Below are 67,949 nucleotides of genomic sequence, written 5' to 3'. Positions count from 1 at the left end.
TATTTCACACCCTTTTGAAATGTATCCTACTTTACACATATAATTTCATGAATACTTATTTGTAAGTTTTAAATAAGGCCCAATAAAGATTTATAATTACATTGTTTTAATTGCATTATATACTAAAAATGAATAAAAGACCAAAATTACATCACTTCTAATGACATGTTGCACCATTTAACCACAATTTGTATTATTTGAGTCAATTTATATGATTATATATAATAAGTGTCTAAGTATTTCATCATCGACTTCATTATCATCTAGACTCAATCAAGTTTTGGTTATTCCTAGATTTAGTAAACTCATAATATGTGATATTATATATTTCGGATCACATTCATTTCTATTTCTGTGTTTTCTACAAACAACATGTTACTCATGTCGAATTTGAAGGGAACAAGGTATGTGTATAAATTGAAGCATAAGCTACATCATTTGAACACATTTATGTGAACTTGTGGAGTTTAATATCAAAAGAGTGATCATCGTCATTACTCTGAGTTATAATTATAATAGCTCGCATTAGGATTGAATTGTTTCATAATATGTCTGGCTCATAATAAAATACGATGGACTGTTTCAATTGAAAAATTCTCAACCATAGATTATCTATGCACATCATATTATAATTAAAATTATAAATAAAAATGTTCGAATAAATATTATTGAACTGTAAGTTGCATTGCTTGAATATATTTCTGGATATAGTATACATTTAGTATCTAAAGAATGCATGTTGCATTGGTTATTATCATAATGTAATGAAGTTTAACACAATATCGTGCCTAACTGTCGTACCCTCTGCGCACCTCCACGATGATATCTTATGATGGCGCGAGGACCGCTTATACTCCATTCATCACCACCTCCGCAGGACACGAGCACACTATGGGCGCCACGGCCTTCTCCGAAGCTGCACCGGTATCACCTTTGTATCATTTTCTTTTTTGCATCATGGACGTGGGCGAGTAGGGTCTGGGTGTAATTGGGACATTTACGCTCGCTCCACACCTATAAACACTTCACTTAATATATAAAACCTCCCTGGGTGGCGTCCATGACACGGTCGGATCGGTTTACGGGCATAACCCTTGGGTTGGCCGTACCCGGCACTGTGTTTTTTGCCAATAAGAAAAAAGAACACAATATTCAAGCATAAATTTGAAATCATAATATGTTAATATAAAGTGTATTAGTGAGTATAAGTAAAATTAAGTTTACACTGTTTCAGTAAAAAATATTACATTAGATGAATAAATACCCATGAGTCACTGTATAAGTAGTATCAAAAAATAAACTAGTGAACGGCACGTCTGGGACGTGACAGCCTCGATGTGATGGGACGAATGATGCTAGGTGACGGACGGGGACGCGACGAACTACTCGTCACGTCCCCATCCCGTCACGCATCCAGTATTTTACTAATTTCCATCACATTTTGCGTCACGCGTCCCCGCCCGCGTTGTCTTGTCACCGTCCCGTCCCCGGACGGCATCACCGTCACTGGTGACGAGAAAACACATTGCCCTCTTCTCTCTCTCTCTCAGATCTCTCTCTCTCTCTCTCGTTCCCGTCATGCTTTTCTTCTCTCTCTCTGTCTCTCTTGGATCTCTCTCGTTGTCTCGCGCTGGCTCTTGCTTGTTTCTCTGTCTCTCTCTTGAGCTGCTACACACATTGCTATCTATCATACTTTCGCTGCTGAAATCTCTTCGGATTTGCGCAGATCTGACAATTTCAGCCTCAAATCTTCGACTTTCGCCGCTGAAATCTCTTTGGATTCGCGCAGATCTGCCGATTTCAACCTCAAATCATCGATTTTCACCGCTCAAATCTCTTCGGATTTGCGCAGACCCGCCGCTAATGACATAGAATCCGTGATCTCGATCTCTCCATCTCCTCCAAATAAGAACCTCATGGCTCGATTGTAGAATCTTGACTCGGTCTTGTCATCTGATATATATGTAGTGGGAGAGAGCAAACAAGAGAGAGATTGAGATGGTGACAGAGAGAGACCTATCGAGAGAAAGAGAGAGTGAGAGAGAGAGAGGGGCGAGGGAGTTCTCCTTTTTTCGAGCATTTAGAAATTATATTCGTGCGATTTTGACTATCGGAATCGGATAGATTGAATCTTTAGAGTGAACTTGGACAATCCCGTTGTTTGATTAAAAAATCCAATCAGTTTGTAGCAATAAAAGCCATAAGTAAAACATAATGATTTTAAGCTTTTTTGGCCCTTTCTAAATGTTTCTAAAAATCCCTCACAGCCATCATACGTGACGGCCGTCCCATCATGTCATGAGTCCGAGGAGCCCCGTCACCTGACCGTCCCAGATTCTTTGTCTTATTACCGTCATGAGTCACCAAATTCCTCACCGTCACCGCCACGTCGTCTGCCATGATTCGGTCACCATGGTGTGTGACGTGATGGACGATGGCTACCGTTCCCTAATGCAAGTTAACTGTCCTGGTTAGATTTGTACCTCAAGTAAGTTGTAATGAATGCGTAAGTATGGGCCGGAGGGGTGGGATAGTATTTTATATAATGTGTATTTTGATACTTGTTAGATTTGTACCTGAAGTAAGTGTTAATGAATAAGTAAATATGGGCCGGAGGGGTGGGATAGCATTTTGTATATATAGTCTGTATTTTGGTACTCCTTATGTTCGTACCTTAAGTAAGTTTTCATGAGTACCCGATTAATGAATGCCTAATATGGACGGGGGAGTGGGATAGTATTTTATTTAATTTGTACCTAGATACTTCTTATGCTCCTACCATAAATGAGTTTTAATCGATCCCTAATCTTAAGTATGGGTCGGAGGGCTCGGAGAGTAATTTAATGGAGTAAAATTCGGGGCGAATAATGCAAAAAAATTTGGACCATTTCTCGATTTGTGCGTGTCATCCTTGCGCAGGGGCCATGCTAATCTTCTCTGTATCGTTCCAATTTTATCGGATGTCCCCGAAGGGACAATACGTAATGCGCGGTGCATTTATAAACTGAAAAATATTTGTAAAATTGTCCATATGGGATTATTAGGTGCCCCTCTTTCCCCACCTCTATAGGTCTGCCGGAGAGGAAGAAGAGGAAGTGCGAAATGGGGAACGCGCAGGAGATCTCGGCGGACGAGGAGGGCTCGGTCGAGCTGCACGGGCTGGCCTCGTGGTGGCGCTCCGGGCCGGAGTGGGACGCGGCCCTCGCCGAGGTCGAGGCGGAGGACGAGCCGGCCCAGCTCAACACGGCCAACAGCGCGGGGGGCTTCAACCTCGTCTCCCTCGACAAGCTCTCCGTCCGCTACCCCGGCCACCCCCACCACGCCTACGACGTCGGCGCCGTGCAGGCCGACCGCCCCGCCCCCGCCCGCAGGCTCCTCTACTACTTCGAGATGACCGTCGACCACGCCGGCGCCAAGGGCCTCCTCGCCATCGGCTTCACCCCCCCCGGCGTCAAGATGTGCCGCCAGCCCGGGTCGGTCGCCCTCCATCGCGAGCGAGCCAGCGAGCTTGAGCATTCTACAGTCTTTCAATTCTTCTGTTTTCGCCTTCGACAACTTGAGCATCCTACTGTCTTTCAATTCTTCTGCCTCGAATTGTATTGCCTTGAGCATTCTACAACTTTTCAATTCACCCTACTGCCTTTGCATTCTACAACTTTTCAATTCACCCTACTGCCTTTGCATTCTACAACTTTTCAATTCACCCTACTGCCTTTGCATTCTACAACTTTTCAATTCACCCTACTGCCTTTGCATTCTACAACTTTTCAATTCACCTACTGCCTTTGCATTCTGCAACTTTTTTATTTCGACTGTCTTTCAATTCTTCTGTTTTGCATTCTACTGTCTTTCAATTCTTCTGTTTTTGCATTCTACAACTTTTTATTTCGACTGTCTTTCAATTCTTCTGCTCTTGCATTCTACGACTTTTCAATATGACTGCCTTTTAATATTCTACTGCCTTTCAATTCTACTGCTTCTGCATTCTAATGCCTTGAACTCCGCTGCCTTGAATTCCTAGAAAGAATTCTACTTTGATTCTCCCGCATTCTGCTGCATCCCACTGAATTCTTTTTGCTTCTTTTTGTTTTACATAAAGAGGGAAGATCACCCCAGAACGATGATTAACCCGCTGAAATCTAAAGACTTCCGCTTGGAATTCTTCTGATTTAAATTCTACTGCTTTGAATTCTATTGGTGCTTTGAATTCTACTGCGCTGAATCATTACTGCTTTGAATTCTACTGCTTTGAATTCTATTGGTACTCTGAATTCTACTGCGCTGAATCATTACTGCTCTGAATTCTATTGCTACTTTGAATTCTACTGCGCTGAATCATAACTGCTTTGAATTCTATTGCTTTGAATTCTACTGCTTTGAATTCTACCTGGGATTCTGCACAACTCAATTCTTGAGAATTCCTCTTGCCCTCTGTACAAGAAAATTCTTCTCCATAAATGCCGTCTCAATCTTCCTCTCTCTCAGCTGGGAGGAGAACAGCTGCGGCTACCGCGGCGACGACGGCATGATCTACCGCGGCCAGGAAACCGGAGAGAGCTTCGGCCCCACCTTCGCCGCCGGCGACACCGTCGGCGCCGGCATCAACTACGCCGCCCAAGAGTTCTTCTTCACGTACTTCACCTCCGCCCTCCTAGATTAGTTCCTCTTCGCTGCATAATTTTATGATAAATCTCTCCCATATATATAAATATATATATGTGTGTGTGTGTGTGTGTGCGTGCGTGATAATTTCCCTGATGACCCCCTGCCCCGCAGCAAAAATGGCCACCTCGTCGGCGCCGTCGCCAAGAACGCCAAAGGTCCCCTCTTCCCCACCGTTGCCGTCCACAGCCAGAACGAACAGTACGCTCCTTTTTTGCTCTTCTGTCAGCCAAATCCCTATGATTCAGTCTGGTTACAGCGGAATACGGTTTTAATTTAACCGCTACCCACTACCACTATAATGAGGATCCGGCCACACAACGAGTCTAGGCGTTCAATCTTTTGATTGATCAATAAAAGTTAATATCATGTTGAGTCTCGTTTTTATATATTTTTCATTTTTCTCTATCTATTTGTTCATCTTACCGCTTAATTTGGCGTTACACACGTTGTAATTTGTCCGCGCTTTGTTCGTGGGCGATATCCTGTTTGCCATCTTCCCGGAGTTGACTACCATGATTTATAATTGTGAAGCCTTTCTAGAATATCCTACAGCGCTTGGAATCCAGCAGCTGAAGGGTCCAAAAATACCCCATCTTATGTCCCTTGTCGATCGCTCTTGCACCAAGATATAGTTTAATCTCATGCATCTGTAGTATTTCTTCTGTAGCTCAATCCGCCGCGTTTATTCTTCCTTCGCATTGCGAATTTAAAACAAAAGTTTTTTTTTCCACTGTCAGGGTGACCGTCAACTTTGGAAAACACCCGTTTCTTTTTAACATCGAGGTATGGTGCATGTAGGCTTAGAGTTGTTTTTTTTTTAACATCCTTCATTCGTTTCTTATTTAATCGCCCTTTCCCCTCCTCTCTTTTTAGGCGTATGCTCTGGAAGAAAGGACTAAGCAGCTCTCTGCAATTGAAAAGTCAATCCTACCGGTAAACGTTAGCCACTGGTATGACTCAATTAATACATTTCTTTGCAAAGCCGCTTATTTCATTGTTTCTGGATCTGAGGTTGCTCATGTTAGTTCTATTATTTTTGAAGCCATTGTGTTTTAGATGACTATATTTTCTTATCTTACTGGAGTTTAGTTTTGAAAGTTTAATTATGTCCTAAAATAATTCACTGGGCCTTAATATTTGTATGCATCCAGGATAGTACGTTCATACTTGCTGCACTACGGCTATGAAGATACTTTGAATTCATTTGACACGGCGACGGGAGATTCATTTCAACCTGCTGGTGTGGTGCAAGAGAATGCGATTGATCTTCGTGACACGTATGCTCTAAATCACAGGAAAACCCTTCGTCAGGTAGGTTGTGTGCTTCTTTATAATTATTTACTTTAGGGAGGACGTTTATTTTTTAATGAAAGGATTTTTTTTAAAATCAGTAACGATTTTTTTTGTTTTTGGTGAAAATATTGTATTGCTTGTAAAAATGATATTCACTAAAAATGCGTTAAACTCAAATGAATTGTTTACTGATAGAAATGTCGTGAAACTCGTTTCTATGAAGCCAACAAACTGATGTCATCACCTTTTTCACCAAAAAAACGGATAAACCAGTGAAGAAATCTTTTCATCAGAGAGATGAAGTGGGAGGGTAATATATCCGGTATCATCTTGTTCTAAGCACGCTGTTTTTTATGCTCCAGCTGATCAGAGCAGGAGAAATCGACTCAGCCATGGAAAAACTTCAGCAATGGTACCCGCAGACTGTGCAGAATGAAACAAACACGCTTTGCTTCCTTCTCCGCACGCAGAAGTTCATCGAATATATTAGGGTTGGACTCCGCCTTCTTCTTCCTGTTCTTCCCTGCTTCAAGCAACTGATGATCACTTCTCAATGCCTCTGTCCAGATTGGGGAGTTGGAGGCAGCAGTCAAGTTTGCCCGTGCTCATCTGGCCAAATTCTTCTCCATCAAATCTCTGGGAGCCCTTCTTCAGGTTCTATCAGCTTAGGATTGGACACCTCTTCCTCATACATAGGTTTACATATTTAATGTCCTTTTTCTGCTGTCAAATTTCTATCTCTGCTGCAGAACTGCATTGCACTTTTGGCGTATGATCAGCCAGCAGAATCCTGTGTTGGCTACCTTCTGGATGTGAACCAGAGGGAGCTTGTGGCGGATGCTGTCAATGTCGCCGTCTTGTTGACAAATTCGGCATCCAACGGACGAGATGGCTTGTCCTCCCGTCTGGAGAAGCTCTTGAGGCAGCTTACAACCTGCTGCGCAGTGAGGCGTGACCTTAGTGGAGACCAAGGGGAGACATTCCATCTCCACCAAGCTCTTCATTCTGCTGGAAGGAGGACTTCCTTGGCTTGATCAACCATCTCTCTCTAACTGTAAATTCTGCATTCTTATGGACTGGGTTATCAGAAGGTGGTGTTATGCCATGTTATATAATGGTGATGGCAAGGTATTTGAAACTATTTTGATTCAGTCTCACTGTAGTCACCTTGATTGGCTATAAATCTGTGACAGTGTGATACTATTCTTGTTCTAGCTAGGGGGAGTCTCGCCGAGTTAGCCCATAAGGCATTTTAGTCATTTGGCACATACGTACTTTCTCTAAATTGGGCAGCCAAGAAAAAAGAAGTAAGGTCATTTGATTCTCCTCTCGATGGCTAAGTTCACTTCTCGTCTAGCCCCCTTCCCTGATATGAGCCTACATCAAGTGCATTTTCCTAATATTTTTAGTCGAATGATTTTACTTACTAGATCATGCTTGGTGAATCAGCATAGTTGGCAAGTTTGGTACTGGGCCTATGCTTAACTTATGACTCCGCTGGTGATCCACTGTGATCATTTTAGCAGCTTGTGTGTCTTCTTTGTGTGCATTATAGTTATCCCTGACATTATTTCTTGGGTTGACATTAATTCTTATTCCCATGAAAAATGAGATTCTCTTGATCACCACGGTGGACCTTTGTTACAGAAGTGAGGAATAGTTTTCCCAGGTATGTTCAGATATATATTCATTAAAAGTAGGCATGATCCTGATTGGATTTGATCAACCGATCAGATGTGTTTACAAACTCCTAGGCCAATCACTTCATTTAGTTCTAACTTATTGTCCAGGTTGATTTCCCGATGCTAAAATATAATATACTTTTTTGTTGTGTATATTATTGTCTAATTGGATAGATGAAAAAAAGATAAATCCAAAATACAACAAGCTTAATGGGATGATTTGATCTACCAAGCAGAATTAATCAATTGACTCAGACAATTGAAATGTTGGGCAAGCTACTTGGTAATGGCTGTATCAGACTCAGCCTCCAATGGATGATCCTGATAAATTTCCAAAAACAATCATTCAATTGGAAATAGTCACGGAAAACTAATATTATCATGATACAATCTGCAAATGACATATTATTCAGACTATATGGCCTCCAATATCTTGGATGTTGAACTAGTACTTTATTGTCTCTTTTATTCATGCTTCATCATAGACATCCAAGTGCTAATTATCTGCACTATATCCTTTATTTCTCGTCATAACCATGAGTCCCATGCCATCAACTTAAAAGTGCCAACAATTAATCCATCTGTGGCATCAACCACCAATGAGGGGGTTCTTTAATTTAAAAGTGATATAGGTGTTCCATACATGTTTTTAAGCCAAACTATAAGCCAAAATGGTGCAGCCTTAGCACAGGAACAGTGTAGAACCATGTCTTAAGACGAATGGCATTGTTCTACTTGAAACAGCCATTTCTTGAATTCACATAACAAGCGTCTCCAACCCTTTAGTTCACAATCGAATTGTGCTCCAGTCTACAAGCACTGAAGCACTCTCTAATAAGGAGAACAAGGAAAAATACTTCTATAATGTCCCTCAGGGTTACAGTGGGGCATTATACATGCAACTAAATCTCTAGGGTTGTCCATAATGAAAGTGTCCTAAAATAGACAACTTAAAACATTAGGGAATACACCAATGAGTAGAAGAACATGCCAATGTAGAGATATTCTACAGATTCTGGGGTATGTAGAATAAATCAGAAGATATTTCATGGTTAAAAAGGATTTTGACAAACAAACAGAAGATAAACTTTAAAAATGTGCACCAGATATTATCTGCATCTTTTGGAAGAAGAAGAATATGTTGGAGGATTTTGTGGGTCTCTTGGTGCTTTTCTTCATATCTTGTTAACTTTTAGAAGATTCTTCATCTTGGGACACCACCTACTAACGGGCCTCAAGAAGTGGGTTTCTAGGCCACATCTTGGGCCTCTATTTCAAGAGAACTTACATACAGTCATCTCCACTGGCTACAAAGTATTCATAGATTCCAGATGACCTGAATATTTTGGATTATCTCTGAATTCCAGATGACCTCAATGTCCTCTCAAAACTCAATGATGTAGGCATTATCACTGATTTTCTTCAAGATATCGTAAAGACCATACTTCTTCAGCTCTAATTTTTTTTTAGGTGCAGATGGGAAACCTCTCCTATAAAAATCATTTTTCTCTACTTTAGTTTTCTGCCTCATGATACTTCTCATAGCTTGCAGGAAGTACTTTGTGGACGTTTTTATAGACTGACTTGATGAAATTAGCCGTGTTTCATACACTTAAGCACTTGCCTTCATGTAGAGGGAACTTTAGGAGATCCGAAGGGATCTTTGGAGGAAAATGATAAACAATAGTAAATAGAGTCTGCTTGGTCGAACAATTTACCATAGATATTTATATGCACATGCAGCTTGTACCAGCTTTAGATTCCATTACTTTGGCTTGTCAGCATAAATTCACTGAATCAAAATTTCCAAAGTTATGTTGATGACTTCTGCTTTGTCATCTGTTTACAGGTGACATGACAAGCAAAGGTTCGGAATGGTGTTGAATCACTCCCAAAGTATGACCCAAAAGTGTGAGAGAAACATCGAATAACAATAAGAAGTAATGGTTTTAGGAACACATGGAGGTGTACTTCTCTTTGAAAAACATGTTTGCAACTCAAATCACATCATTTATCTTCGTGTACGGAATCTGTGAACTCCGTCAACAACAAAAATAGAATCTCAACCTCTTTGTGTCCAGGATGACCCAAATACAAAGTCCATTAGTATATTTGTCCATATATGTTCAACAATAGGTAGTGGATTATACAAGCATGTGTTCTGAGCTTTGGCAAATGTTGCAACATTAGATAAATGTCCACCAAGACCCCTTAAATGGAGTCCTCACAATATTTCTCCCTCAATGAGATGCAAGGGATGTACATTTGCTATCTACAAAATAATAATAACCCTGGAAATCAAAGCCTTTCTTTGCATTTCCATCCTTGGAAGCCATACCGATTACAACAAAATATTCATTGTCAGCATATATATCCTTGAGGTACTCAAAGCTGTATACTTTGATATGAAAGTGTATCAACCAAGAAGTCTTGAGGCGGAGGGAATTGGAACTTTGTTGGATATCCTAGACTTGAACTTTATAACAAATGTAAAGGAGAGGATGAAGGAAGCATAGTGGGTATGTATGTAGTTGACTATGAAATGACAATGAAAAATCTTCAAAGCTTGATGATATGTAAATAAGATAAACTCATGATGGATCAAGTAATGTTCCCATGTCAGTAATGCTAGTACCACCACACAGCATTCATGGTCGTATATTGTCCTTTTCCTTTTATTATCTGATAGCTTCACATTATACAATGAAACTTGACGACCATCTTATGACAATGTGGTGACAACTCCAACAACTAAAGCATCACAATTAACTCAAAAAAGTTTCTCAAAATCAAGAAAAGCTATTTCTAGTCAATAATTCTCTTCTTCTTCACCCCATGTAAATTTCGTCTTATTCATGCACTCAATTACCGGAGTCTTGATGATGCTAATTTTTTTCACAGTTGATGGATGTTTGCGGGTATTTGATAAACAATAAAATGGGGTTAAAGACACAATTTAATACTTTTAATGTATACATAAATATTGAGAATTTTTCTTATGAACACATAACGAGCAAGGGTCAAATCCAGATGGAGAAAGTATTGAATAAGTGAATTTTATGTTTAACTTCTATTTTTAAGTATTTTATTTTATTTAATAATAAAATCAACTGGTAAAACTAAATGCAAATAATTCTAAAATGATGGTAAAATATTTTTTTCTGATTGATCTAACTCATTCAAAATTTATAAAAATTAATTTGGGTAATTTTAATGGAATTCTAAAGAAATACCTTAGCCAATGCTTTGGTAATGCAAGATGACGGTTGATGGCAATCAAGTGAATGGAGCTGACGAAGTGACACAGATTGCAGCATAGATAGCAGCTGATATATGACATTGAGCGATGGAGTGTGACTACAGTTACATATATGATCATAGATATGGAGGCAGATATGTGTCGATGAGTGCTATGGTGAAAACCTGGGCTATAGATGATGCTAACCTAGGAAAAAGGATGAAGATGTGAGTTTGAAAAAGATAAATATTGCACTAATATCATCATCACATGCCCAATGGGCGGAGTGGTGATTTCTCTTCATGAGTCTTGGTAGGAACCCAAAGGAGAATTTGATTGGACTAATCAGTCCACTAATTGTAATTAGGAAAAACATCCGAGTGTACATTTTTTAGTAGGATTGAGGTCTACTTACATACTATAGGCCATGGATGGATGGAGGAGAGGGGTTAGATGGATGTAGTCTTAAAATTTCAGCTTGAAACAATTCTAAAGTTTCAGATATTGCCATTTGAAATAGGGGCAATCACGGCCATCGATATTTTCTCTTTCCTAATCGCAGATTGACTGTGTCGCACTGAATTTTCTGATTCTAGAAGTTCTGCACCGTAATCTGCATTTGGTAGCATCAATCAATGATAATTTATCACGATCCCTGAGTTCGCTAAAAGATCCAATCATTGCATGATTTTCCACATTTTGATTCCCATGCCAGACCAGAGAATAACGTGTATGAGGCCAATGGTTATCCAAATAAATAATATATATATTTAGACATTCTAAAATATTTAAATAAGTTGGCATATATATATATTGACTAATCAATGTTAATGGCATAAAACTGCATAACAATACCAGAAAACCCCAAAAGTCTTAGTATCATTTTAAAATATAATAAACCCTAATACTATTAAAATAAAACTGAAAATATATTTACTTCCTTAAAAATTATATTCTTTGTCAAATTAGTGCCGTAAAGTCCATTCGTTAAAATACCATTAAAACCCTAATACTATTAAAACAAATTAGTGCCGTAGATCCCTGACTTCGCTAAAAGATCCAATCATTGCATGATTTTCCACATTTTAATGGTAAAACTGAAATATATATTTTAAAATATAATAAACCCTAATACTATTAAAATAAAACGGAAAATATATTTACTTCCTTAAAAATTATATTCTTTGTCAAATTAGTGCCGTAAAGTCCATTCGTTAAAATACCATTAAAACCCTAATACTATTAAAACAAATTAGTGCCGTAGATCCCTGACTTCTCTAAAAGATCCAATCATTGCATGATTTTCCACATTTTAATGGTAAAACTGAAATATATATTTTAAAATATAATAAACCCTAATACTATTAAAATAAAACTGAAACTATATTTACTTCCTTAAAAATTAGGGTTAATATCACGGTTCAGCCCAAACTTTTCCGAAAATACAAGTTATAGCCCTAACTTTTTTTTCGCCGCGGCACAGCCCGAACTCCCTATTTGGTCCGCCGCCGTAGCCCGGCTGTGACGTGGAATCGACGTGGCTGCCAGGTGGGTTTCCGGCGGAGTCCACCTAGGCGGAATCCACCTAGCAGGCACGTGAATTCCACGTCATAACGGGATTTGAAGAAAGTCAGAAATAAGTTATCGATTAGTCCGTCCAATGTGAATCACCCGGGAGAGAGCTCAGAACCAGGGTTGAGAGAGAGGGGACGGTGGGGAGGGAGAAAGAAAGGGCGTGAGAGAGAAGGGGCTTCTGCGCTGATCAACGCCTTCTGCAGTGGAATCGTTGCGAGTTTCTTCTTGGCTACGAGAGTTCCACGAGGTAGGGTTCATTGCTGTCGTCAGGGGCTGCCTTATTATCTCCCCCATTGGTCTTGTTCATCCGAGGAAGGTGATGGCGAGGACGCCAACACTTCAGCATCGAACGCGTCACCACGGTCAACCGGAGTCAACACGCCCGCTATGGACCACGGTCAACCGGAGTCAATTGAAGTCAACATACACAACCGTCGACAAGCACGTCTCCACCCACGCACGTCCCTACGCGCGTCATGACACGACGCCAGAGGCAGATCCACAACTGCCCTTTGGTGTGACACGGCGCACGTCTTTATTTTCTCGTCATTTTCTCTTTCCTCCAAGGCCTATATATAGGCCATTGTTTTCAAGAAACATTAGGCAATCATAATTCAAGAATCGAGTTTTTGTTTAACTCTTCTTGGAGGATTTCCCAGCCTCCCCTATCTTCCACCTTCCAAACCCTAGTCGCCGTCGCCGCCGCCGCTGCCGCCGCTGCCTTGCCGCTGACGCCGCCTCCCTCTCTCTCTCTTCTCTCTCTTTCTCTCCATTCTCTCCTCTCTTTCTCTCCAAGGGGCCACCCAGACTGCCCACGCGCCGCCCGCGCGCCGCCCGCGCCGCCGACAGCCTTCGCCAGGCCGCCCGAGACCGCACTCCGGCTGCCCTTGTCCGGACGCCGTCGGCGCTTCAAGCCGCGCGTGCTGCGCGCGCTCGGGTGCGCTCCGCGAACACCCTTCGCGCGCTTCGCGCGCGCGGGTGTTCGCCCACGCTTAACGCTGCGCCCACGACAACCGCACTTAACCAGGGTCGTTCAATGCCCGGAACGTCCAGCCTCGTCCTCGTCCAGTGGGCCGCTCAACGCCTGGATTCGCCCGGATTCGCCCAGCCTCGTCACGTTCAGAATTTCCCGTAACCTCTTCACGCACTGCGGTGCTGAGGTACGCCTGAACTCTTTGGCGTCGACGTGTTCTCCGTCCAGTGTTTTCTCGGGAAGTTTCCACCGCCGTCGGAATCTGAATTGGTTTCGATTCTCTGCTTCTTCAACCTACCTCTCGAGTGTTTCCTCGCGACGCGAATTCAACTTATTGATTTCGGTGCTTAGGCATCGTCGCGGTGGGGGAAGACAGTACTCCCGCCCTCGATAAGGGTCGGAGCTGCACCACCAGATTTTCATCGGTTTTAAAGTCCGGATCCGACCGTGAATTTCTGTGGATTGTTTATCCCTCTCGCCTATCCTGCCCCTAGTCCTGTCGTCCTGCCCTTCCTCGCCTACCCCGTAGTCGTCCTACGTCAGAAGGTGCTCTGTGTCCCTACTAATCTTCTTATTAGGCAGCTCGTTCTTTTTTGCTGCGTCACTTCGGCGATCTATAGGGCATTTAGTCTTACCGTTTTATGCACATTCCACCTTATATCTTCACCGACAATGTCCATCCAACTGCATATTCCTCTTCCCAAATCCATTGAGCCATTTTTCTATTCTTCCTCTCTCTATCCCGAATAGAACACCTAGGTTCATATCAGAGTCCACTTCAACTAAAACACTTTCCGTAGCCCTTCAGGCCCACTGATCTGCTAATTAGAGGACCAAGATATACCTATATAATGTTAACACAAACTCTATAATGTTAACTTCCTCAAGCTGATATTGATCTGAGGAAACTCATATAAAACCAGAGCGAACAGGTAAAAATCGATTGAAATATTGCAATATTGCAGTATTTGAAATATTGCAGTAAAAATCGATCAACATTGATAACAGGTTCCTCCACAAATCAGAAAAGAGAATGTAGCCAATAAAGAGAGATCAGACAAAGATGAACGTTGATAGAGTTTATGGAGATTTCCTGTGAGCTCTCCCTTTCTGGTTTGCAGGCCTGATCCTGCTCACCAGCCCTCAGTCTGCTCTTAGCAACTGAATAATTGAAAGAATGTAGGGTTATTCACATAGTAGGGTTCTTTTCTTTATGTCATTTACTACGTGATAATAACTCTGTGCTCTATGACGTTGTAGAGGTTGGCATTGGCCTTCTGGGCTGTGGCGCCTTCTTTGCATTTTTAGGCGTTGTTCTCTTCTTTGACAGGGGACTTTTGGCTTTAAATAATGTAAGATTATATTATCTTTATTTCTCCATTTGCTCTTAAAAATTGTATTTTATTATTTCAAATGTTATTTCAGATATTTTTCTTTGCTGGAGTGGTTATTCTACTTGGTTGGAAGTCCACAAGGCAGTTGTTTTTGAACAAAGCAAACTATAAGGTACAGTACATCGTGAGAAGTTATTTTCGTGTTGTTGACTCAAATTTTTCTAAAATTTATCAACAATATATCAATAGAACTCAATCTTTTAAATAACCCAGTAAAATTTTTTATGTTTATTTTTGCGTTGAATGTTCTGCAGAGTTATAAATATGTCTTGCACCCTTTTGTATCATGCCCTAAAAAAATTTGAAAAATATTGCGGGTGGCAGGCTTGGCATGTTGGGCTAGAGAGAGATGAGTTCGATGGAAACTTGATTCGAAAGAAAAAGAGAAGTTCAATTCATTCTGATGAGCGGATAGCCTTCAGACACAGGAATAAACAGATCTTTTAAAAAAAGGGTTTATTGATCGGGTAATGCAGATCTCAAAGTGTTCTTATGTTTATTGATCTGGTAATGAACACAAATAAAGACGAGTATAGTACATAAAATATTGTTGTGAGCCGCCAATAGTAAGAGGTATTAAGGTCCCATTGGATTTCATAAAGGTAGTATTTTTGCTCGAATCATCTTTTGTCAAGTCTGTTGAAAATTGGTGTTGATTTCTTGGTTGTCGACTAGCTTTAGAGAATGATCATTCTGACTCGGTTGATTTCTCGGTTATCGATTTACGCGTCATTCATCATGATTACATTTATGTTTGTTAAATTTACTAATTTTTTACGGTGTCTTATATTTTTTTGAAACTTGCATTCCGAAATTTATGGTCTGAACGAAGCAGAACGAGGTGGACCACGACCCAACCTACTTACATTTAAGGTTCTGCACGTAAGAATTATCTTAAATCGGACTAAATGTAAGGTTCGATTCTTCATCGTGCGGAGGTGATCTCCCCCAGCGCACTCCTATTAGTGTAGAAGAATGTAAGTTCTCCTTGGTAGTTTAAGTATATTGCATGCATGATCAATTACTATTTTCCATCTGTCTCTTAAACAGGGCTCATGACGAGAGTAAGGTGTTTCGTTCTGATTATGATAGCGATGATGATTCTGAATATGATATATGTGGGGAAGATGAGTGTTGAGTTTTTTGTGTTTTAATGTACACTAAATTACATTAATATCATGAATTTATAATTAAGAAACTCATTTATAATTAGAGCTTAAAATGTTTTGAGATTATGTTTTTAAAATGTTTTAAAACTATAAAATTAACTAAAATAATCTTAAAGTATTTGGGAGAATGAAAATCGTTTTTTAAACTTTCTGAAAAGACTTTTAAAAGTATTAAATATTATTTTAATACTTTAAATTATTTTAAAAGGTCATTTCATATTTAAGGTATGTTAAAATTATTTTCAGAAGCCTTAGAAATGTTTTTCAAATATTGAAAACTACTTTAAAAATATTAAAAATATTTTTCTGAATTTTTGAAAAATTAAAAGACTTTTAAATGGTGCAAAATTGATCTTTAAATCAATTTTTGCTATTTTCGTTCCTTTAAAAGGGCCCAATAAGGCCTAAATGGGCGGAGCCCATTAGCCTCAGTGGCGGACCCGACAGACGGACTTAACTGGACCCGACCGACGGACTTAACCAGTTATGTCCGCGGTCGGGTCCGCTACTAAAGTTTGAATAAAAAATATATGTGTATATATATATATATATATGTGGAGGGCGGGATTTGAACCCAGGACCTCCGCCTCGGCAACGTGGAGCTTTACCAGTGTGCCACGAGTGCTGTTTATATATAGAAGTAAATTATCTATATATAACTTAATTTGGACCCGAAAAATCGAATTAGGAAATTTGATTTATTCCAAAGGTCGGGTCCGATGGTTGACTTTCCAAATTTTATTTTTTATTTATAAAACTCATATTTTTTCCGACTCTTGGAATTCCTATATTAAACCTAACTTTTAATTAGCACTAATTGCTATAATTATTATTTTTTAATTAAGGAAACCTTCTATAAATCATAAAAAATTAATTACAGCTCCTTTTGAGTTCGAATTTTTTGTGAAATTCTCAAAAAATTACAATCTACCCGTCTAGCCCTATAAATACCCCTTCAGAGCAAGGGTTGAGGTATCCCTTTTGAAAAGTATCTCTCTTTTGCTACTCTTGAAGAAGAAAGTACTCCTTCTTGTGAAGTTTCTCCCCTGCAATCAGTGTGGCTGTGCTTCTCCATTGATAAGGGAAGTTTTTCATTTTCATCATTCATCTATTTAGTGAATAGAGTGATAGTTTCCTTCACATTCTTGTTATTAGTGGTCAATTTGTGTGATTTCTTGAAAGAGTGTGAAGGATTGATCTTGAATCCTTGAAAAAAGTTTTTTTGTGGAATTGAACTTGTGATCTGAGTAGACATTTTGAAAAGTAAAAGGCATACAGATTGATCTTGATATCATATCTTGAATTTTAGTGTTGATTATCCGTCATACATCATTGAGAGCGGTGATTGACCTTTGATCAATCACGGGGAGCGGCATAGCTTCTGTTTCACTAATCTGAGCAGGTGACGAAGATCGAGAAGGCAGGGAGGTGACGTTGGTGGCACCAAGGACGTGACGGTGACGAGGGAAGTAGACGTACGAGGAAGAGCTCGTGATGGTCTACCCGAAGGCGGTTCGGGGTTGAGGCTCGTGCACCAAAGAACGCGACGTGCCATCGGAAGACTCCTCTGCAGAAGCAACTCTGTAAGTTGGGTTAGGGTACCTTACGGGGGAGGATCCTTAGTAAGGTTATCCTGAGTCCTAATTTGGACTCTAAGGGGGGCCTTGGATTGACTCGATCACTAAGCGGATCGAGGAACCAAGTAAATCTAAGTGTTTGAGAGAAAGAAGGTGAGAGTCAAATCAAGGAATCTTAAAAACTAATTAGGCAAACAAAAATAGATAAGCTAATTCACCCCCCCTCTTAGCTTCCAACAATGAGGAAAGTGACGTGTATGTGAGTGCTCCCGACGAATATTCGAGTGATGAATGGAATGAGGAATTGGTTGACGGCCACAGAATTAGAAACGAACAAGTCCAACAACAAACATTTGTTGCTGGATATCATAGCGAGTATGATGATTCAGAGGATGATATGTTAACCCCCAATGATACCGATGATGAGGATGAAAATGGAAGGAACATATACAGGGGCAAGAGGTATGATCCGAGATGCCCCGCTGAGAGTTTTATATTTCAATTGGGCATGAAATTTGAATCGGCTTCTCAGTTTAGGGCAGCTGTGAAGGACCATGCTATATGGAACGGATTCAACATCAGTTTTGTAAGGTCCGGTGACCGGAAAGTTGAAGTCCTTTGCAAGGGATGTTGCCCATGGAGGATATACGCTAGTTGGGATGGTACGAATGAGGCTTTTGTTGTGAAAACACTTAATGATACTCATACGTGTAGTAGGGCTCCGAGGAATAGCCAAGCCGATTATCATTGGGTTGCGAAACACTTCTTAGAGAGAATTCGAATGAATATGGATTTGAAGGTGGCAGATATGATGCGAGAAATAAATGATCTGTTCGGAATCACTGTTTTAAAAAAAACCTGTTATAGAGCTAGATCCGAGGCACACATGAAGCTTCAAGGAACTTTGGATGACCATTATCACATGCTTCCTGCATATGTTGCTGAGTTGAAGAAGGTCAATAGGAATGGTACTTTTGAGCTGGTTCTTGATAGAGCCACTCCAGATTCTTTGGTTAGGTTTGAGAGGCTCTACATATGTTTTGATTCGATAGCAAGAGGTTTTCTTGAAGGTTGTAGAAGAGTCATTGGCTTGGACGGATGTTTTTTGAAGACCGAACTTAAAAGCCAACTGTTGAGTGTTGTCGGCAAGGACGGGAATAATCAAATGTTCCCCATTGCCTGGGCGGTAGTCGAAGGGGAAAATCAAGCTTCGTAGACTTGGTTTATTCAACTACTAATGAATGATTTAGGAATGGTGGACGGAAATGGTTGGACTATTATTAGCGATCAGTAGAAGGTACTTAACTAACTCGCGCATAAATATTTATTTGTTTGAACTTTTAATGCTTATTGTCGATCTACTTCGTTGTACATTAATAGATTGGTACTATCTAACATTGTGCAGGGACTGGAAAATGCAGTGTCATATTTATTACCCCATGCGGAGCATAGGAACTGTGCTAGGCATATTTATGCAAATTGGAAGAATAAAGGACATTCCGTAGAGATTTTGAAGAACTTATTTTGGAAAGCTGTGAAGTGCACAACTCATGAAGATTTCCAACAGATTATGAGAGAGATGAGCACATTGAACCCACAAGCTGCGCAAGACTTCCAAGATGTAGGTATAAAGAAGTTTTGCAGGGGTACATTAGTAAGGATACAAAGTGTGAGGTGATTGATAACAATATTTGCGAGTGCTTCAACAATTACATCATATAGGCTAGATCTAAGTCTATCATAGACATGTTGGAAGAAATTAGAGGTTCAGTCATGCAGAGGGTAGCTAAAAAAAGGGAGTTGTTTTCTGAAAGAACTGATCCATTATGCCCTCGGATAAGGGAGTTGGTCGAAGATAACAAGAAGAAGTCTAGGTCATGCACTCTTAGGCATGCAGGCAAGTATCAATTCGAGGTTGCAGACTTCAGAAGCAGATTTGTGGTTGATCTACTTCGTAGAACATGTAGTTGCAGATATTGGGAGATAAGGGGCATTCCATGCCCCCATACTATTATCTGCATTCATTGGATCAAGGAGGACCCCGTCATTTTTGTCAGTGAGTGATTGAAGAAAGATGTCTACCATCTAGCTTATAGTTACGGTATCCCGCCAATGAATGGAAAAAACTTATGGAGTGAAGCTGATGGGAGCTATGTATTCCCTTTCTCTTGCGAGGAAACAACCTGGAAGGCCCAAGCTGAAGAGGAGAATTGACATCAGTGAGAAAGAACCCATGGTACAAAGACTAGTGAAGAAAGGCGTGCATATGAAGTGCTCCCTCTACCACCAAGTTGGCCATAATCGGAAGACATGTACCCAACCAAGAATAGAAGCTGGAGGCCAAGTACGGTTTGATTTTTATGTCCAACTTTGTTTATATGCTTCTTTGAGTTTTTTCAACGTAAACTAATGAACTTGTTTGATCAATCATGCAGGGATCTCAGGGAGCTACATATCCGCCAATTATCAAAGACCATCGCCGTTGAAGTTGCAATGGAGCTACGAAACCTCCACGCGTTCAAGCTTATCATTCACTTGTACTGTCAGAACATTTGCAGAACACGATTTACTTGTCATTTAATGATATGAACTTTGTTGTCTAATTGCCCACAATTTCCGTTCATGTTTTCCATTTCAGGTCCTCTAGCAGTCCATGGCTATGAGGAAATTATGATTAAATGCCCACAATTTCCGTTCATGTTTCCCATCTTTAAGGAAGCCAACACGCTTGGACGAAGGCATTTTGAATCGCCATTGATTAATCCATGAATTTCGGCGCTTTTTCGTCCTTCTTGTTCGTCATGGACCATGAATTTACAGTAAACCAAAAGATTCTTACGAAATAAATCAGCCAGAGTCATGACTAATTATATTACGTTTTTCCAATAAACCAAAATATTGTTTTCCAATAAAACAGATTTTATTATGTTCCTCGCTTCTTTAAAATAGAGGCACACAACAAAATATAATACGCACGTCTGGGAAAGATGATACATCCTCATTTATGAGATGTCGATAAAAATGATACGTCATGTTTACGAGATGTCGATAAAAATGATACGTCCTCATTGAACACACAGGTCACATCAAAGGGGGCGGGCAGGGTCGAGCCAAGCGGCTTATCCCATGGCATACTTCTGGGTCCAGCTCCGGGCCATGTTGTCGTACATGTTGCGGTCGGTCTTGTACATGTCGATCTCCGGCAACAGCGGGTCGTCTGGGTTTGGGTACGTCAGCAGCTAGCAGATCCACAGCAGCACCTGAGACACACCAAATTTGACCCACGGTCAACAAGATTATTGGAGATGGTCAACGACGTGCTCCACTGTTCCTTGAGGATGTCCAAACATCCGCAAGTAAAAGACTGTCAATTTTGACGAATTAATGGGGAAACAAAAATAACACTCACACTACTACAACCGCATCCAGCTGAGGAAGATCATCTCCCACGCCAAGTTTGTCCTGAATCTCATTTACCCACATTGAAAGAGCAGTCAAAGCGCCACCAACAGACAACCTAGTAAACAATAGCAACATAGTTATGCTGACTAAGAGAATATAAATAATTCTAATTCTTAGTAGAACTGCAGCGATACCTATGACCGTCGACAGCCCACACAAGTTTATTTGTACAAAACAATTCAGGGAAAAGGCCACGTCGAATGGCCTCTTGGAGCACTCTAGCTGCTCGTGCCCTTTGACCCAACCGCCAGAGCGCCTCTAAGACTGCATTATACAATCGTACGGCAACACCACAACCTTGCGAATTTAATCTGTCGAAAACATATTCCACCTTCTGCCAGTTTGATTCGTCATCATGGTCACACTTGGTGTTGCATTGGAGAACTTGTTTGTTTTCATTTCTTCCAACAATTGGTTCACACTATCCCATCTATCATGACAAAGACATCATCAGATCAAAGTGAGACAGTTTAAATGATTTTAAAAAAAAATAATCAGAAACTTACCTATCATTTTTAGCTTAAACTGATAACAGCAAGCAATAAGCTACCACACTGGGCACGCTGCCAAGCAATAAGCTACCACACTTGAATCATAATTTCATGAATAAACAGGCGTTAGACATGCTATCAGAACCAAGGTTGCAAGTTGAAATCCCGCAAAATTCAACACAACCTGCATCAGAGAGCGTCGGAGGACATCGGGATAAGATAAATTCATGAACAAAGAGGCAGAAAAAACCGAGAATTGAAACGGAAAAAAGGATATGATGGTCTTGACGGGGTTGAATTTGTAGTGGACGGGGGAGGCAGGGCAGGCGAGATGGTAGATCTGGTCGACCTCGAGCTGCAGCGGCTCGAACAGATCGTGCCGGATGAGCTCGAATCGAGGATTACCAAAGTGGTGCATCACGTTCTCCTTCCTCCCCGTGAAGAAATTGTCCTCATGGAAGCCCGATGCGGGCGTGGGCTTCCATGAGGACGTTGTAGCAGGCGAGCTCGGGGGCATTGCCTTCCTCCTCCATCTCTCTGAGCAGGTCACTCACTCTGGAGAGACGGCGGAGCTTGCCGAAGGTCTCGACGAGATAGGCGTGGGTGACGATGTCGGGGAGGACCCCAGCGGCGTTCATGGTGCGGAAGACCATGTCGGCCTCATCGCCGAGGCCCCGGCTGCCGCAGGCCGCCAGCAGAGTGTTGCGGGTGACGAGATCATGCCGCATCTGCCCAAAGAGCCCAATTAGAGTGTCCCAGGGCACCTCCGTGGCCCTGGCGCAGGCGTTGATGACGGTGTTGTAGGTGAGGACCGTCGGTGCGACGGAGTCAGGCGGCCGCATCATCCGATCGAGGAGGGCGAGGGCGGCGGCGTGGTCGCCGTTGTGGCCGAAGGCGTTGATCAGCGCGGAAGCCCCTTCTCTCTCACGCCCTTTCTTTCTCCCTCCCCACCGTCCCCTCTCTCTCAACCCTGGTTCTGAGCTCTCTCCTGGGTGATTCACATTGGACGGACTAAATCGATAACTTATTTCTGACTTTCTTCAAATCCCGTTATGACGTGGAATCCACGTGCCTGCCAGGTGGATTCCGCCTAGGTGGACTCCACCGGAAACCCACCTAGCAGCCACGTCGATTCCACGTCACAGCCGGGCTACGGCGGTCGACCAAATAGGGAGTTCGGGCTGTGCCGCGGCGAAAAAAAAGTTAGGGCTATAACTCGTATTTTCGGAAAAGTTTGGGCTGAACCGAGATATTAACCCTAAAAATTATATTCTTTGTCAAATTAGTGCCGTAAAGTTCATTCGTTAAAATACCATTAAATCAAAAAAGTTCACAACTTGATTCTTATTTAGTCCAGGCAGTGATGCTGGGAATGGAGATATGAAGAGAGATGGACGATGTGGCCCATGAATCCCATAGAGAAAACCATAAGGTTACCTCACATGGTTTCATCTCTCTTAAAAGATACTGTCATATGTTGTTACAGACGACATGGTTTCATCTCTCTTTCTCTCCTCTCTCGCTCTATATTCCTCTCTCTCCCTCCTTTATTCTCTCTCTCCTTTCTGTTCTCCCTCGCCCTCTTCTCTAGTCTCTCTCTCCTTTTCTGTTCTTTTTTGCTCTTTTCTCTCCCTTCTTACTCTCTATTCTCTCTCATTTCTGTTCTTTCTCCCTCTTCTTTCACTCTTTCTTCTCTCTCTTATCTCTTCTTTTCACTCTCGATGCTTTCTTCCCTTCATAGTTTTCCTCCCTTTTCTCTTCTTTCACTCTCGATGTTCCCATCGCTCTGTTCTTCCTCTCCTCCCTCTTACTTCTTTTCCTTCTCTCTCTGTTCTCCCAAACTTCTCTGAAAGTGAGAACCGATGGGGATGTCAGCAAACGAGACATCCCCATCAGTTTCTTTCCAGACGCACTAAACCGATGGGCCCACAACTAAAAGCCTTCAGTCTCCACATACTTGGACGGGAAGAAGATCGGCCCGTCAGACTTCCGGAATCAGTGCAGGGACGAGGACAGGAAGGTTTTATAGTCCGAGACCTCTGGACGGGACATTTTTTTCATCAGAGTGGACGAAAACAGTCCTGTCCGGAGGTCTCAGGACAAATTTCCATCCTGATTTTTGTCCAACCTCGCGGATAGAACAATTTTTTCATCCTGGGACAAAAAAACCGTCCTGGCTGCATCCCTGCACTCTAGTTCTGGATCGGGACATGATGAGCAGGACGGGACGGAGATCATCCGGAATTAGTGCAGGGACGTGGACGGGATGGTTTTTTTTGGCCGAGACCTCCAGACGGGATGGTTTTTTTGACGGAGTGGACAAAAAACGTCCCGTCCAGAGGTCTCAGGATGAATTTCCGTCCCGATTTTCATCCAACATCACCTGCCAAGACGGCTTTTCATCCTGGAAATAAAAAAACCGTCCCCCCCCCCCCCCCCCATCCCTGCACTATAGATTGTCTAGAGCAATAAAATAACGGACAAGATAAACCAGACGAAAAACAAAAACATCAACCATCCATTCACAGTTCAGAGAAAACCTCTCAATTTTCTCCCTTCATGGGAGAGAGGGGGGGGGGTGGATGACCCTGAGAAAAACGACCAGACCCCATCAGCCCAACACCTGCAACAGAGAGTCCAGCAGAGTCAAAATTCTCAGAAATTGTGCTGCAGAAAGAGGTCCTCCTGGGGGGAGGCAGGGCCGATCTCCTCGTCCAAGCGCTTCAACCCGTCGGCACCGCCGTCGCCATCGTCATTGGAAGAGGAGGACTTTCTCCGGTGGGAGGAGGCGAGGCTGGGGACGGTGATCCAGGAGGGGGCCCGGAGCTCGGACCGGGCCGGCTCGTCAGGGTCGGGCAGCTCGGTCTCGGCCCGGGAGGAGGACCGCTGGGAAGGCTTCTTGTGGAGGCGGCTGCTGCCGAGCACGACCTCGGTGGGGAGGATGGGCTGGTGGTCCTCGCAGGGCCCGCCCATGAGCAGGGCCAGCGCCCGCTCCAGCGCGGTGGTCACCTCGTCCATGGAGGGCCGCTCCTTGCCCTTCATCCTCACGCACTTGCAAGCCACCCGGGCGATCCGCCGGAGGGCCTCCATCTGGGCCGGCGGGCTCAGCGCCGGGTCCAGCACCCGGCCCACCTCCCCGGCCCGGATCAGCGGCACGGCCCACTCCACGATGTTGCCCTCCTCGTAGCCCAGGTCGATGGCCCTCCGCCCGCTGAGGATCTCCAGGAGCAGCACGCCGAAGCTGTAGACGTCCGACTTGGTGGTCAGGTAGTGGAGCCGGTAGTATTCCGGGTCCAGGTACCCGAGCGTGCCCGCGGGCAGCTCCGACAGCGGGCTGGCGCTGTCCGCCGGGCCCAGCAGCGACAGCCCGAAGTCGGCCACCCGCGCGTTGTGCTCCTCGTCGATGAGGATGTTGGAGGACTTGATGTCGCGGTGGATGACCGGCGGGCAGGCGTAGCCGTGGAGGTACTCGATGCCGCGGGCCGCCTGGACCGCGATGGTCACGCGGCGGACCCAGTCGAGCCGGGGCTTGAGCCGCGGGTCCGGGCCGTGGAGGTGCTGGTGGAGGGACCCGTGGGCCATGAACTCGTACACCAGGAGCCGCTCCCCGGCCTCCTCGCAGAACCCCAGCAGGGTGAGCAGGTGCGCGTGGTTGAGCCGGGAGAGCAGGTCCAGCTCGGTGCGGAACTCCCTCGAGTTCTTCTTCCGGTCCGGGGCCGAGACGGCGCGCTTCACCGCCACCGTGGTGCCATCCTTGAGCACGCCCTTGAAGACGCAGGAGAAGGACCCTTTCCCGATCTGGGCCGCCTCGCCGAACCCGCCCGTGGCCCGGGCCAGCTCCTCGTAGGAGAACACCCGGGCTCGGCTCGTCTTCAGCTCCCTCGCCCACCCGGTCCGGCGGTCCGCCACCCCGTCGGGGGTCTTGGGCTCGGGCTTGGGCCTGGGCCTGCGGCGGAGGAAGAGGAAGCCGAAGCCGGCCAGGGTGAGGGAGAGGGCGAGGGCGGCACCGAAGGCGAGCTCCGCGATGAAGATGGGCGTCTGCAGGGCCGGCCTGCCCGGCCGCGGCCCGCAGGCGGTGCAGTTGGACTGGCAGACCCGGTCCGACTTCGGGGTGCAGGCGGCCGAGACGAAGGAGCCCTCCGGGCAGGCCGTGCTGCAGGGGAGGCAGACCCGGGAATCGGGCGAGTTGCAGAGCGCGAGCCGCTGGCGGGTGAACTCGAACGTCCCCTGGTCGCAGGCCGGCGTGGCGATGCAGAGGCCCGGAGAGACCGCCATCGGGACGGACGACGGGAAGCCAGCCCCCCAGCAGAGCGGCTTCAGCGAGGCCTCCCCGACGACGCCGCAGGTGAAGTAGTCGCCGGCGGCCATGGCGAGGACCTTGACCGGTGGCGCGGGCGGCGGCGCGCTGTTCACGAGCCGGAAGCCCCAGCAGACGGCCCGCCGGTCCGAGGATCGGATCCCGCAGGCGTGGAACCGGCCGCCGACGACGGAGACCATCGGGAAGCTCGGCGGCGAGTCGACCCCGCCGCCGTTGGCGGAGAAGTCGACCAAGTTGGCGGCGGGGGAGACGGTCTCGGAGCTGAGACTCTTGCCCCAGCACGAGACGAGGGAGGAGCTCTCGGCCACGCCGCAGACGTGGAATCCCCCGGCGTAGACGGCGCGGAATTTGAACTCGGACGGGGCCAGAGAGTTGACCTCATTGCCCGTCTCGTCCCCCCAGCAGGAGACCGTCTTCTGAAGGAGCACGCAGTTGAAGGAGGACCCCGCCGTGAGGGAGCCGACCGCCGCCGGGAACGTCTGCGAGGAGGTCATGTTGTAGCCCCAGCAGTCCACGGTCGGAGAAGCCGCCCTCAGCCCGCAGAGGTGGTGGTCGCCGGCGGAGATCTCGGCGTAGGCCGCGCCCTGGTCCATGGGCTGGGGCACGCCGAGCTTGACGAAGGCGTTGTCGCCCCAGCAGTAGGGCTGCCGGGAGTCCATCAGAAGCCCGCAGACGAAGCCGTCGCCCGCGGTGAGCCCCAGGAAGGGCAGCCGGGTCGGCGCGCCGAACACGATGGACTCATCCGAGCCGGAGCAGGTCACCTGGTGCGAGCCCTCCAGCGCCAGCCCGCAGAACACGGACCCGCCGTCGCCGTAGGCCACGGCTATGGACGACATCGAGCCCAGCGCCGAGCCCTCCCGAGCCCCCCAGAGCACCGCAATGGCGGCCATTCCCAGCAGAACGAGCGCCCTCCGGTGCGCCATGGCGTGCGGGAGACGACCGTCAGAACCGGACCGCCATGGCCCGGTGGAAAACAGGAGACAATGCGAGGATCGTTCTTCCGACCCGCAGGCATCGAGCCGGAGAAGAAGTCATAGAGAAGAAAGGATCGTCCTTCTTCTTTGTTCTCCTCGTTGTTGAAGCCGGAGTGGAGTGCCCGCTCGAGCTGAGAGACGGGAGTGCATTGAATGACTCATTAAAGGGGCTTTCCGGAGTGGCAGGCGCGTTGGTGGCACAGTAAATACGATTTTAAATGCGGTCCTCCGGCCAGGTGTAAGCTGCACCGCCGGCGCTGAATAAGCTATCCGACTCCGTCGTCTCCGCCGCGGCATGCGGGGGAGGCGAGCAACGAGAGCCGCTCGCGCGAAACGGGACCCGACCCGTTTTTAGTCTCCGACCCTGCACTTTGATTTGAGACTCACCGTTGCCCATTCGTCGTCGTCGTCGTCGTCGGCGTGGCCGGCTTCTTCTTGTTCTTGCTCTTGTTCTTGTTCTTCGTGGCGATGGAGGCGTCGGAGCTGAAGCGGGTGTTCCAGATGTTCGATCGGAACGGGGACGGGAGGATAACGAAGAGCGAGCTGGCGGAGTCGCTGAAGAACCTGGGAATCCACGTGGCGGACAAGGACCTGACAGCCATGATAGAGAAGATCGACGTTAACGGGGACGGATGCGTGGACATGGAGGAGTTTGGAGAGCTGTACGATAGCGTGATGGAGGAGAAGGACGAGGAAGAGGACATGCGAGAGGCGTTCAAGGTCTTCGACCAGAACGGGGACGGGTTCATCACCGTGGAGGAGCTCCGTTCCGTTCTGGCCTCCCTCGGGCTCAAGCAGGGCCGCACGATCGAGGATTGCCGCAGGATGATCCGCAAGGTCGACGCCGACGGCGACGGCATGGTCGATTTCGCCGAGTTCAAGCAGATGATGCGCGGCGGCGGGTTCGCCGCCCTCGGCGGCGGCTGAACATTGATCATGCTCTTCATGATGATGATGATGATGTCCTCCATTGTTCTGATTATAGAGCTTCTTCTTCCCTTGTTCTTTACGTTGACTCTCCACCGATGGTTGACCCCTCCAGTTGAAATTAGCGTTTCCGAAATCAAAACGAGCTTACCGTTTCAGAAATGGCGTCGCGGTTCGTTCTCCTCGCGCGGCGGCTCGCGGCGGCGCCTTCGATTCTCCGATCGATGACTCTTCTGGGCAGTAATCCGCTTCCAAACGAGTGCGTCTCCTCCCTTTGTTGTTGTTGATCTGCGAAGAAACCCTAATCCGCCATTGTCGTCGTCGTCGTGGTCCTCGTTCGCAGGAGGGTGAAGAGGGCGTGGAGTTTGAGGAGTATGAGCTCGGGGACGGTGCGGCTCGTCTTCGCGGACGGGGCGCCGAGGTTCGAGGCGGACAAGGTGGAGCCGGCGAAGAAGGACAGGTACCAGACGAAGAAGCGGCTCAAGTTGCAGAGGAGGCGGGAGAAGAGGAAGAGGCGAGAAGCCAATCCCAAGGATCCCCGCGCCATCCGGATCAAGGGCAAGCTGAAGAAGAAGAAGAAGAAGAATCAGCGATTCCCCGACCCCGAGGCCCGCCTCCTGTTCAAGCTCGAGAAGGTACCGATGCCGGAAACCCTAGCCACGATCGCGAATAGAACGCGAATTGAATGGAATTGGGGGCGAATCGATCGAGCAGGCGAGATTGAAGGAAGCGGCGCTGGTGGAGAAGCTGAAGCGGTACGAGGTTCCGAAGATGCAGGGCCCGGCGGCCATGCCGGATGAACTCACCGGAGAGGAGCGATTCTACATGAGGAAGATGGCGCAGAAGGGATCCAACTACGTGCCGCTGGGCAGGCGAGGGGTCTTCGGAGGGTTGATTCTGAACATGCATCTGCACTGGAAGAAGCACGAGACGGTGAAGGTGATCTGCAAGCCGTGCAAACCGGGCCAAGTCCACGAATACGCCGAAGAGATCGCGCGGCTGAGCGGCGGAACGCCGATCCAAGTGATCGGCAGGAACACCATCGTGTTCTACCGCGGGAAGAACTACGTCCAGCCCCAAATCATGTCTCCCGTAGACACACTCTCCAAAAAGAGGGTAAATCCGGCGCTGAAATTCACCATTTCCTCGGATTTTCTTCATCCGATGATCATCTTCTTGCTGATCTCGGCGCAGGCTCTGGAGAAATCCAAGTACGAGCAGTCTCTCGACACGGTTAGGCAATTCATCGCCATTTGCGAGAAGGAACTGGAGATCTACCGTCAGCACGTCGCGCTTTACGCCGAAAATCCGCCATCTTCGTCGTCTTCCTCCTCGTCTTCATCTTCCGCCTCCTGATCGTCGTAGCCATTAACCTCCATTACTGCCTTCCTCTTTCTCTCCTCGAAAGAGAAATATATAGTTTTTGACTCCTCTGTTGTACGTAGCGATGCGCATCCGGTCTGTCCGCTTGAGTCTTAAGCGTTTGAATTAATCCTCGGCCAATCAGAAGGCGCCAGCTGGAGAAACCCGATTTTGTTCGGTGCGTAGCGATGCGCATCCGGCCCGTCCGATTGAGAGTGAGGCGTTTGAATTAGTGACGGAGGATAGTAGCCCGGGAGCGCCTCCGTGCGGGACACGAGCGTGCGCTCGTGGACAAAAGAGGTGGGACCTCAGCGAATGAGAATTTGCCAGCTGGACGAATCCCACTACCGCCTGCCTAAAGACGATAGTATAAATAGGCAGCGGCCGCTCGTCATTCTGTTCTCTCTCCTCGGGCTTGCTTACATCCGTCAATTTCGCTGCACGTATTCGACTACGATCTGTTCGTCTTCTCTGCCGTTTGTTTCTTTGATCCGGCCATGGCGATCGCGAAGGAGGAAGAAGGCAGCGAGACGAGCGGCGGACTGGTGGTGAGCTTCGGAGAGATGCTGATCGACTTCGTGCCGACGGTCTCCGGCGTGTCCTTGGCGGAGGCGCCGGGATTTCTGAAGGCGCCAGGCGGCGCGCCGGCGAACGTGGCGATCGCGGTGTCGAGGCTCGGCGGACGATCGGCCTTCGTAGGGAAGCTCGGCGACGACGAGTTCGGCCATATGCTGGCCGGCATTCTTCGGGAGAACGGTGTCGACGGCGACGGGATCTGCTTCGACGCCGGAGCGCGCACCGCGCTCGCCTTCGTCACCTTGCGATCTGACGGAGAAAGAGAGTTCATGTTCTTCCGCAACCCTAGCGCAGACATGCTCCTCACCGAGTCCGAGCTCGACCTCGATCTCATCCGCAAGGTAAACCGCATCAGATCCGCGACCTTTCAGCCTCTCTTTCCGAGTTTCGTTTCCCGCTCAAACGTACGTTTTCCTCGAGCGGAATCCTGCATTTCACGGTTTCACCGCCACGGTCAAAACGACGTCTAACGAGAAAAGAGAAGCTCGTATAGATCTGATCCGTCCTCGGTTTTTTTTTCCCGAACCGGATGAAACAAGAGAAAGATCGGCAAAAGGAAGACGGTAGATTCCTGCCTGCCACTGCCATGATTTCCGAGCTCCCTATTTTTTTTACATTAACCTAGTCTCTCAGCCAGCGGGGTCCACGACCGCAGATAAAACTCCACCTTCTCGAAAAATTAACACGTCTAAATTTTACCTCAAGGCGGAGATATTCCACTACGGATCGATCAGCTTGATTTCAGAGCCATGCAGATCGGCGCATCTCAAGGCGATGGAGATCGCCAAGGGAGCGGGCGCGCTGCTCTCCTACGATCCGAACCTCAGACTGGCGCTCTGGCCGTCTCCCGAGGAGGCGCGCGCGCGGATCATGAGCATTTGGAACAAGGCCGACATCATCAAAGTCAGCGACGTGGAGCTCCAGTTCCTCACCGGCAACGACTCCGTCGACGACGAGGTCGCTTTATCGCTGTGGCACCCTTCCTTGACGCTCCTCCTCGTCACCCTCGGCGAGAAAGGCTGCAAATATTACACCAAAGTACGATTACCCCCCGACCTACCTACCTTCCTTCATTCCCTGGCTTTCTTCTTCTTCTCTGATTTCAACCCGGATCGTCGCAGGACTTCCGAGGGACGGTGGAGAGCGTCACCGTCAAGGCCGTGGACACCACCGGCGCCGGCGACGCGTTCATCGGCTCGGTGCTCTGCAAGATCGCCGGCGACCCCTCCGCTCTGCAGGTAATCCCGTCAGATTCTTCCGAATCAAGGATTTAAAATCTTACGATCCGACGGCGCAGAACGAATCCAAGCTTCGGGAGGTGCTGAGGTTCGCGAACGCCTGCGGGGCGATCACGACCACCAAGAGAGGAGCGATCCCCGCGCTGCCCACCGCCCCGGAAGCGCTCTACCTCCTCAGCACCTGAAGAAAAAAAAAAGCCTAGCTAGACCAGGTAATAAATTCTTAATAAATACGTCGAGATGGCTAGTCTTTAGTTCTCTTTGTCGTCGTCTCCCGGTCAACGCTCTTTGTCCGAGGTATTTTCCCGTTTCGGTCTTATAGCCGTTCGTTAATTAAGCTTCTAGCCTCCGACAACGCGCAAGCGAGGTCAACCTCCTCGGCCCACACGTGTGTCACCGACTCCCGTGCGAGATCCGAACCGGAGAAGCCGTCCGGGAGGCAAGTCAACGCCTCCGGATTCACCAAACGGGCCGCCACCCTCTGGAAGAAGAAGAGCAGGCCAGCTTTTTTAGGAAGGGTAATGGGCCGAAGGGAAATGAAACTAGCCGGGGGCTCTCACCAGGCTCGGCCCATTAATGGCGCGGAGGACGAGCCACTTGACGAGTCTCTGGTCAAAGTAAACGATATCGCCTCCCGAGTCAGCGGAAACGTTTGACCCGAAGCAGGTCGCCGTGACCCGGCGATGCTTCCTCAGGATTCTCCTCAGAGCCCGCCTGACGTTGACCGGAGTCGGGTCCTCGCCGGTCAAAGATTCTCGACAAGATTCCTCAAGTCGGAGCATCGTCCTCGCCCGGCCGGAATCCGCCCAACAGCAGCAAACCGACGACCCGTCATCTGCGAGGAAGACAAGAAAACAAGCTCAGACCAGAGATTTGAAGAGTGGAGGGTTTAACAACGCACCCAAGATAAACCCCGCGAGAGGAACCCCAACAGCAGACCGCGGAGTTGTCGGGCCCTCCAGCGTAAGAAAGACGACTCCCGCGACCCGGCCGCCGAGACCGACCCTGGTCCGGTCCGCGAGACGGGACAGCTCCGAGATCAGAACCCCTGATCTCATCACGCCGGCTGCCGAATCGGACGGCTGAGGGAGAGTCTCCGGCCGATTCACGTAGTTCACCTCCACGGTCGACACCGGCACCATCACCAGGTCATACCTTCCAGCCGAATTCCTGGAAAATCCAGTCAACAAGGTCAAAGCCGTTGACGGTGACGGACAGGACGGGTACACTCACGGCTGGGCGAGAACCCGGTGGAACGTGGCGTTTGTGCCGGGGCCGAGACCGCAGATGAGAAGACTCTTGCTGAGGCCGCCGCGAACCTTAACCTGAGGAAGGATCGGACGGCTGGGATCAGAGAACGGGTCCGAAAACGGCGACGCGGCTACGGCGCTCACCATGAGAGCCCCGTCGCAGACGTGAACGCAGAGATCACGGTTTCCGTTCCGCTGGAGAACGTGCGATTCCGCGACGTCTCCCCGCAGCGATACCAGCTTCCCCTTGTGAGGAAACCTTCCGCAAGAGGTGGAGGTGACCGACGGCGGCGGTGCGGAGATTTGGAGAAGAGAACGGACGGTCAAGATCTCTCCACGCATGGTCTTGGCCTCTTCCAAGATGTCTCTCACCAGTCCGATCCAATGGCCGGGGAGACGGAGACGGGCTTCCACGTATTCGTCGTCGGAGTGGTGCAGGTCAACGCTCCACAGAGAGTTGACCACAGACTTTGCCGGGTTTTCGACCCGAAGATCATCGCTGGGGCGCTTTAAAATGTAGGCCTCGCCGATGCTTAATCCCTGCGGAAATTTTTCCATACAAAACCCCAACGAATTAGTCGATTAATCAGTTTTTTTATCTATAAAATTAGAAGGGTACCTGGTGTAGGTCGATGGCCTGGGGCTCAAATTCCAGAAGAATTCTCCGAAGAGAATGCGTAGGCTTTGAAGCAGAGAAGTGTTCTCTTGGGGTAAGATGCGCTTCGTAAGTGGTGCCGGCGCCTGTGAAAGTGATCAGACAAGGAGTCCCTTGGGAAGAGTCGTCGGCGCACTGGAGGATTCGACCATGTCTAGGCTTTATGATCAGAGAATAACTCACGAGTATGACCTCGGCAAATGCATTTTTCCTGTTTGGAATCTTTGGAAATATAATTGGATCAGTAAACCAAGGTTTGAAGACTTTTATCGAGGATTATTTTTCAGTTTGATAACCACGTGCCTTGGGAAATTTGTGCGTCGTCAACAGTAGGTCAAAGACTCCGGATTCTGCGCGGTCAACGACGACGGCACGATGAGGAAACGAAGATCCGAGCGTCCTAAGATTTCTTGCCTCGACGAAGTGGATGGATATATGAAGATCATGATCTTCTTTCAGTGCGTCAAATTCCTGAAAAATACTCCTGCATGATAGGGGATCGCTGGAATAGAATATTCCCTGATCAAGCTGAAGCGGGAAGCCACACAGCACAATTTTATATTCTTTCACCTGAAGAGTCAGCATAAAAATTGTTAATAATATTTGGATTTTTACGGTATTACTAGATTTACATATGATAAACTAAATAGGAAGACCGAGAATTTACCTCATATAATACATGAGGATCAAAGCGTCGTTGTGAACCAAGCATGACGACATCAACACATCCCGTAGAATCCATCAGCTGTAACCTTCCAGAGGACGGAGATACCTGGCAAGTGAATATTCCGCCGACTTAGGTTATTAACAGGAAAATCATTTTCATGTCCCAGAACTTAGCTTCAGGGAGAATTTTTTAGGGTTTAAGAAAGTTAACAGAAATAGCATGCAGCAGATAAACTAGGGTTTCAGAAATCCTAAACCGGTTGCATCCTCTGTTTATTCTGAGGTTTGCCAATGGGTTAAGGACCAGATACACAGAGAAATAAAACTAGATAAACCTTATACGTGGCAGGTGAAAACATTCGTGAAAGACTATGCAAAACCCACCTGGAGAAAACCAACAAGGATAACACCGAGTTCGTCGCTGGAAATAGTTTGTGTAGACATCCATTGGTGGTACTTCCTTAGAATGTAAAACTGATCCGTGTGACCCTCCTGCCAACTTGTTTTGGCTTCGAGTTGAATATTTGTCGGCGTAGATATCCAATGTTTCACGCATTTAGCGATGAAGTTTGATAGAGGGACGGGCTGAAAATTTGATAAAAATCTTAGAGCTAGTAATGAAGAAACAGTTTAAATGCAGTTTAAATCAGGGCTCACCATCGTCAGGGGCACATCGTTTGAACTGCTTCCTAAGGAAAAGTCATGGTTTCCACAGAAATCCTCAAAAGCCCCACGCTGTCAGCAAATTCCTTTAAACTTCATTTAAGTTGAATTACATCGAACCGCTGAGAAACTGCTGTGATACCATTAAAGAATGTCAAGATTACCTGGCATTCAAATGTGCTTGAAGGTAGAGTAAATTTGCAAAAATTTTCCACCAATCCCTCCTTCTGAAGATACCTAACAGGATACAAATATGAGATTTACACGGTTCATGAAAAATAAAATTCATAAAAATAAAATATATAATCAAGAATAGTTAGCGTAAAAATCGTAGAAATTTTCCTACCTTCTGTCTTACAACTTAACAATCGCGACTTGCCTGATAAGAATGAGATACGATGCAAGAAACAGTTACCTTTCTTGTACCCAGAATTTCTTTGTCAGAGAGAGCACCAGCAAACTTCTTTTGGAAAGATGAACTCACCATCGTTGCCCTGGAAAAGGCAGGCAACGATGAACAACAACGTTAAAGGACAGATTTTAGAGTGGAGGAAACTCAAAGGAACTCATTCAGTGACCTTACCAAAATCTAGCATGGAACGGTAAACAGAAGATAAAATTCCATAGACGGCGTTGCCTCCGGGGAACAAAGTGACAGCTTCAATGACATAAGAGCAGAGTGCAAAAAAGTATGAGGAATGCGATTATAATTATTGTGAATTTTATATCCATTTGGCGCTTACCGAGTATCAACGACAGAAAAAGACTTGACCTCAATGCTGGTCCTGATCGAACTCCCAAGAAGGAGCATTTCGATCCATGAAAAACTGGGATGAATAAAGAGCACATTCTTCACAAGGATCTATTTGAGAACTGGGCATCAGTCAACAGCAATCACGATGAAGCCACTAAAGCATAACTCAATATGATTACGTTGCCAGCTTCAGTATTTACTGTATTCGCACCATAGAGAGTTAAGTCTAAATTCTGAATAATTTAGTGTGCATCGACAGAGAGATTAAGTGTCATTTAACGATGAAGATAATCGTCAGCAAACCAAGCAGTCAATTATAGTAAAAAAAAAGAAGTTTCTGGTGTCAATTGAAATAGCCCGGGGAAAGAGCGGCCTACCAGAGCACCGATTCTAAGAGAATGGGGACGATCGAGGTGAGGGGCCGCCAATAGAAGCCAAACGTTTCTCTTATCCAACTCAACAATCATTCCATCATTGAAAATTCCGCTGATCACTCCACAGTAGCTTCCGACGAGGAACTCTCGCCTTGAAAGAACTCTTCTTCTTCTTTCAAACCCTGGAATCTCGGTCTTCCCACACTTGTGCACAGATGTCCTCTCAGTTGTCACGAACATCAAGCGTTCTGATTCGCCAGAGGAGATGTATTTCTTCTTCAGTCCAGAAATTGTGACCAAATTTGTCAACAGCTTTGAAAGAATCGGCCGCCACGAGGAACAGTGGCCATGGAAGTAGACAAAAACTTGTACATCGAAGGAATGGAAATTTTGATCGATCAAGCTTCGCTGCAGTTCATTAACGGACTTGAATTTCTCACAGAACCGGCAATTGCAAGTGTAGAGCTCTGTAAGAAAGCCATCCAAATATGAACCATCATCCTCAGCACCACCTTCTTCGTTCACATCTCGATTTCTCCTGCTTTTCTGTACAGAGAATGGAACCGAGAAAACAGGGCTAACCGCAACCAAAACTCCCCAAGCACAAGATCGAACTCTCTGGTAAACTTCCATCAGCGGAAACTGCGACGGCAGCGAGGCCGGAGAAAATAAACGATCCCGACATTCATCTACCCTATCGATGAGTCGCCATCTGATCAATTCAAGAACTCCACGATCGCGCGAAAGAGGAACGAAATTCCAAGCCAAGACACAGATCTCCGTCCCGATGATGGCCAAGTCCAGATCCAGAACTTCGCAGCAAATTCTCCCCGTCTCGTCCGAGAATGACAGGCAACGATTGCCCGCGCAACAAAATTCAGCAGCATCGCCATTTTCGATCGAGAGGCCGAGAACACCGACGAGAACGGCGGGGAAGTCGAGAGCGCGAAAGCCGAGAGACGATCCTTCAACCGCAAGCGGCGCACGACCAAAGAACGTACTCTGATCGTTCCGATCGGAGAAGAACGACGATGCACCAGTGCAAGACGCTCCGTTGCGCAGGAGCTCCGCGACGAAGACGATCCTCCGCTCCGCCATGGTTTTCCCGCTCAAATCAAATTCGAACGCAAGGTATTTATAGAAGGCTAGGATCCGTCATCCGCGTCATCAAATACCGTCATCCGTCCAACACTGGAGAAGGTTAGCAAATGGACGATGACGATGATGCAATCCTCAAAAGTTCCACTTCTTCATCTCCACCTAGGGAATGGCACGTCTGGAACGTGATGGGATGGATGACGATCCGTGACTGACGGTGATGTGACGAAAGTTTCGTCGCATCACCGTCACGTCACACGTCCGAGGATTTCGGAAAAATCCGTCACATTCGCGTCACCGGACGGCGTCACCGTCACGTGTGACGGGAAAAACAACCATGCGTAGTAGAGAGAATTGGAGGGGCATATCTCCAATTATCTTTGGACGGCAGCCTTTTGCACACGCGAAATAATGCAGGGGCTCTTCTGCAAAATGCCAAGAAATTGAGTTAGCAACGCCACGTGGCAAAATCTAGGCCATCAAAAATCTTAAATCTAATGATTTTTAAGCTTTTTCGGGTCATTTTTAAAAATCCGTCACGGCCGACATTGGTGACCGCCGTCCCATCACGTCACTCATTCGAGGCCCCCTGTCAGCGTCACGCCCAGTTCGTCATCCGTCACTCTCAGTGTCATGTCATCCGTCACGTTGCCGTCACCGTGACTTGTGACTTGACGGATGACGGCTGCCGTTCCCTATCTCCACCAAACAATTGGAACCAGAAACAATTGAACACAACCAGGCCATCACACGCAGGTAAAGAACCAGATAACATTGAACCAGGCCATCTCACACGGGGACGTAGTATGAAAGTCTCTTACAGAGAGAGTGAGAGAGACGGAATGGAGTTTTAACCGAGATCAGGGACAGTGAAGTAGTCGTCGACGTCGAGAGCTTCGATCCTCTGCTTCTTGAAAGGCGCCGGTTTGGCTGGCCGATGGGTGGCGCCGTGGCCAGGGACCGGCAGCTGAGGCACCTCTGCCGCCGCCGACACCGCCGCTCGCGGCACCTGGTGAGGGAAGAAGCCGATGTCCGAGAACCAGTCCAACTCCCCGAATTCCCCTGGTGAATCCTTCTGCAAAACCAATTCCATTAAATAATCTTCATCTCATTGAGGAAAATTTCTGGAAAATTCATGGAGATAGTTGATTACCTTGTCACTCGATTCGTAGTCTGAGAGCTGGAGGAAATCGTCCACGGCCCAGGCGGAGGGAGAGAGAGAGGACGAAGTTTGGTGACCATTGGGGGTTTTCTGAGGAGGAGCAAAGCGAGTTGGAGTCGGCTCGGGTATGGTTTGATCGGATGTGTTCTTGGTGTTGCAGGAGGAGGTCAAGGCCACGCGAATTCCGGTAGCCAGCAGGCGCTGATGGCCCCCAGAGAGAGTTCCTGGCACGTGAATCGACTCGTCACAGTCGCGGCAGAACAGTGCTCGATCTTCCACGCAGAAGATGAATGCCATCTTTTCCTAAAAGACACACAGATTTTGACGCATATTTGAATGAGAGGAAGTAAACATGTTGGAGATCAACATCCTGCCTAACGGTTAAGAAGATAAATAGAACCCTCCGTTATAAGCTATAGTTCGTAACACAATGGTATTGGAGCCAGGTTGCAAATCTGAATTCCAGAACTAACACACTATGTTGTAAATTAAGGTCCCCCCCCAGGTGTTTAAAAGAATAGTAAACTTGCCATAAGCCATCGCTCTTAGCACAGAGGAATTGGAGCGCTGTTCCAAGTTAGAATTCCAGTAGCAACATACTGTGCATCTGGGCTATATTATAGGGCAGCAGAAGGTGTTATGGGGGATTGTTGGAAATTAAGGTCCTATCTAAATGCTAAGAAAAGGCTCAACCTTGCCATTAGCTATAGTTAGATTCTAAGCTGGAATTCCAGAAACAACCGCACCGTGCACCTGGGTTAAATTTAGACCAGCCAAAGGTGTTGTAAGGGAGTGTTGGAACAATATCAATTTTGCCATCAACTAGCAAAAAGGATAGGTGATTTAATCTTAACATGGTATCGGAGCCAGGCTGCAATTTCAAACCCAAAAATAGACACTGTTAATGTTCATGTTAAGAACAGTAGCAATCTTGCTATAACCTATAGCGTTTAGCAAAAAGGATAGGTGATTTAATCTTAACATGGTATCCGAGCCAGGTTGCAATTTCAAACACAAAAATTGACACTGTTAATGTTCATGTTAAGAACAGCAGCAATATTGCTATAAACTATAGCTTTTAGCAAAAAGGATAGGTGATTTAATCTTAACATGGAATCGGAGCCAGGCTGCAATGTTCATGTTAAGAACAGTAGCAATATTGCTATAACCTATAGCTTTTAGCAAAAATGATAGGTGGTTCAATCTTAACATGGTACCGGAGCCATGTTGCAGGTTCAAACACAAAAATTGACACTATTAATGTTCATGTTAAGAACAGCAGCAATATTGCTATAACCTATAGCTTTTAGCAAAAAGGATACGTGATTTAATCTTAACATGGCATCCTAGCCAGGTTGCAGGTTCAAACCCAAAAATTGACACTGTTAATGATCATGTTAAGAACAGGAGCAATCTAGCTATAATCTATAGCTTTTATCAAAATTATAGGTGATTTAACACTGTTAATTTTCATGGTAAGAACAGTGACACTCTTGCTATCACAGTGGTGAAGAAGGGGTGAGGGAGAGGAGCGACCTGGCAGATATCACAGCGAGGAAGCTTGTTGGGAAGGCAATCAAGACGAAGCCTCTGGTGCTTGCTGGCCAGCTTGTTGGCGGCATGGATCTCGAGATCGCACTTGGCGCAGAGAGCAGCCTCGTCGGCGCAGCAGATCACCGTCGCCGTCGCCTTCTCGCATACATCGCACTGAATTTTCATCTTCCTCACTTCCTAGGGTTTCACAGCATGCCAAACCCTAAAAAATCGAAGAAGAAGAAGCTTGAAAAAGAAGAATCGAGAAGAAGAAGGAGAAGAAGAAGACGAGGAACTGGAAATCTGGATATTCGTGAAGAAGGACAAACCTGCGACAAGCGTTGTGGCTTTGGACTTCTGCGCCAACGATCTCCGGAGAGGATTTTTTTCCCGGGAGGAAGGACGGAAGAACTCGTGGAGGAGACCGCCCCCTGCAACTTGTGGACACCAACAATCCGCCCTTTCACGCCGAATTAGGATTTTTTTCCACCCGCCCGGGTCTTAAACTCCATCAGATCAAGCAAACAGCGATTTCTTACCGAAAAGAATTGCGCGGGAGTCGATTAAACAAGATTTTCTCACCGATTTCTTCCGGATCGCGATGAGGACATCTGTCGAGCGATAATTCGACGGCAGTAGCAGGTAGAAGTCGCCATCGTTGAGCTTGACTGGGTGTGTCCCATTAACGATTGATGTCAACGGGCTTGTAGGCCCGCTACCTGTTCGGTAGAATACTTGGCAGAGAACAGAAGAGCTCTCTCCTACTTTGGAAGATGCATATATTGTCAGATTTTATCAGACTATGTCTTCGAACTTTTTATTTTTTTTAATCTTCTGATTTATATTTTCTGAAGGGTAACAGACGAATTTTCTTCCTTCAGATAAACTTTTCAATCACAAAATTGGAGTTCATGGAATTTTCCAGGTATGTGGATTTTTTTTAATATATAATGGGTTTTTTTAGTTCCCTTCCTATCCTTGCCTCCCATGATGTCCATATGGCTTTTATTTTTTTCTTTCTTTTATTTGCTCATGTCGCGTCACCATTGAGAACCAAAAGATGCCTGGTTTATTTATTCATACCAAGCCACCCTGGCACCCCACATGATTCTGAAGGTCTTACCTTGGATTTTTATTTACTTTCTATTTTTCCTTGTACTTTAACCCAATATGACTTTTTTCTCATGACATTGACGATTTGGCACCAACTTTCTTCTAGGGTATTTCATCAAAGCTCAAACCTCGGTCTATCTGTTGGGCTAATGTGGTGTCAAAATTAAGGCCAACTAGCTATTGTTTCAGATTCTAAGCTGAATCGTGCAAATGAAAGTCTTGAATTCAATTATTTGCAAACAGTGACAGGAACTTGATCAATGGGTTCAATAGTCCCAAACAAGGCAGATCTTCATGCATGGTGTCCCATTCCTGAAAATATCACATCAGTTTCTCCACACAAGTGGTCCCTTAGCGTGTGAATCACATCAATTCATTTACATGGATGCCAATGTTTGCATTATTTCGAATCACATGTGATGTATTAAATGCCATTAAATTTTTTTAATATTAATATTTAATCCAAACATTAAAGTTATAGCCCAAAAATCTATCTAAAAATTGTAATTTCCATAATTGTGAGTCGGGATCATTCCATTTTATGTAATTTTCTAAGAGGAAAGGATCGTAGTCAGAAGAAAACCAAATCACAAAACCCTAAAAACTAAAAATTAACAGTAAACTAATTGCCAAAGAGCTTGAAACTTTGGAGTAATGTAAGTAAATGATAATTAGTCTTCATCTTGAATGGTTTTAGGCTAGTTGACTAGCTGAACTTTATTGAAAATAAGTAGAAACTAGAAAGTGACTTGTGAATATTATGTGATTGTCAAGCTGATCACTCTTCCGTGGAAATTTTTAATTTCATTGAAATAAATTTTTATTCATAAAATTATGGTGTGATGTTTATATGAAGTCCATGAACATGTACAATGACTTATTAAATTTTTATGAGATCATATTACACTGCTTACTTGTCTCTAAACATGTGTTCCAAATATTCTTATTCCATGGATAATCGAGATGGACATTGAATTATCCCCAAAGGATAGGACAATATGATTCAACATATATGTTAAATATGACTTATCTTATGGCCATTAGTATGGATACAATAATGACAATGGTAAGGGTGTACTTTAGGGGAAGGATTCACTAAATTGATTTCTATGAATCCCTTTAATGGTACTATATGGTAACATCAATCAGGTTAATTCGTGTCACGATCATATAAGTGGTCAGGTTGATTCATGTCATGGTCATATAAGTGATAAGGTTGATAAGTGTTCTAAAGTTGGATCACTGTGAGTAACTGGATTTTCCTCTCCCCTTGTCAATCCACGTATCAAACGTAGGATTTGCTGAAGATTATGACTTACATTTTTGTGTTTAAATGGAAATATTTTGTGTTTACATCAACAAAAAGCATGATTCGGTATACTCCAAGATGATTTGAATCAATCATCCCCTGTCCACTTATTTGACATTTGGAATAGCATTTACTTTTGTTAAAATTGCTGGACTTTATTGTGGCAACATGTGTTGTGATTTATTGGCCTTTGAAATTGCACCGACCAGGATTTAAATCAGTACATTTTGTTGGGTCATGTGTAATTGCCTTCTTGATATTCAAAACCAAGTTAACTCTAATTTAAATGAATCCTTTGTTCACCATGACATGCACTCATGCTCACTTAAAAATAAAGGAGATGTTGATTATCCATTATGCCATTGTGATTTGTGATGCCATAATGGAACATTTTTTCACAATGATTGTAAGGCCAATCATTGACTGTCAGCATGGATTGGATGCAATCCAAAATAATATGATTTCATTCATAAAAATCATCAACACTTTCAAACAATACTCAAATTATTATTCTAATTCAAAACATCCAATAAATGTATTCCTACTAAAAATTACAAATGTACAAAGATGATGTCACAAAATTGTAATTATATATCCCTATTGAGAAATTATTGTTTTTAAGAGTATGGATTCATAAAATTCTACAGAAAAATATACAAATTACATAATAATCTTAATAGTATTGTAAAATAAATTTAATCATATTAGGATTCATATCATGATTGTACAATCATTTTGATGTAATTAAATACAGAAGTTTCACGATAATAATATAATAATCAGCACGTTAGCACACATGCATCCACTTGTAGTTCTAGCCAGTGTGTCCTCTAGTGCCCCTCTACCCCCATCCAAAACCATTTTCCCTTGATCCCTGTCATACCCCTAATTATAACCCATTCACTGAACCCTGTTCCCCCTCGTCTATCCTTGTATACTATCATCATATAATATGTGAAGCTGGCTAGGTGAGAGTGTTCGATATAACATCAATCATCTATTACTTCCCCCGTGATTGAATAAACCTCTAAGAATACTAGCACGCTGGACTCCACAATACTTGATGATGATTCTTGCATATTTGAGGACTGCAATATCAATACAAGCCTATTATAGGACATCCCCACAGATCAATCAGCTCTTTACACACCCGATTATGGGTACAGCGATTGAGCCAATATAAAATAGATCCAATGATAGAAAATGCAGGGTCCCACTGGTCTAATTTTCAAATAAGTTTTTTGGACATCAGGTGGCACCCAATGAGTGAATTCACATCATTATTATCTCTTCAACTGCACGGAGAAAATTTTATGCGCTACTTCCAATTTTAAGAGATGGATTTAACGCTATCCTTTTCATTTTAACTCAATACTTAATACAAACATCAATTTTATCCGAAAATTAGAATTACATCTTACGGTGACTCGGGTTCATTCCCCCATATGCAAATTTTTAAAGTAGAAAGTATCATAGACAAGTAAAAAAGAAAATCATACAAAAATACAAAAAACTATCAAGTAAACTCCTCTTAGTTGCCAAAAATTTTGAAACTTTGGAATAATGGAAGTGCAAGAAAATGGGCTCAATCATTATTAGTTTTGAGCTGATTTATTATTTTAAATATATTTAAAACGAAGTAGAAATTAGAGAGTAGACTCTGGGATGCAATTTTTTTGCCAAATCACCACCAAAACTTGATTCAATAGGAAAAAACTCTTCACATGAGATACATTTTTTCAAGCTACAAATTTTCCCTCTACCATTGATCAAGTTGCGTCCAATGAGATTTATGTGAAATGTTTGAATTTCATATTGGGAACAAACATAAATATGCACATAGGCATGGTATATATATTTCATTATGTATACACAAATTAGAGTCCATCACCCTCTGAGAAAGAAAAGGCCAGTGCATTGAGATATAAATACACATAAATCTGATCTCCAATAAAAAATCAGATAATGCAGATATTTTGTGTTCTTGAGCTCCTATCGTGACAGGAACCTTTAATCATCGGCCACATCCTCCATGAATTAACCTTAACCAGGGTTTATTAATCAAAATATAAGTCAACCAGGTTGCGTCAACATCAGGGCATCGACCATGCATGCTATACAATCCCTTAGTATTCTCAATTGACTTGTTAGCTTGCTCCCTGATGGCGCGGAGCAGCCTGAGTTCCCAAAAGTGTCTTCGGAGATGCCGCCAACATCACCGGTACCACCGCCGGTTTGTGTCCAACCCGACCGGCACGCCGAGGCGACCGTGAAGGCGCTCGGGTTCAAATACACTAGGTGAGAGCACGTTCGTACCTATCGATTCCGTTTGGTTTTATTCCGTATTCGCGTTTGTTCGTCGATGTCTTTTGGTTTACGTCAGCATCTTCTCGTGTGGGTGCCCCTTTTTAATTCCGTGTTAGGATGGGGTGGGAGTCGAAGCACTTGGACCCTTCCCCATCCCTCACTCCCTTTTCCCTTTTATTTTTACTCTCTTGTAATAGGAGACCCATTCTATAAGGGTCCCTTAGTGGATCAGTCTCTCCCCACTCTCTCTTTTGTGTCCTCTTAGGGCCCATTTATCCCTCATATATAAGCGAAGAAGGGTGCCCTAAGAGTCCTAGGACTTGTTTTGTTGAAGAATTGTGTTGTTGAAAAGAGGAAGCAGGTCCGGCCTCCAAGAAGAAGAAGAAGGAAGAGGTTGAAGGAGAGAGTAGTGTGGTGAGAAGGAGCCCTAGGTGGAGAAGGAGGGATGCAGTTACTTCCCAAGACTGCCTTCCCTGCTCTCCTTTCCCTGACAGAATCGCCCTCTCCCCTTGCAATGTGGTGCAATAGTCAGTGCCGGAACAATCCGACGTCGAATCGCCAAGCAGTGCAGACGCGTTTGCGCGAGATCCGTCAACCGCCATCCGCGTGACGCACTCGATCGAGATCAGGCTTACGGAAAACTCCCCTGCCGTGTCCGATTCGCGCCCGCTTGTGGACATTCGTCCGGTCGTTTGGGTTGGGAAGGACAATTGATCAGGAAGACATCCCGGTCGTGCACCTCCCCTCCCCTCTGATCGGGAACCCTATTTGGGTCGCGGACTCAGTTGACTGGGGTCGTGGAACGCGACTTCTTCTGATCGCAGCCCGTCCGGGTCGGGAAATTGGTTGATCGGACACGCCTGGTCGTGAACTGTTTGTCCGAGCGTCAGTCTCGGTCATCAACTTGATCGATCAGAAATGTGTTTGGCTGTGATTCTTTGACCGACGGAGACATCGGCCTGACCCCATGGCGCTGGAGCGACGGCCCTGGTCGCGCACTGGGGCCAACGGTGGACCGTGAAGCGTTTCTGGCTTGAACCACTGCTCAGTTCAGGAATTCCTGAAGGGGAACTTGCGACGGGAGCCCCTCCCTCCGGCTTGCCGCTGTTGTGAGCCGAACAAAGCGGCATAGTGGCCCCTACTGCTGTTGTTCAAAGGCTTGAATGCCCCAAATTGAAGCTCCTCCTCCGCTGCACCGTCTTACCGGCACTCCCTCAGCGGGAGTAACAGAGTCCGCTGAGCTGGTACCCGAGCCAGTTCGGTTCTTCGACACACCGCATTGCCCCTGTCCCCTCCTCAGCCAATTCCTGATTGTTCGCTCTAGTCTGAGGGCTGTCGTACCACGCCGGTCCCTTCTCTGGCACCTCCCTGCCTCTGAAGTCACCCGCAATCGCCCCGGACACATCAGCGCAAAAAGACTCCAGCGGGTAGACTGAGCCCGCATGTAGGTTGAGCGTGAACTATGATTGTCTTGAGTGTCTATCGGTATGGACTGAGCCCGCCCGTCACGTGTGGCCCCCATTGTATTGATTCCGTTCAGCGCCGTAGTCGCCTTTATCTCCTCCGATGAGGCTCAAGAGGTCAACCATGCCGTCACCCGGCGACTCTGTCAAGCTCGGGATTTGACACCTCCTGCTAGTCGGCCCCTTGCACGTATGACACTTGGGCGCATCACGCATTGCATCGTAGTTGCATTACCCTATTAGGATTTTCCTGTCGGATGACGACACTATCGATGTTCGATACCACTACTATCTAGATATCGAGCCATCATACTCGGTGCCGACCGGACGCGTCCTAGACAACGTCCGGCATCACTCCCACCATCCTTTACCGGTTGAACCACTCTACAGATCCATGTGCCCATAAAACCTTAAATAGATAAAAAACTATTTAAAGTATATTTTGGCTTGATTAAATCTTTCATGAAATAAACTAAAAAAATAAGATTTTTTCTAAAATTATATGAACATTGACATAGGTTAAGTAACATAATAACTTGGTGCTTCATTTTCATGCATCTAAATTTGTTTTTAATCATCTACAAATAACGCACTAACCAATTACGTGTTCTCTTCAAATTTTTATAAAATAAAATATTTCCTAAAAATAGATAATACCATCAGCACTTAAGAAATTACAAATGTAATCTCAAAATCAAAGAAAACATCATAAGACTTAAATGGATGAATGAGAGAGAAAATGGCCAAAGTAATTGTGACACTACCCTTATTTCCCCTACCTCTGTCTTTTGTCAATTGATGTTGGGATAATGGAGTCATTAACTAGCCAAGTACATGGTCCTTGAAGATCACATGCATAAGATTTATTGGAATTCAGATGATATGCTTATAATGTAGGGTTTTTGAGGAAAAACATTGTCAAGTATAAGAGGACCCAAAGTCTTCAGTGAGATATATGCACGCAAATTTCTCCTTGGGTTCCTCCTTTCATATCCATAGTTCTTGAATGCTCTCTCATCCTTATGTATCTAAAATGGTGAGAAGATCCTTTTGAATATGAGGAGATCCAATGGTTGTCTTGAGGCCAAAAACTTGTGTTACATATGACAACTCATTAAATGTACCAAATGGTAGGGGATTTGATTTCCAACAGGTGATTATATAATTGTTGTATTTTTATTTTGTTTACAAATGTAATATTTGGTTCATATTAAATTTTATATATGAATATCATCTCAGGCCGTTGATCATGGCCAAATCCAATGGGGATCACGCAACTCATGCAAATTGACACCTCTAGGGCAATTAACTTGATCTGCCACCCCGTTAGTCAACTCTCATGGCCTGCTGCCAAGTCGAATACACAGATCCAATTAGGTCACAAATTATAAAATAAAAAATTTAAATGATGAATTAAAATATTTGAAGACTAGAAAAACCAGGGAAGAATGCCTTATGGATATAAAATTATAATAGCTTGGGAAAATACATAAAATTTGTGCTTTTTACGCGCATAATATGTATTTAATTTTGTTTAAAAATATCAAACTAATAATATGTAATTTTTTTATAACACTAATAAAATAACATGCATTATTTCAGTAATTCACATGAATAAAATAATGGCAATGACGTAATTGTCTGAGTTATAAAATCATCATTCAGCGACAATCTCAAAAATTATATTTATGTGAATTTTGTCACATCATATGATTCAACATAATACCTATTTTTAGTTCAGAAACAATGAATTACTCATCTAACAACTTACAAATTAGTGGAGAATAATAAAACTCCCCGACAGTAAATTATAACGTCACATTTGACGCATTTCAAAAGCTAAAAAATTATGCAAACATTTGCAGCTACTCGGGAAACTCCGTAGTGTAACTCTCGATACTCTTAATATAAACTCTGGCGACTCTAATAGTGACTCCAAAAAGTCTTGCCACTCCGGCCCTACGTTTGGTGTGGTACATTGGCATGGCTAATATTGTGTTGTGGGTGGTTTGAATTCCCAATATTTGATATGGCTTTCCTAAAGGGGTTTTAGGCACTATTAAAATGCCGAATGGGGTAATTTTTTTTCTTAGAATCCCTTACACAACAATACCTAGCATCCGACCTGATCTCACATTAAACATTACATTGTCCCCTTCTAGACCATTACAATGGTCCTTAATCAATCTCCATGGGTTGACATGGTTTTTTCCCTATGGTATATGTTCCTATATTTGATATAATATATTCCAATATCCAATATTTGGTAAAAAGAAGAACAATTTCAAATGATGATATTGAGCATCAGCACATATATCAAAATTGTGGCATGTTTTTTGAATATCAGAATAAATATCACCATCAAGAAGATGGTAGCAATTGTTGTCGCCTGAAATCAGATCTCACATATGGTACTCAATATCCATATTTCAGAAGTTAAGAGAGAATTGAGGCATTATGTCCCATACTGACAATTTTCAAGAAAAAAAAAACTTGTTTTACTTTTTCAAAAGAAATCCAAATACTGAATATTAATGGTGGACTCTTGCAATCCCAGTTAGTCCACTTGCATGCCTCCTGATATCCACGTGGAAGGCATATAGAGGGACCAATCCTCTCAAACTTTGAGCAGACATGTACATGTATAGGTCCATGTCAGACTATTTTGTCTCTTGTTGACTCTCACATGATAGTCATCCTTTCTCTCTTATGATCTAACCCCATTTTTGCATATTCTCCATGGTTATTGCAAATGTTACCATGCACCAGTGCTGCAAATGAATCCCAAAATTCAAGAGAATTAGCAGGCCACTTTCAAAAGGTTCCAATAAAACTTTAATTAAGCTTGGAAAATTGTGATCAATACTTTGGAGTATTATGCTAAAATAAAATATTGTAAGTGTCATAACAGTGTAACCAAAGTAACATGCTATACATCAAAAAATATATCTACCTTCTTTATCCAATATCAGCATCTAAACTTTAGGATGCAGGCATACGTCAATATTGGGACAGATAGTTATCAGAATATCAGAGTTCTAGGAACCAGTATCTGATATCAGCATCTAAACTTCAAGACTCAGATGTACGCGGATATCAGGGTGGATATTTTATCTGAATATCAATACTCTAGCAACCGATATCTAATATCAGCGTCTAAACTTCAAGATTCAATCATAACATCAATGTTGGGACAGATATTAATCAAAATATCAGCATCTGAACTTCAGGACACAGAAGTACGCGGATATCAAAATGGATATTTTATCGGAATATCAATACTCTAGCAACCGATATTCGATATCAGCATCTAAACTTCAAGACACATGCGTACGCCAATATCAGGATGGATATTGTGTCGGATATCAGTATTCTAGCTACTGATATCCGAAAATCATCCAAACTTCAAGACTCAGGCGGATGCTGATGCCGGCATGGATATGTATCAAATATAAGTACTCTAACGACCGATATCCGATATCATCATCCAAACTTCAAGACTTAGCCGGATGTTGATGTCGGCATGGATATTTTATCAAATATAAGTACTCCAACAACTGATATCTGATATCTTTATCTAGACTTCAAGAAGGAGGCTAGAAATTTTATTAAATATCCGAGGTCGGTATCTGATATTAGAGGGGGAGCTGGATAAAGTAGAGGGCACAAATCAGGGGCCTAAACCAGGCTGGACAGGCTGTGCCAGGATGCCTTGCTTTTTCCCCGCCATAAGAAGATGAATCCATCAAAGGGTCCATTAATTGGACGGCGCAGATGCGATGGATCTGACCCGTGGGTGGGCCCCGCTACACTGTGCCTTTCGAAGGATCCGTTGGGCGGACAACCTGGCTTCTGAGACTGCGAGTGATCGAAGAAGAAGCTCTGTCGGCCGGCGGCGCCGCCTCAAACTCTACGCTCTCCCACTAATTTCCGATCGTTCTCCTTCAAATCGAAGATTGAATCGTCGATTACTGATCGAGGAATCGGACGGATCGTCGCATCAGGTGGTTAACTGCGGAGATTGCCATCAACGAGCAGTGTAGGAGGTATAACGCGATTTTTGCGTATTTTTTTGAAGTTTTTCTTGAGAATGCGTCGGCCGCGATGGTATGAGTTTACCGCCGTGAAGTTGTTTTCTTTCTCCGCAGTGTTATATGTCGTTAGTTGAGTAGGTCTCTATCGCGATGGCTACAGGCCGAGCTTCCTCGTCAATTGCCGTTATGATTCTTGTTCTAGGTTCCAAATATTGTTTATGCGCGATCTTCGACACTGATCTGCGACGATTTTGGTTTGTAGATTCTGCTATCTCTGTTGTAGGTCTCGACTGCTTTTGTAGCCCGCTTTGGGAGGAATGTTTGGGATTTATTTCTGGAATCCTTTATTTTTTAAATCTTCTTCGATAACTTTTATGTTTTTGACAAATATGCATTCAGTTCCTTGTTTTCCGTAGGACAACTCTAGCCTGGTGTTTCCAGATTTCTGTGGCGGGAATTTTTTGATAGCATTGAGGGCTGGTCCTGTAAGTGCTTGGGAGATATTAAGATTAAATGTAAAAAATTTTCTTGTGCGCAGGAATGAATTCGTCCACTTAAAGTTAAGGGAGCACACTTGATTTGGCACTGTGATGGCGGCTGAACTTGTCAATTCTGCGACGAACAAGAAGCTAAACGAAATAGATTGGACGAAGAATATTGAAATCTGTGAATTGATCTCCCAGGATAATGGGTAAATATACAGAGACAAGGGTTGAATACTTTCCTCGGATTTCGCTGATTTAAGTTTCCCTTTTTATCTTTTTCGCATCCCTAATCCACACGGTGCTTGTAATGCTATATTTTACTGATTCTGGCACTGATTTGGTTTTCACTTGGAATCTTAAAAAATGGATCAACAATCTGAGGAACTTCCGTTCGTACACTGCATGTTTGTGTTTGCAATACAAAATATTTTTTTATGTTCTTATTTAAACTTGAAGAACATCTCATTTGAACGGTTTGGAATAACTTATCGGGTGAGAAGCACCTCGAAGATCTAATTTTCATGTTGTATCTGGTTTTCGGCTTCAGGAAACTCTTAATAAACATCATTTCCTTTTCTTTTATTGCTTTATCTACGTCAATTATAATTTTGATATGTTCAGGAAAAATCTTCTACATAGTTGTTACTTTCTATTTAATATTTGTACTAAAGATTGTGATGTACCCGTTTCTGTCGTTTTATTCTCATTCGATTATCTTTTCCCCACTTTCGTATTTACCTCAGACACTCGCTGGCGCAATGTCTGGAATCTAGAAAGTTTGGTAACTTTTTTTTGAGGGTGGACATTGAAACGAATAGTCATTTTTTTTCTCTCTTGGGGAACCAGCCGCGCCAAGGAAGTAATCAAATCTATCAAGAAGCGTCTTGCACACAAGAATCCCAATGTCCAACTTTTTTCTGTGATGGTGAGCATTGTGTTCTTAGAAATTTGCATTAAAATTTTAGTTTAGAGACAAAAAATTTACTCCGTTTACATGGTAGTAAGTAGCAACTTATCCCTTTTATATCTTTCGGACATCTTTCCATTTAATTTTGTTTGCGACGATTATGCAGTCTGATTATACTTGTGGGCAGCTCAATGAATCTGAATGTTTAACCGTGATTGTTTCAAAACTTTCATCATATTTAATTTTTTCATAGCGGATAGTGGAAAAGAAAGATAAAGAAAGTTAATTATATTTTAATTGTGCACTATGTTGGCATTCTATCTGAATGACATGGTTTTTAACATTTCTCGTGGCTCAGTTGGAAAGCCAAAACATCTCTATTTATGCGTGGATAACCAATTTGAGTTTCTATAGGGAATATGACAACTCGTCGACTCACACGTGTACATGTGTAGGTACATGAGTTTCTATAGAGAAATTACTGCTTGTTGACTTCACTATCTCTATTTATGCATGAACAACCACGTTGAGTTTCTATAGAGAATATCACAACATCTTGACTCACATGTATAAATGAAATCAACATTTATGTCCCTTCCATTTTCTGTTTTTGGTAGATTTATCGTATTTTTAATTTTTAAATTTGATGGCAGCTGCTAGAGACGCTTGTTAACAACTGTGGCGACCATGTACACAAACAAGTGATAGAAAGTGGTATTCTCTCCATTCTAGTGAAGATAGTGAAGAAAAAGGTCAGTTGTTTATTTTTAAACTTATTCAGTTGGGATGGCAGACGATGATGTCTCGTTATCCATTTGTCATCATCCCCATGTCATTGTCGTTGGGGATGGTGATCACAACTTCTCAATCGTTGGTTTAATGCTCCCCTGATTGTTTGCAGACAGACTTTCCCGTTCGTGAGCGGATTTTTCTCTTGTTAGATGCCGTCCAAACTTCTCTCGGTGGAGCATCTGGAAAGTTTCCTGAGTATTATACCGCATACTATGACCTGGTGGTACGTATGTAATATTTGAGAATAGAAGCGACAATTAGAATCATCTTTTAACATCAAAGTTATCAATTTAGGTCGTGAGTCAGTTAACCGATAATCATTTGACCAAAACATTATTTGGTTACTAAATATTGTGCCCTTTCCAGTCTGCCCGTGTACAGTTTCCTCAAAGGCGTGTTACGAAGGAGGAGAAAGAAGCCATTACTGATCAAAAGCCTGAGTTGGCCACTGGCGCGAAGGATCTTTTAAATCAAAACTCAGCAGTTCCAAAGGAGGAGAATGAAGTGAAGAGAAGTACCATGCCGGCAAAGCCCGATTGCAGGTGCATTTAGTAGAAGTAATGCTGCGAGGTCCTTGTAGGGTCGATATCATTGGCGTTGACGACTTTAATGGCAGTTGATGATGGCTTATCATCGATGTTGATGGGGTTATCTTTTATGTTGGCAGGTATCACAGATGGTTGACACCATCTGTCAACGTCAGCTATTAATTTATTAAAATTCTCTTGTTAAACAATCATCAGTGATGTCAATATCACCATCATCATCAATGTCAATGAGAGTAGATGAAATTGATGGCGATGTTGACAGATTTTTTTTAAACTGCGTACTGTTGACAAAGAGGTTGCCAGGAGTTGATGGATTATGTCAATGGGGATGGATGTCATCGACCCCACAGATCAATGTTCGGTGTGACATGCTGAACCCAAGCTCCTTACATAGTGTAGACTGATGACCAAAAAATAGGTCTAACGTAATTATTGTTTTCTCAGATCACGTCAATGTAAATCCTATTCTCTGATAAGCGCATCTGTTTGGGTTCTTCAAGAATCTATGTTACACTCCTACTCATTTGGCGTTTCCCTAACTTCTCACCCTTGCAGCATCATTCAGAAGGCCGAGAGCGTCTTGGAGGTTTTGCAGGAAGTTCTGAACACATTGGATCCAAAAAATCCTGAGGTATATTTCTGATCCGTGAATAGGTTAAAGATTCTTTCCTCACCAACTGATAGGACCTCCAAACCCTATCAAGCGAACTTCTGTCATTAGCCTTTTGTGTTACTTCCCTTTAAATACCCTTCGAGTCGAGCCGTTTTGAGAAGAGAGAACCCCTTGAGGAGGTGATGGCACTGATCCATGCTAGACATTGTTATCTTTCTGCCTTTTCCTTCTATCTTTCTCTCTCTCCCCTTACAATATCCTTACTCCACGGGAATCTGCACCAAGTTCTCTTTCTCAATTATGATTGAATGAAATGATTGCTGGCATTCCTTCTATTATTCTCTCTCTTCCCTTCCAATATCCTTCCTTGATAGGTGCCTAGGCTTGGTCTCTGTCACAATCATAATCGAAGGAAATTACACAGATTCACATCCTAAATTAACCTGATTACTTGGGTTCGGCCTGTGTTAACTTGCTCAAGATTTGTCCGTACAGGGAGCGAGGGATGAGTTCACCTTGGACCTCGTTGAACAGTGCTCTTTCCAAAAACAACGCGTCATGCATCTCGTAATGACTTCACGGTATGTCTTCCCAGGTTTGACTTTCCTCTTACATCGGAATTTCTCGACTTGTGTTGGTCTTCTCTATCACATGGACTGTTTTGCGCCTTAATTTTATCTTCTTTGTCCGTTGTCCGGCATTTTCTTTCCTAATTGCGTCCTGTAGTTTTCAGGGATTTGATCTGATCGATCGACTGCTCTATCTCCTGTAGTTTTCAGGGATCTTTCCTACATGTGCCTTACATGCTCGATCAGATCGTAATTCGATTCAGTCTTCTATATGGTCAATTGACTGGGGTCTTGATTCATGATTGGGGCTAACGAGATTAATTGGCTATCTTGAACAAGTGAGGTAGAATGATTGTCAGATCAGATTGCCCTCGCCCAATTGGACCCCATCAAGATGTAAAATGGTCACAAAATGAAGAAAAAATATTCATCGCTTCCGATTTGATGGTCGTACCTTTGTCCTTTCACAAGCAGCGGTGATGTTTACACTTGGAAGCTTTCCATTAGAAAAACATGGACCTCCACTGTAACCATCGTTGGATTGAGCAGATCGAATACGTTCAATTGGATTGACGATCCTTGACTGAACTACAGTAGGGATCAGATTGGCCCATCAGCACGATCAAGATCCAGCCCCTCTGATCGATTGAATAATCCATCAGATCATCTTTTTTAATATACAGATCGCTCGTTGCCAACAATTAAAGACCATCTGAGCAGATCAATTATCAGATCGCACAACACCATTGTCCTGTTATTCTGAAGAATCCTCGTCATAACTCATTTCCTATTGTTTGAAGATTTAAAAAGGTCTTGTTCATGATAAGGTTTGGTTTTTCAAAAGTGCTATTGACTGGTTTAAGTGTAACTTTCTGGTCTTTTCAGGGATGAAAAATTGGTGCTCCGGGCCATCGACTTAAATGAGCATCTACAAAAGGTGCTTACAAAGCATGATGCTTTTATTATGGGAGGTTCTGCATCTGCTTTAAGCTCATCTTGTCACGGGCTAACAGGAGATGAAGAAGAAGATGCAAATTATTTGCTTCGGAGGTTGGTTATCTCTCTGCGTTGCTTATTGTAGAACTCCAGAGGGGGAAGGAGTAGACAGAGATGGGAGAGAAAAAAGAGAGAAGCAAGAGAGATCAAGAAGAGAGTTAGGGAGAGAAGAGAACTGGGCGGCTGAAGAGAGGTAGGGAGACAAGTGAAACGGGACATAATCAGATCCATTATCAGTCATCCATCCAGACATTGGAACAGAAATGGAACAAAACCCCTTATGGTTCCCGTTCCATCATCTGTTACATCCAACCCTTTGAATGGGAAAGGAACAAAACAACAAGCCCCAAACCATTCAGTCCCATCCATTAGTCCCAAACTGTTGTCTGTCGTCTGTCCACAAGCCTTAATCCTGCCGCCTTTTTGAGACAGGCAGCCGATGAAGATAAAACCAAACTCAGTTATTACTTAATACATGGATAGGTGTCCTGTTGTTTTCTCTAAAATCTTCATCATCTATTCATAGGTTGCGGAAAGGGAAAGCGTGCGCAGATGATGAACCGGAGACTTTTCGAGGTTGCTTGATTGGGGCAGTTAACGGGGGAAGGCAGTGTGGGCCCATTTCAAGGCCGCTTTGCATAGAGTCACCGCCTTCAAATGCTTCGAGTCCGGCGGCTCCTATCCCTCCGCCTCCGTCTAAATATGCAGAGAGGATTAAATACTTCAAGGAGAAGAAATTAGTAGGGGAAGGACAGAGCCAGTCCAGTCGTTCTTTATGCAGCAGCAGCAACGGCAGTAGCGGCTCTTGTGGCGGCAGCATGGACTTTACTGAGCATGTCTCCAATGGTAACCGGCCATAATAGGTGTGCCATTTCTCTGTTGTATCATAACTTTTTTGCTGTCTTCTCTTCAGAGCTTAGTTTTGTGTTTATTCTCTGAAAATTTGAGCCCGTTGTCTGACAGCTTCTATGTCCCTTCACTGGCATTTATTAAATCTTTGGATGAAGAGTTTCTTCCATTTAAAATTTTCCAGAGACTATCCAGGAATTTTCTATTCAGAATCTTTGGATGTAGACCTGGGTTCTACTTAGAGTCTGTTTTCTAAGTCTCCAGTTTTTTCTATATCTCATGCTTTTAAAAGCAATAATACGCTATCAATGATCTTTATGGATCTCAAGTGCAAAATATGGTATCCTTGGGAGGTGAATGTGCCATATTAGCTCTCACTGATCTCGGTAATATCTACTTTATTATGAAAAAGGTAGAAGATGCATCTTGAAGAGAATTGAAATAAATTACTTTTTCTTAATTATGATTACAGTCCCAGTTTCAATTCTTTTGTTTCCACGATCTTGATCATTTAGACATGAATAAGCTCAAGACTCCCTTCTCAAGGTACTAGACTTTTGTATGTTTTGCCTTTCACCTGATCGCGTTCAGTCTGGCAGAATCTAATGACTGGAACCACTTTCCCCATTATATCACCCACAAGTTTTTTAATGCAGTTATTTGTCCTGAAAATATTTATAGTTTGAAATTGATCTCCTTAGTATTCGATTCTCCAGATATCAGTTCTGACTTTCCTCTGATTTGGATACATCTCTCCAGTTGTATCTTTAATGATCTTCAGTTGTATTAAGTACTTCAATTGAGCTCTAAATTAACATGACTCATCCGAGTGTCCATAGAGGTTGGCGACTGGAGGATAGAGGTCATCTTTGGGAGATGCTGTGGCCAGACTTGCTTGGAAGACTGTTTGTAAGGGGGTAAGGGGTAGAGAAAGAGAGAATCACATGATGTACTATTCTTCATGTCTTTGATTCAAGGGAAAAGAATCTTGGTTGCCCTATCCCCATTGTAGGCCCAGTATTATTTTAACTTCTAGGATTGTCACAGAGAAAACATCATAATTCAATGTAAAGATACTGAAATCCTGAAATGTGTTTTCTGATAAGTGTGTTAATTGTAGAAAAGTGAGCATGAGAAAGAGATGGACGAGAGGAAGAAGGAAGAGAGGAGAGATAATGCCAAACCACAATGATGTGACTACGTACATGAATGATGAAGAAACATGATTAGGGAGGGAGGGAGGGACAAGCCCACCTTCTCTTCTCACATTCCCCCTCTAGCTGGAGCGTAGATGTCATATAGGCCCAGCTTGCCTGAGAAGGTATCGTAGGACGTCACACTCAGACCTTTAGTAAATATATCTGCAAGTTGATCAGCAGATGCTACATATAGTGTGGAAATAAGTCCTGCGACGATAGGATGACGAATCACATGGCAGTCGATTTCAATATGCTTGGTACGCATGGAAAAGGTTTGGTTGTTGGCGATGAACATAGCCGCTTGGTTGTCACACATCATCGGCATAGCTCCTTTAACTGGAAAACCAAGTTCATACAAGAAGTTACGTACCCATAGCATCTCGTAAGACGTCTCAGCCATCGCTCGGTATATTGCCTCGACACTGGGTACCAATGGGACAGATTGCTTGCGACTTCGCCAAATGACCAAATTACCATTCACGTACACGCAAATAGTCAATCGTGAACTTGCGGTCCTGACGATCGCCAACAAACCTAACATCGGAGTAGCCGACAACCTGTAGATGACAATGGTGTCGAAATATAAGTCCTCGTCTTTGAGCATATTTAAGATATGCAAGTAGACGTAGCGTAGCCTCCCAATGAACCTCCTGAAGAGCATACATAAACTGGCTTAGAGCATTTAAGGTGAAGGCAATGTCAGGTTGAGTTAGCGTAGCACAGATAAGCTTCCCAACCAGACACCGATATCGTTTGGGATTGGTATAAAGTGGAGACATAGTACTCCAAAGCTGAGGCTTGCTATCTATCGGGGATGCATATGTCTTGCATCCAAATAGACCAGCTTCTTGTAAGATATCAAGTATATACTTGCGTTGATTAACATCAGTAACACCTGGTCGAGATGCAGATTTGATGCCAAAAAAATACTTAGGTTCGCCTAAGTCGCGAATATCAAGATGCTGATGCAGGAATGTCTTGAAATGCTGAATGCCCGCATTATCACTGCCCGTGATGATCATATCATCCACATAGATGGCGAGAATAAAATACATCCAACTGAAGTAGTCTTCCGAAAGACAGTGGGCTCCACATCACAAGCCACCAGTCCACACGTCAAGATGAGGTCACTAACTTCTCAAACCACGCCGGTGGACTCTGTTTGAGGCCATAAAGAGGGCGACGAAGGAGACATACCTTATCATGTTCCCCCTAAACCGAATAGCTAGGAGGTTGCTCCATATAAACGCACATTGAGAGGTCGCCATATAGAAAGGCCTTGGGGACATCAAGTTGGTGCAATTTCCAATCATGGTTAACCGCCATGGAGAGAAGTATACGGATGGAATTAAGCCGAACCACTAGGGAGAAGGTTTCCTCATAGTCAATGCTATAAATTTGTGAGAAACCCCGAGCGACCAACCGAACTTTATAGCGATAAATAGTGCCATTAGGATGATATTTGAGGGTGAACACCCAACGATAGCTGACCACATTAGTAGTAGCCGGTCGATCGAAAAGCTCCCACATACCTCGACGAATAAGGGCTGGATACTCTTCATCCATAGCAGCTTTTCAGTGAGGAATCAATAAAGCAACCTCATGAGATTGAGGAATACACTCCGCAGCCAAGGCCACAGCAAATGCCCGATAAGGAGCGAAAAGTCTGGCGTATGAAACCACATTAGAGTATGGATGAAGAGTGCAGGAGCGTGTACCTTCCGAAGCGCACTCGGAAGATGAAGATCATTGGAAGGCAGACTTGAGGAGGATGCAGATTGGGCTTCAGCGGGGAGCTCGGGGGGCGAGGAGCTAGGAGCTAGGAGAGGAAGGGGCTGGGCCGACAAGGAGTCTGGAAGCGGGACTAAGGCCGGTAGAGGAGTAGAGGGTAGTGGAAGAGGCAAGTCAGGTGCAAGAGGAGGAGCGTCCGGGTCAACCAAGGAACTAGGAAGAGATGATCCCGAGTGCTCCCAAGATGATGAAGTTGGGGAAAGAAAGGGGTTGACTCATGAAATGTAATGTCGGCCGAGACAATGTACCGTTGACTCTTCAGAAGGTAGATTCGTATCCCTTCTGCATGCGAGAGTAGCTAACAAACATTCCCTTGGTTGCTCATGGAGCAAGTTTGGATTTATTTGCCGAGTGGTCATGAGCAAAGGCTACACACCCAAATATACAGGGCGGTAAGGGAAATAGCTCTCTCTCGGGATGAAGTCGATGAAGAGGGATATCTCCACCAAGAGGTGTAGAAAGAAGGCGATTGATGAGGAACATCAAGGTCATGATAGCATCCGCCCAAAACTCATGAGGGATATTCATCTCGTATAGTATCGTTCGAGTCATGTCCAGAAAGTGATGATGCTTCCGCTCAGCGACGCCATTCTGTTGAGAGGTATAAGGGCACGATGTTTGATGAATAATACGAGTCACCGCGCACAATTCTTGAAATTTGCGTTGGAGAAGTTCCACAACATTGTCCGTAGGGATGATCTTCGACGTACACGAGTACTGAGTGGAAATTTCCTAAAGAAACTGGCGGATCATCGGAAGAGCATCGGTGCCGTCGGTCAAAAGATAGACCCATGAAACTCGTGAGTAATCATCGATAAGAACCATGTAGTAGCGAAAACCAAGTGTAGAATTAACACATGATGGTCCCCAAATATCACAGTGCACTAAATCAAAAGGTTTCACACTGATAGATTTCGGTACTTTGAAAAGTAGAATGATGATGTTTTCCCATCTGATATGACTCACAAACAAAATCCATAATTGTCACCCAGGGAAGAGCTTGATGAAGCTTGGTGATACCAGGATGGCCAAGTCGGCGACGCCACTCAAGAGAGCAAGAGGAATGGGAAAGGTTATAGGAAAGGCCGGTGAAAGGGGTATTAGAGATGAGCTCATAAACGCCACCCTGAGTCTTACGCCCCAAACCAATCTATGCGCCAGTCCTCAAGTCCTGAAACACACAATGGTAGGGCATAAAATGTCACCGAGCATAAAAGAGCCTCAGTCAAGGTACTGATGAAGATAAGATTGACTGGAAAACTCAGAATATAGAGAACATCATGAAGCAGAAGCTGAGATGTAGGAGATGAAGTGCCTTTGCCAGTGACCGAGCAAGAACGACCATTTGCGACAAATACGAATTTAGGGTGGGCAAGTGTGGCGAGGCGAGAGAGGATAGTTTCATCACCCATCACGTGACGTGAGGCCCCAAAATCAATAATCCAAGACCCTAAAGAGGGAGAGTGAGGGATAGTACCTTGACCAAAGGTAGAGGGGCCACACATGGTAGTGGTAAGAGTGGCGAAGTTGGCTGGAGGACCACTAGGAGAAGTATTCGCCACATAAGAAAGAGTAGCCAAAATAGAGGAGGAGGGTTTCACAAATCCTATAGGCGGTAACGGTAGAGGAGCCGACAAAGTAGGGACATGACGAGGATGTCCGGGGGGATATCCCCCTTCTGATAGCACCGAGAAGACGAATGTGTCGGTCGAGAGCAATGGATGCATGGAGGACCGATATACTTGCTGCGACGCTGGTCAGAAGATCGATCATCGGACAATTGAGATTTGCTAGAGCTTCTCCCAATGGAAGTGAGGGCGGCAGGAGAAGAAGTAATTAGGGCCGAAGAGTCGAAGGAGGCAATATGAGTTGCCGAAGAAGGGGCCTTGATGGGAGTGAGGCTGTCTACACGTTGAGGCGCATTAAAGACATCGGCCAAGGATGGAAGGGTCATGCCACTCAGAATAGATCCACGTATCTGCGTACTGATGGCCGTAGGAATAGAGTTAAGGAATATAGATACCTGTAACTCCTCCCAATAACGTCGTTGCTCTGCGAGATCCAAAGTGTATGGCTGATATACCTGTAGTCGAGAATCACATCCACAAAGAGTAGCATATACCCTCAGATCCTTGAAGTTTAAACATCTTTTTGAAGATGTCAATAATAGAGGCGATATTACTCTTAGGACCATACATCCGGAATAACTTGTCCCATATCTTCTTCGTAGGGGATATAAGCTGAAGTGAGTCAGCAAGATCAGGAGAGAGCATCTTCAGAAGCCAGGCAGTAGCTGTACGATCACGTGTGATCCAATGCACACAATGAGGATCATCAGGCGGAGGTGGATCTTCCGTCAAAAGAGACTCATGCTGATGGATTTGAAGAAATCGACAAAAACTTGCCGACCACGTGATGTAATTAGAGCCGCGTCTAGAGAAAATGGAGCACGACGCCTACAACTGTGAGATAAAAAAATGGACTGGTCCGGTATTAACCAGTGCAGGCATATAGGTAGGGAATGGAAAGTCCGTGGAAGGTTCCATCACAAGTGAATATACCGAGTATAGAAATCTTCGGTAGGTCGCTTACGCTCGTGGTCCGATGAAGATGTACCGGTGGAAAGAAGAAGGTGCCATTGAAATAAAGGAATGCCACAAGCACTGAGTGAACTGCCGGAAATAAGGAGAAATGATGCCGGAGAGAGAGCGCCGGCAATAAACACCGGCAATAGGAAGGCCGCCGGTGAAGATCCCGCTCAAGAGAGCGATAAGAGAATGACCGCTAGTGAAGGAGGTGCCGCCCGCGCTAGACGAACGGTCGCCGGTTGAGGAAGTAGACAACGATTAGAGGACTGTCGGATGAGACCAAGGCAACGTCTAAAGACGCCGCTGAAGACGACGATAAGAGAGGGATCGCTGAAGACGTCGCTGAAGACGTCACCGGCGGTTAGATGACCACGATGTTGCTGCTGAAAAGGGTGCTAAAGATGGCGATTAGAGGAAGACCGCCGTCATGATTAGAGGACAAAAAACACCAGAGGACAGCCGTCGCGATCGGTGAAAGAACACCATCGCGTGTAGGGTAAGATGAATCACCGTCGTGATCAGAAAAAGAACCGTCGCGATTAGAGGATAGGATGAACTGCCATCTTGTAGAGGATCGCCGCCAGCGATCAGAGGAGAAGAAGGATAAGATCAACCCTTGGCTCTGATACCATGTAGAAAAGTGAGCATGGGAAAGAGATCGAGGGAGGGAGGGAGGGAGAGGGAGAGAGGGAGGGAGAGAGGGAGGGAGGGAGAGGGAGAGAGAGGGAGAGAGAGGGAGAGAGGGAGGGAGGAGGAGGAGGGAGAGGGGAGGGAGAGAGAGGAGAGGGAGAGGAGGGAGAGAGAGGAGAGAGGAGAGAGGAGGAGAGGGAGGGAGAGGGAGAGAGAGGAGAGAGAGGAGAGAGAGGGAGAGAGAGGGGAGAGAGAGGAGAGAGGGAGAGGAGAGAGAGGGAGAGAGAGAGGAGGAAGGGAGAGGAGAGAGAGAGGAAGGGAGGGAGAGGGAGAGAGAGGGAGACAGAGGGAGAGGGAGAGAGAAGGAGGGAGGGAGAGGGAGAGAGAGGGAGAGAGAGGGAGAGGGGGGGGGAGAGAGAGAGAGAGAGGGAGAGAGGGAGAGGAGAGAGAGGAGAGGGGAGAGAGAGAGAGGGAGAGAGGAGAGGGAGAGAGGGAGAGAGAGAGAGAGAGGGAGAGGAGAGGGAGAGAGGGAGAGGCAGGGATAGAGGGGAGAGAGAGAGAGTCAGGGAGGGAGGGAGGGTCAGGGGGAGAGGGGGAGAGAGAGGGAGAGAGAGGGAGAGTCGGGGGGAGAGGGAGAGTGAGGGGGAGGGGGAGAGAGAGAGAGGGAGAGTCAGGGGTAGAGGGAGAGAGAGAGAGGGAGAGAGAGAGGGATAGAGAGAGATAGAGAGAGAGAGAGAGAGAGAGAGAGAGAGGAGAGAGAGAGAGAGAGAGAGAGAGAGAGAGAGAGAGAGAGAGAGAGGGGGGGGGGGAGAGAGAGAGGGAGAGAGAGAGAGAGAGAGAGAGAGAGAGAGAGAGAGAGAGAGAGAGAGAGAGAGAGAGAGAGAGAGAGAGAGAGAGAGAGAGAGAGAGAGAGAGAGAGAGAGGGAGAGAGATAGAGAGAGAGAGAGAGAGAGAGAGAGAGAGAGAGAGAGAGAGAGAGAGAGAGAGAGAGAGAGAGAGAGAGAGAGAGAGAGAGAGAGAGAGAGAGAGAGAGAGAGAGAGAGAGAGAGAGAGAGAGAGAGAGAGAGAGAGAGAGAGAGAGAGAGAGAGAGAGAGAGAGAGAGAGAGAGAGAGAGAGAGAGAGAGAGAGAGAGAGAGAGAGAGAGAGAGAGAGAGAGAGAGAGAGAGAGAGAGAGAGAGAGAGAGAGAGAGAGAGAGAGAGAGAGAGAGAGAGAGAGAGAGAGAGAGAGAGAGAGAGAGAGAGAGAGAGAGAGAGAGAGAGAGAGAGAGAGAGAGAGAGAGAGAGAGAGAGAGAGAGAGAGAGAGAGAGAGAGAGAGAGAGAGAGAGAGAGAGAGAGAGAGAGAGAGAGAGAGAGAGAGAGAGAGAGAGAGAGAGAGAGAGAGAGAGAGAGAGAGAGAGAGAGAGAGAGAGAGAGAGAGAGAGAGAGAGAGAGAGAGAGAGAGAGAGAGAGAGAGAGAGAGAGAGAGAGAGAGAGAGAGAGAGAGAGAGAGAGAGAGAGAGAGAGAGAGAGAGAGAGAGAGAGAGAGAGAGAGAGAGAGAGAGAGAGAGAGAGAGAGAGAGAGAGAGAGAGCCACTCGAAGTGATATTAGAGTCCACCAACTCTATTGTATTATTAATGGTGACACCTAATTTATTCTGAATCCCTGATTATCATACTACATGTCACTGCCATAATACACAACTCAAAGGTCTCCAATCCATTTTTATGACTCAGTCTTCTTGATATAATGATGATTCCTTTGTATCGTCAATCCCTTTTTTAGTTCATCAACAACACATTTTCATTACAAGCAAGGTAGTCTCAACTTCCCATCGCATATCGGAATTCCTTTTGACAGTTGGTAGTGGATTTTTGCAGAACATATTAAGAGGTTCTGCATTTGCAGTCCATGATTACCTCTAGGGGCACCATCCAAACTTAGCTTGTGAAGATGGCTGCTTCTTCATGTAACATCAAGGTAATAGATTAGACATGGCTTGAAAGCCAATCACACTTCACATCTCCTTGAAGATCCATTATTACATTTGTCTGATGCTTCTAATGAACTAAGTCTAAGGCTAAATACATGAATTTTTCAAGTATGAGGAGATCATAATGTGATAGTTACTATCTTTAAAACATATATTTTAAACATTATTGTTCATAAGATATTTGAGAAGGACATCAAAATATACAGATATAATAAGATTATATACTTACGCTCAAATGATAAGTATGGTTGATTTGGTAACCATTATTGTGGAGATGCCAAGGAGAGATGATGGGTATTCTTTGAGGAAAGAGTTTACTTGATTGATATGTATGAATCCCTCTATAGTATTTAAAAGTCAACTAGGCTGATTCAAATCATTATTGTGTATGTGGTCCCTAGACCCAAGAGACCAAAGACATCTTATGGACGTACAATTGTGCTTTTTTTTACCTCCAAGGCCCAAACATGGTATTCACAAATTCTTACCTTGGATGTAGTAAGAAATCAAGAAATATGATTAAATGGTAAGAAGAGATAGACATAATAAGGTTCATATGATGACGTCCTTGGACAAAGACACAGAAATAAAAAGATTTCAATTTTTTCCAATGCAGGGGTCCTAAAAAGGATATAAGGTTAAGGTTTGACTATTGATCATAAACATGATAATGGAAAGGTTACACGAAAGAGTTGATGAAATCCTTTGTATATTGTAAAACACGTGGTGTAGCATGGCACCTCACATGTTGGCGACTCGACGTATCAATTGGGTTAAATCAATTCAAGATTAATTGAACTATATGTTATATATTATTTATTATTCCGGTCGGATAGTAAAAAAATATAGGCTTATGTAGTCCGTAAGTAGACTAGTACATGGGCATAGAGGGTCACATAAGGTTTATTGAATGTATGCTGATATAATTAAATACATATGGTTTTATAAGACTTCTAGTTAGTTATAAAAGGAAGGAAGCCCTAAAAAAATCATGCCCATGCTAGTATTTCCTTGGATTCCCCTCCTCTTGATACAGGATGGACACGTCCTCGACGTCTTGCGGCGGGAGCGTGGGTCCGTTTGTCCGGATCGGGGACGATCATCTGGGACGGCACGTCCCGGTTTTGGTGGGATGTCCTGGAAGGGTCCTGCGCGGGTCCTCAATTCTTTGGGGCCGAAGGATGTCTCTATCTTCACGTGGTCGACCCTCCACAGGTAGTCGTCGAGGCGCTGGTGGGGCCGACTATCTGTGGACGGGGCGGTTCAACCGGCTGAATGACGAGAACGGCGGCAAATAGTGCAGCGGCGGCGGCGAGCGACGACGGCGGCGGCGGCGGCGGCGGTGGCGGCATCGAGCGGCGGGGACATCGGGCGGTGGCGGTGGCAGCGAGCAGCAAGAGGCGGCGGCACTGGCAATGAGCGGCGGCGGCGAGTGGCGTGCGGCATCGGGCGGCGGCGGCGGCCTGAGGTGGCAGCGGTCGGTGTCGGTGGCGGTGGCCGGGGTGGGCCGCTGCTGGGCCGAGGCTAGGGTCACGGCTGGGCCGTGGCTTGGGCCACGACTGGCCGTGGCTTCGGTTGAGGTCTGGGCTGCTGGCGGGACCGCGGTTTGGGCCGCAGTGATAGGCCAGATGGCCCGATGGGCCGGAGGCAGCCCGATAACGAAAGCCCACATGGGCTGGGCTGATGTGGCCGCCTGGGGAAGTGTGCCCGGCGGCTAAGGGTAAACCACACCTCGGGGCGCGGATGTGCGGCGCCTCGGGCACGGTGTCGGCGGCTGGGCCTGATGGACCCGGCTGACTGGTGCCGGCCTATTAGGCTGAATGGCCCATTGGGCCAGTTGGCTGAGCCTGGGCGCGCGGTGGCATGGCCCGGCTCGGTGACAGGGCGCGGCGCAGCGCGGCTGGGCGCGGCTAGGCGGCGCGGGCGGCGCAGGGCGCGGCGCAGCGCTGGCGCGCAGGCGGCGTGGCGCGGCGAGGCCGCGTGGGGCGCGACGAGGCGGCGCGGGGCGGCGAGGCGGCGCGGGCGCGGCGAGGGGGCGCCGGCGGCGGCGGAGCCGCCTTCTTCTAGGTCACTCAGACCTCTTTCCAAAAATTGGTTTCTCTCAAAGGGAAAATCTATTGTTCTCATACATGAGGGCTCCTTATAGAGGACCCATGAGGAAAATAAGGAAAAACATTAATCTAAAAAATGGAAAATTTATCTAAACCTAGAGAAAAAAATATACGTAGATAGTTTGAGGGCTTCGCCATCAAACAATGTAGACAGTGGCCAAACAATAATACATCAAATATATACTAGTACACATCCTGATTAGTCATACATGAAGGTGAAAGATTACTTAGATCAAGAGATGTATACATGTGAGCATATAACTCAAGATAGCTTAAAAGTATCAGTAGAAATATGAAGCTACAAGAGACCACAATAGAAAACTGTAAATGATAATATTCAGGTATTCGGATATTGAGAGATAGATGGACCATCTAGATTTAAGTATATGGGATGAGGATAAAAGTTATATGTCCAAATAAGCCTCGTTCAAGTAAAAACCATGACCAATAAAATGGGTACATAGTGAATTGTGGGAAAAAATCGTTCAAAACTTGACCAATTAAACTAAGTGAAGTACTTAAACAAAGACATAATGATCTGACTCTTATAGATTAATCAAGATACACTATTATTTGAAATGAAGAATATCGATCCAATTCTTATTTATCTATCATAATAAGAGGAGTAAAGACATAACAATTTGTGATTTATCCATTAGAGATCTATCAAAATATGAGGCAAAAAAAATGAGAGAAACTGATATTTATCTATAACTAACCTGTCAAAATAAGAGGTATGGGAAATATGAAAAAGTGAGATCTGATTCTTATCAATCGATCAAAATGCAATGGGTGAAAATTAGAAAACTTTGGATCTATTGACGCTATGTAGAAATCTAAACTGAGTAAAGAAGAAGAAACATGAGACCAGGATGGAGATGTATTCTGGATATCAATTCCTCTAATATGGCTACTGGTAAGACCTTCATGTGAGAGGCTTTCTGGGATACTTGAGAGCTGAGAAGCACGAGAAAAAGAGCAGCATAGGTAGAGAACTAATATTTTTTCTTCATTTTCTATCTTATTACTTTTATGCTGCCCTCATATCTATAAGATATTAATAATGAGCATGATAATTCCCTTTTATTGGTGCAAAACTGCTATTAACTATGAAGTTTACTGTGAAGAATGTTTTATAAAATATTCTCACTTTGACCACACTCTTATGATAAAATAAGATAATATAAATATAAATTCATGCTTAGACAAATCGATGCACAAATACTGTTAAATCAAAATAAGAGGTGTCGACATATTTTATTTTTATTAAGATTTACTGTCATCAAATGTGAATCTAAATGGAATTCATATCCCAACTTTATGAGTTTATCATCTGTTGACAAACTATTTAAGGAAATCATCGAGCGAAAATGAGAAATTGATTGGAACATCTTGATTTGATATAGTTTAATCCCATTCCTATTGTACATACTTAATATTATCAAAATCCTATACCAATATATCTATGCATAATCCCCAGAGTCTTGTATCTGTTTAGTCATGTAGAAAAATGTTATTCATATTAGTATACGGTTAAAAATGCAAGTCATGATTTAAAGCTCACCCTTAATGTTGTTTGTTCAAATATGTTAGATCAACTTTTCAATTCATTGATGAATGCAAAAAAATGATGATAATAATACGGTTTCTTAATACCAACTATCACACCAGATACTTTGGTGACCATCTTATGTTACATTTCCATTCAATCTGTTTTTGTTACACACCCTTGATGTTATTTGTTTAAAGCTGTTAGACGAACTTGTGAATTCATTGATGAATGCAAAAAAAATGACGATGATAATATGATTTCTTTAAACCAACTATCACACCAGGTACTTTGGTGACCATCTTATGCTACATTTCCATTCCATCTATTTTTTGTTGCATCCTGCACCCAAAATTTGGTCCTCTAGTAATACATTTTTTCTTGTTGCCCCATTATCCCACATTTTATGATAAAAAAATCCATGAGAAATATATAAACCAGAAATTAGAGTTAAATATGTTGTTTAAGATTTCTGACTCATACAAAAATCTTCCTAGTTTTTCGTAGAAAACACATAATGAGAGTCAAATCCCTAGGGAGTAAGTATTTAATATTTAAGAATTTCAGTTCATTTGTTTTAGGATTTTCATATTTTTTAGTGAAAAAATTAAGAATAACTCTAGGAAGGCGAGAAAAATATTTTTCATAATATAGCCCACTTTAATAGAATCTTTATGAATTTTTCGAAAATTTATAGTGACAAAAAAATCAGTAATTATAGTCAAATTACCTAGTTGATGATTCAGTATAGCTGGTGGGTGAAAAGTCATGGGAGGCATGTGCGGTGTGCGTGAATTGAATGGATCACAAGAATTTTACCATCAAAGATTAGGTGACAACATATCCATGACATCTTAACTATAATTTAATAGTTCTAGTTTAAAATGCTTATGGAATGTTCTAGTATGAAATAATAATTAGTTCTCATTAAGTTACTTTGACTAGGGCTTTGGTAGTGATGGGTGATGATGGATCTAGGGAAGCATGTGCAGTGTGCATGAATCAAGAGTAACAGAGTTTTTTTACCGCCTCAGATTATGATGGAGATAGAGGTG

General features: G+C 44.5%; 9 protein-coding genes and 1 non-coding gene across 12 annotated transcripts; 5 read left to right on the top strand and 5 right to left on the bottom strand.

Annotated features, from left to right (window-relative positions):
* Positions 1-2,873: 2,873 nt before the first annotated feature.
* LOC144706225 (U6 spliceosomal RNA) lies at positions 2,874-2,976 on the bottom strand. Its single transcript, XR_013582198.1, has one exon. It is a non-coding gene; the product is annotated as a U6 spliceosomal RNA (small nuclear RNA).
* A 96-nt stretch (positions 2,977-3,072) lies between these two features.
* On the top strand, positions 3,073-7,099 carry LOC144705508 (ran-binding protein M homolog). 2 transcript variants are annotated; one of them, XM_078578231.1, is made up of 9 exons: positions 3,073-3,596; positions 4,486-4,632; positions 4,777-4,863; positions 5,403-5,448; positions 5,539-5,615; positions 5,817-5,976; positions 6,321-6,449; positions 6,526-6,612; positions 6,708-7,099. In XM_078578231.1, exons 1-9 carry the CDS (start codon positions 3,103-3,105, stop codon positions 6,990-6,992), a joined length of 1,512 nt encoding a protein of 503 aa, XP_078434357.1. In that variant the 5' UTR covers positions 3,073-3,102; the 3' UTR covers positions 6,993-7,099. The 2 variants fall into 2 exon arrangements, with proteins under 2 accessions (XP_078434357.1, XP_078434358.1); XM_078578232.1 differs by having other exon boundaries at positions 3,074-3,473.
* A 13,329-nt stretch (positions 7,100-20,428) lies between these two features.
* LOC144705750 (pentatricopeptide repeat-containing protein At3g09650, chloroplastic-like) lies at positions 20,429-22,444 on the bottom strand. The gene is made up of 4 exons (XM_078578551.1): positions 21,535-22,444; positions 21,163-21,458; positions 20,976-21,083; positions 20,429-20,826 (listed from the first exon to the last, which is right to left on the bottom strand). Exon 1 carries the CDS (start codon positions 22,362-22,364, stop codon positions 21,972-21,974), a length of 393 nt encoding a protein of 130 aa, XP_078434677.1. The 5' UTR covers positions 22,365-22,444; the 3' UTR covers positions 20,429-20,826; positions 20,976-21,083; positions 21,163-21,458; positions 21,535-21,971.
* A 1,572-nt stretch (positions 22,445-24,016) lies between these two features.
* On the bottom strand, positions 24,017-26,872 carry CR4 (crinkly4). Its single transcript, XM_078577677.1, has one exon. It carries the CDS (start codon positions 26,758-26,760, stop codon positions 24,175-24,177), a length of 2,586 nt encoding a protein of 861 aa, XP_078433803.1. The 5' UTR covers positions 26,761-26,872; the 3' UTR covers positions 24,017-24,174.
* A 407-nt stretch (positions 26,873-27,279) lies between these two features.
* LOC144705139 (Calcium-binding EF-hand family protein) lies at positions 27,280-27,820 on the top strand. The gene has a single exon (XM_078577682.1). The coding sequence runs from the start codon at positions 27,280-27,282 to the stop codon at positions 27,736-27,738; it is 459 nt and encodes a 152-aa protein (XP_078433808.1). The 3' UTR covers positions 27,739-27,820.
* Positions 27,821-27,868: 48 nt separating this feature from the next.
* On the top strand, positions 27,869-29,169 carry LOC144705137 (RNA-binding CRS1 / YhbY (CRM) domain protein). Of its 2 annotated transcripts, XM_078577680.1 has the most exons (4): positions 27,869-27,997; positions 28,082-28,373; positions 28,453-28,854; positions 28,933-29,169. In XM_078577680.1, exons 1-4 carry the CDS (start codon positions 27,900-27,902, stop codon positions 29,092-29,094), a joined length of 954 nt encoding a protein of 317 aa, XP_078433806.1. In that variant the 5' UTR covers positions 27,869-27,899; the 3' UTR covers positions 29,095-29,169. The 2 variants fall into 2 exon arrangements, with proteins under 2 accessions (XP_078433806.1, XP_078433805.1); XM_078577679.1 differs by having other exon boundaries at positions 28,453-29,169.
* A 329-nt stretch (positions 29,170-29,498) lies between these two features.
* LOC144705138 (putative fructokinase-4) lies at positions 29,499-31,251 on the top strand. The gene is made up of 4 exons (XM_078577681.1): positions 29,499-30,017; positions 30,382-30,714; positions 30,798-30,914; positions 30,974-31,251. The coding sequence occupies exons 1-4, from the start codon at positions 29,598-29,600 to the stop codon at positions 31,097-31,099; spliced, it is 996 nt and encodes a 331-aa protein (XP_078433807.1). The 5' UTR covers positions 29,499-29,597; the 3' UTR covers positions 31,100-31,251.
* Positions 31,231-36,625, bottom strand: CTC1 (conserved telomere maintenance component 1). Its single transcript, XM_078578886.1, has 16 exons — positions 35,280-36,625; positions 34,892-35,010; positions 34,732-34,806; positions 34,564-34,642; positions 34,330-34,385; positions 34,269-34,281; positions 34,143-34,220; positions 33,870-34,070; positions 33,487-33,591; positions 33,123-33,389; positions 32,784-33,041; positions 32,309-32,704; positions 32,148-32,239; positions 31,816-32,084; positions 31,475-31,749; positions 31,231-31,395 (listed from the first exon to the last, which is right to left on the bottom strand). The coding sequence occupies exons 1-16, from the start codon at positions 36,372-36,374 to the stop codon at positions 31,231-31,233; spliced, it is 3,543 nt and encodes a 1,180-aa protein (XP_078435012.1). The 5' UTR covers positions 36,375-36,625.
* Positions 36,626-37,131: 506 nt separating this feature from the next.
* LOC144705361 (B-box zinc finger protein 24-like) lies at positions 37,132-39,546 on the bottom strand. The gene is made up of 4 exons (XM_078577983.1): positions 39,399-39,546; positions 39,073-39,292; positions 37,528-37,839; positions 37,132-37,449 (listed from the first exon to the last, which is right to left on the bottom strand). Exons 2-4 carry the CDS (start codon positions 39,253-39,255, stop codon positions 37,225-37,227), a joined length of 720 nt encoding a protein of 239 aa, XP_078434109.1. The 5' UTR covers positions 39,256-39,292; positions 39,399-39,546; the 3' UTR covers positions 37,132-37,224.
* Positions 39,547-48,947: 9,401 nt separating this feature from the next.
* Positions 48,948-55,230, top strand: LOC144705352 (ENTH/VHS/GAT family protein). The gene is made up of 10 exons (XM_078577972.1): positions 48,948-49,307; positions 49,834-49,986; positions 50,627-50,705; positions 51,341-51,439; positions 51,589-51,702; positions 51,846-52,021; positions 52,583-52,658; positions 53,136-53,221; positions 54,095-54,259; positions 54,732-55,230. Exons 2-10 carry the CDS (start codon positions 49,886-49,888, stop codon positions 55,063-55,065), a joined length of 1,230 nt encoding a protein of 409 aa, XP_078434098.1. The 5' UTR covers positions 48,948-49,307; positions 49,834-49,885; the 3' UTR covers positions 55,066-55,230.
* Positions 55,231-67,949: the final 12,719 nt, after the last annotated feature.

Source organism: Wolffia australiana, chromosome 7 (assembly GCF_029677425.1).
Source record: "Wolffia australiana isolate 7733 chromosome 7, ASM2967742v1".
Taxonomy (NCBI): Eukaryota; Viridiplantae; Streptophyta; class Magnoliopsida; order Alismatales; family Araceae; genus Wolffia; species Wolffia australiana.
Note: the sequence above shows the minus strand (reverse complement) of the source record. Positions and strands in the feature narration are given on the sequence as shown.

What these genes read in the sequence shown, in the direction of transcription:
- LOC144705508 (XM_078578231.1), top strand. Translation starts at nt 3,103, where the DNA reads ATGGGGAACGCGCAGGAGATCTCGGCGGACGAGGAGGGCTCGGTCGAG. An exon ending in CAATTCTTCTGCCTCGAATT is followed by an intron (nt 3,597 to 4,485) that starts GTATTGCCTTGA and finishes CCTCTCTCTCAG; the next exon opens with CTGGGAGGAGAACAGCTGCG. An exon ending in ACAGGAAAACCCTTCGTCAG is followed by an intron (nt 5,977 to 6,320) that starts GTAGGTTGTGTG and finishes TTTATGCTCCAG; the next exon opens with CTGATCAGAGCAGGAGAAAT.
- LOC144705750 (XM_078578551.1), bottom strand. Translation starts at nt 22,364, where the DNA reads ATGATGCGGCCGCCTGACTCCGTCGCACCGACGGTCCTCACCTACAAC.
- CR4 (XM_078577677.1), bottom strand. Translation starts at nt 26,760, where the DNA reads ATGGCGCACCGGAGGGCGCTCGTTCTGCTGGGAATGGCCGCCATTGCG.
- LOC144705139 (XM_078577682.1), top strand. Translation starts at nt 27,280, where the DNA reads ATGGAGGCGTCGGAGCTGAAGCGGGTGTTCCAGATGTTCGATCGGAAC.
- LOC144705137 (XM_078577679.1), top strand. Translation starts at nt 27,900, where the DNA reads ATGGCGTCGCGGTTCGTTCTCCTCGCGCGGCGGCTCGCGGCGGCGCCT. An exon ending in AGTAATCCGCTTCCAAACGA is followed by an intron (nt 27,998 to 28,081) that starts GTGCGTCTCCTC and finishes CCTCGTTCGCAG; the next exon opens with GAGGGTGAAGAGGGCGTGGA. An exon ending in TCCTGTTCAAGCTCGAGAAG is followed by an intron (nt 28,374 to 28,452) that starts GTACCGATGCCG and finishes TCGATCGAGCAG; the next exon opens with GCGAGATTGAAGGAAGCGGC.
- LOC144705138 (XM_078577681.1), top strand. Translation starts at nt 29,598, where the DNA reads ATGGCGATCGCGAAGGAGGAAGAAGGCAGCGAGACGAGCGGCGGACTG. An exon ending in ACCTCGATCTCATCCGCAAG is followed by an intron (nt 30,018 to 30,381) that starts GTAAACCGCATC and finishes TTTTACCTCAAG; the next exon opens with GCGGAGATATTCCACTACGG. An exon ending in GCGACCCCTCCGCTCTGCAG is followed by an intron (nt 30,915 to 30,973) that starts GTAATCCCGTCA and finishes CCGACGGCGCAG; the next exon opens with AACGAATCCAAGCTTCGGGA.
- CTC1 (XM_078578886.1), bottom strand. Translation starts at nt 36,374, where the DNA reads ATGGCGGAGCGGAGGATCGTCTTCGTCGCGGAGCTCCTGCGCAACGGA. An exon ending in CACCGGGTTCTCGCCCAGCC is followed by an intron (nt 32,085 to 32,147) that starts GTGAGTGTACCC and finishes TGGATTTTCCAG; the next exon opens with GAATTCGGCTGGAAGGTATG. An exon ending in TCTCGCGGGGTTTATCTTGG is followed by an intron (nt 31,750 to 31,815) that starts GTGCGTTGTTAA and finishes TCTTCCTCGCAG; the next exon opens with ATGACGGGTCGTCGGTTTGC.
- LOC144705361 (XM_078577983.1), bottom strand. Translation starts at nt 39,255, where the DNA reads ATGAAAATTCAGTGCGATGTATGCGAGAAGGCGACGGCGACGGTGATC. An exon ending in CTCGCTGTGATATCTGCCAG is followed by an intron (nt 37,840 to 39,072) that starts GTCGCTCCTCTC and finishes TGTGTCTTTTAG; the next exon opens with GAAAAGATGGCATTCATCTT. An exon ending in ACTACGAATCGAGTGACAAG is followed by an intron (nt 37,450 to 37,527) that starts GTAATCAACTAT and finishes TTGGTTTTGCAG; the next exon opens with AAGGATTCACCAGGGGAATT.
- LOC144705352 (XM_078577972.1), top strand. Translation starts at nt 49,886, where the DNA reads ATGGCGGCTGAACTTGTCAATTCTGCGACGAACAAGAAGCTAAACGAA. An exon ending in TGAAGATAGTGAAGAAAAAG is followed by an intron (nt 51,440 to 51,588) that starts GTCAGTTGTTTA and finishes GATTGTTTGCAG; the next exon opens with ACAGACTTTCCCGTTCGTGA. An exon ending in CCGCATACTATGACCTGGTG is followed by an intron (nt 51,703 to 51,845) that starts GTACGTATGTAA and finishes TGCCCTTTCCAG; the next exon opens with TCTGCCCGTGTACAGTTTCC.